The 70,822-nt window shown below is 38.6% G+C and overlaps 6 protein-coding genes and 1 pseudogene across 7 annotated transcripts; 6 read left to right on the forward strand and 1 right to left on the reverse strand.

Annotated features, from left to right (window-relative positions):
* LOC131315655 (protein FAR1-RELATED SEQUENCE 6-like) overlaps positions 1-183 on the forward strand; it is a 4,704-nt pseudogene extending 4,521 nt beyond the window's left edge.
* A 73-nt stretch (positions 184-256) lies between these two features.
* LOC131335530 (uncharacterized) lies at positions 257-6,225 on the forward strand. The gene is made up of 2 exons (XM_058370933.1): positions 257-2,181; positions 6,001-6,225. The coding sequence occupies exons 1-2, from the start codon at positions 1,614-1,616 to the stop codon at positions 6,039-6,041; spliced, it is 609 nt and encodes a 202-aa protein (XP_058226916.1). The 5' UTR covers positions 257-1,613; the 3' UTR covers positions 6,042-6,225.
* A 7,791-nt stretch (positions 6,226-14,016) lies between these two features.
* On the forward strand, positions 14,017-15,076 carry LOC131315769 (uncharacterized). Its single transcript, XM_058344963.1, has 3 exons — positions 14,017-14,078; positions 14,174-14,222; positions 14,381-15,076. Exons 1-3 carry the CDS (start codon positions 14,017-14,019, stop codon positions 15,074-15,076), a joined length of 807 nt encoding a protein of 268 aa, XP_058200946.1.
* Positions 15,077-17,053: 1,977 nt separating this feature from the next.
* LOC131335538 (uncharacterized) lies at positions 17,054-24,845 on the forward strand. Of its 2 annotated transcripts, none has more exons than XM_058370945.1 (15): positions 17,054-17,293; positions 18,508-18,587; positions 18,837-18,954; positions 19,086-19,264; positions 19,793-19,875; positions 19,999-20,183; positions 20,377-20,438; positions 20,657-20,771; positions 20,843-20,962; positions 21,487-21,606; positions 21,753-21,873; positions 21,969-22,125; positions 22,546-22,618; positions 23,451-23,578; positions 24,441-24,845. In XM_058370945.1, exons 1-15 carry the CDS (start codon positions 17,137-17,139, stop codon positions 24,561-24,563), a joined length of 1,821 nt encoding a protein of 606 aa, XP_058226928.1. In that variant the 5' UTR covers positions 17,054-17,136; the 3' UTR covers positions 24,564-24,845. The 2 variants fall into 2 exon arrangements, with proteins under 2 accessions (XP_058226928.1, XP_058226936.1); XM_058370953.1 differs by having other exon boundaries at positions 20,657-20,759.
* A 2,487-nt stretch (positions 24,846-27,332) lies between these two features.
* On the forward strand, positions 27,333-34,835 carry LOC131335549 (uncharacterized). Its single transcript, XM_058370965.1, has 10 exons — positions 27,333-30,516; positions 30,603-30,707; positions 30,884-31,036; positions 31,265-31,428; positions 31,572-31,719; positions 32,008-32,130; positions 32,217-32,304; positions 33,955-34,162; positions 34,247-34,409; positions 34,512-34,835. Exons 1-8 carry the CDS (start codon positions 28,138-28,140, stop codon positions 34,119-34,121), a joined length of 3,327 nt encoding a protein of 1,108 aa, XP_058226948.1. The 5' UTR covers positions 27,333-28,137; the 3' UTR covers positions 34,122-34,162; positions 34,247-34,409; positions 34,512-34,835.
* Positions 34,836-40,729: 5,894 nt separating this feature from the next.
* LOC131335558 (transcription factor MYB36) lies at positions 40,730-42,432 on the forward strand. The gene is made up of 3 exons (XM_058370973.1): positions 40,730-41,081; positions 41,246-41,375; positions 41,481-42,432. The coding sequence occupies exons 1-3, from the start codon at positions 40,946-40,948 to the stop codon at positions 42,247-42,249; spliced, it is 1,035 nt and encodes a 344-aa protein (XP_058226956.1). The 5' UTR covers positions 40,730-40,945; the 3' UTR covers positions 42,250-42,432.
* An 11,479-nt stretch (positions 42,433-53,911) lies between these two features.
* Positions 53,912-57,949, reverse strand: LOC131335578 (uncharacterized). The gene is made up of 2 exons (XM_058371008.1): positions 57,871-57,949; positions 53,912-54,443 (listed from the first exon to the last, which is right to left on the reverse strand). Exon 2 carries the CDS (start codon positions 54,439-54,441, stop codon positions 54,067-54,069), a length of 375 nt encoding a protein of 124 aa, XP_058226991.1. The 5' UTR covers positions 54,442-54,443; positions 57,871-57,949; the 3' UTR covers positions 53,912-54,066.
* Positions 57,950-70,822: the final 12,873 nt, after the last annotated feature.

Below are 70,822 nucleotides of genomic sequence, written 5' to 3' on the forward strand. Positions count from 1 at the left end.
TTCATGCCCAACTGGAACAGGCTTCAACCAATTCATGTATATGTTTCCAAGTTCACAAACAAACATGCCATCCTTATTCAATAGTCATGATTGGAGAGGGCACTCAAATATTACAAGCAGACAAGTTTGGGGATGAGGGCAATTAAGTTTTTTGGAGACTCAAGGGCAATGTGTTTGAGGACCACCGCAAAGGCATTATGCTTCCATAAACTTAATTGCCCTTGATCACAACAGTACAACAAATAGAGTGGTTCCAAGAAAATAGTACCAAAACAAGGCATGACTAGCCATAACAGTTGCACAAGCATGAACATACTACCATCAAAAGAAGGCTTTTTCAGCCAAAACAAGGCTGAAAGAACAGTAGCAAACAAAGCCACTTTCAGCCATTAATTGTATCAAAACAAGGCTGTGCCATAACAAAAAAAATAAGGTTGCACCATAAAAGTAGTAGCAAATGAATTTTTTTTTTCCTGAAGTTGGACATGTAGAAACTACCAAGCAATCAGCAATGTTTTTCCAGTGAGAAAAGATTACAAATAACTGCAACCGTTTTCCTTTTGTCAATCTGCAGAATTGGTTTGCCTGGACCGTTACTGTCCCTTAAAATGACACACATACAAATCAAGAACTTTTGGCCCAGGGGACTTCAACTGGTTCAATCATATTCAACAACTAAGGGAATGTCGAAAAGAGTTGGTTAAAGGAAGCAGGGGTCAGGAGTTCATAGAGTAGATGTTTAGAAAAAGTAACTCGAACGAGTTAATTTGTCGAATACCATTTGAAAACTCAACTTCACTACTACAACAGACAAGTCATAAAACTGCTTTTCATATAAGGCTTTTCTACTGCTCATGTAAGACTTTTCTACAGCTCAACTAACCGAATGACGCAAAACAATAGATATTACATAGGATAAGGTGCACGCACCTAGCTTGTGCCAACCTACAAGTTGTATATTATATACAGGGCTAGTGTAATTTTTTTTTTTGCACATCCATACCAGCGAAGCAATAAAATTAGGGCTTCGAACTCATACAATTCAGATGGAAGCTCGTGCAAGTGCAGGGTAATTTGGGGGTTTTCCAATTACAAGGCAAATTTCGAATTAGGGTTCTTTTGTAACCCAAAAAACTGAGTTGAAGGCTCAAATATAGAACACCCACAGACACAAAGAGAGAGAGAGATAGAGAGAGAGACCTTGGTCGTTGATCTGGTTCGTAGTCCTCTCTCTGCGTGATTTTGAATCTCGTCGGTGCGGTGGTGGTGGTTGCCGGAGGCACAGGGGTCTCTCGTTGATGGGAGGTGGTCACCGGAGGTGGGGAGGCAGTGGTGGCGGTCGGCGGTGGTGGGAGGTCGCCTCACTCTCCCTAGTTGTTGAAGTCTGGTGTGATTTGGAAAAACAATCGCATGTTTTGAATTCCAGGGATTTCAGTCCCTTTTCTCTCTCCTTTTTTTTTTAACTGGATTAAGTGAGTGAATCCCCTCCACTGCCATGTCAGCAATGTTGTAAAGATGTTGTAAAAGAAGGTTGTAAGTGTAGCATTATTGATAAAACCAGATCTAGGGTTCAGCTTGGGCTTATCTGTGAGAAACCAGATCTAGGATTTGCTATGGCTCTCCGGATTCTCCTTAGCAGCGGAAGAGGAGGGAACGCCGTTGTTCGCCAACGCTGCAAAACTGGAATTTCAGAGCTTTTAAAAAGCTGCTTCTCAACCCCAATCATCATCAACACCATCCACCATCGGCGGGGATGCCATTTTTCAATGGCCGATTGGCTTGCTGGTCGTTCAATAGGGATTAGTTTCTCCCACTATCCAAAAGATTCATACATCTTTCAAACCATCACGGCCACCATCATGGATCCCCAAAACAATATCGAAATTGTGAGCATAGCCCAGTCTGCCGTGAACGAACACAATTCGAAAAGCGAAGACGACGAGGCGGAGAAGGGGGCTAAGGGTAATCTTCGGTTCGTGGAGGTGCTGGAAGCCAGCCTTGAATATGACCGGGGAATAACCAAATTTATCATCACGTTCAGCGCAGTCGACGAGGAGGATTGCGCCGGCGGCCTCACCAAACGTTACAAAGCAATTGTTTCCCAGTCGACGACCACTGGTGTCCTCACGTTGAATAATTTGGGCCCCAACTCTACTCCCTTCCAGGACGATTTTATAAACGGTAAAGTTCTTCCACTTTTTCATGTTTAGTGGAGTATTTTTTTTTCTTCGTATTTATAGCATTGAGAGAGAGAGGCTTTTCATCTGCTATCGTGCTTTCTTCTTCTTTTATTTTTTATCCTCGCCCACTTTTCGGCTTTTCATTCTTCAACATTCCTACACGAACATAATTCTAATGCACCTTTGTATTTAGGAAAATAGAAAACAGAAGCATGAGTAGAAAACTGAATAGGGCACTTAATGGGAATACAAGAAACAAATATAGTATGAGATTAGGCACACGCAGTCTATTTGACAAACGCAGTTTAAGGTGATGATCCACACTGTATTGCAAGATATGGTGTTTATTTATTTTTAGTAGGATAAAATAACGAAGTGTCCACAGCGAGGCAAAATTGATGAAACATTGCCTGACAGATAATCAAGTCGATAAAATTGAGTAGTAAAAATTAAAAAGGTGAGCTTTAGGGGCACTCAGTTAAGTTGAGAGCAGTTGTCAAATCTTAGAAGGAGAGAAGAAATAGTTTACCAAATTGATAGAAACATTGCCTGACAGATGATCATGTTTATAAAATTGAGGAGTAAAAACTAAATAAGTGAGCTTTAGGGGCACTCAGTTAAGTTGAGAGCAGTTGTCAAATCTTAGAAGGAGAGAAGAAATAGTTTACCAAATTGATGAAACATTGCCTGACAGATGATCATGTTTATAAAATTGAGGAGTAAAAACTAAAAAAGTGAGCTTTAGGGGCACTCAGTTAAGTTGAGAGCAGTTGTCAAATCTTAGAAGGAGAGAAGAAATAGTTTACCAAATTGATGAAACATTGCCTGACAGATGATCATGTTTATAAAATTGAGGAGTAAAAACTAAAAAAGTGAGCTTTAGGGGCACTCAGTTAAGTTGAGAGCAGTTGTCAAATCTTAGAAGGAGAGAAGAAATAGTTTACTAACAATGACGTTATGACTTAAAAAAGACCTTACATAGCTTTAAAAGAGGGAGACCCTGTGGTGTTCTCCCTTTGAACATTGTAGTATGTTTGGGAAGATAGCGCCTAAAGTGGCTGGAAAGATGCTTCTGGGAAGATGGTGGCCTCTTGATTTCTGGAGACCAGTGGACTAGTGTAGGTGGAGGTGGTGAGAGCTGAGCGGGGGGGGGGGGGGGGGGGGGGGGGGGGGGTGTGGTGGTGGCAATAGTCACTAAACTTAGGGGAGAAAATAAAAGGCTAAAGGGTTGGTGGATTTCATAAATGAGGAGCCATTTTGTCTAATGGTTGAATATGACGATTGACTTCTGTAAGCAATATACCACTAGCATCAGCAAGAGCAATTAGAGTTGAACCGAAAATAGTTTGAGATCCATCCGTTGGTTAGCTTAACGAAGTGCCAGTCTTGATCTTTGTAGCCAAAGAATAGAGGGAGAGACAGAAGGGGGAGGAGGCAGCCTGTGTTAGACACATGGTGCTTCCCTGTGAAAGGAATGAGAAAATTGATTATCGAGTCATTTGACGTGCGCACACCCATACTGGAAAAGAAGAAAAGGTTTTACAACAGTCACCACTAAGTACAGTGGAAAGACTGACAGGCGCAAACACTTCCGTTTAACCAATCAAATCAAAATTTTCCTCCCATGTACGTTTGAGTCCACAAAAGAAAATAGTGTTGTCCCTTTCAAAAGATTATGTATTCAGGTCAGGGACTTTACATTTTTCATCACTCTTCCACCCTACTTGTATACCTGCTATGCTTTTTCATTCAAGTTCTCAATGTGTGGATATGCTGTTATATTGTTTGACAACATTCTCTCTAACTCTGACCCTGGAACTTGAACAAGTCCCTGCATAGACAACATAGATGGATGGTAATGCGGCTAATGTGCGGGGGCAGAATGGTGTCAATGCACAATCTGTGAAGTTTAGAGACTAGAAATTCTAACCTTGCCCCTGAATGATTTCATTCATAGTCTTGTAAGAAGGCTTATGATACCAAACTTTTGGTGAGGAGAAAGGCATGTGTGTATCTATCCCAGATTCTTCTTCTTCTTCTTTTGGGCTGCTTTTTTTTTTCCGATGCCGGGAATTTCCTTGCATATTTCTTTTCTGCTGCCTTTTTTTTTTCTTTTTGTTTTAGTCACCAGGAATTTCCTTGCATATTGCTTTCCTGAATTATTTTATTTTTTACGGCATAGAATTGGTAAATAATAATATCTTAATAGTATTATTTACTGTATAATTGCCAACTAAAAAGTAGCCTATCAAGTAACCAGCATTTCCCTACTTTGAATTTGTAATGGATGAATAGTCTATATGGCGGTGGGAAGAAACCTTGGTCACATAGTGCTGGTTCGTGAGCGAAACATCCCATACTACTAGGGGCGGAGCCAGGATTTACTGGCAGTGGGGTCAATTATCTACGATAAATAAATTCTATTTTTCGTACTTGATGATCTGGAATACACTGAAATGCCAAATAGAAAGGAGTGTAACACATAATCATCTGCAATTATGCTCCAAAAAAATACACCGAAATGCCAAACATTTTATAAAGTAGTTAAGTGGAAATCTATTCATAACATATAATTGTGTTTGCGATTGACCCATACGATATTCATATTTTGTGGATGTCAAGTCAATGCACAACAACATAAATTAAATTCTTCTTGCCCAAAATAACACACAAGTTAAATTCTTACAAGATTCTCAATCACAAGGTCCAAAACTAATTTGCTTTTCAAAAAAAAGAAGAAGGTCCAACTTAGTAACACAATGGCGTATAATTCCTTTACCTGCAGAGTTTATAAAAATTGGGGGAAAAATTTCCTAATATGTAGCCAAGAACTTTAACTATGCCAAACCCAACAAAGGTTTCCCAAGTTGGGGGATGAAGAAGACAAAAAAGCATGAGCTGTGAAGGGCAAGGTGCTGTAATTTTTGCTGCTCTTTGGGGCAAGAATACATTTTACATATGGGGCAAGTTAATTAAATTCCCAAAGAAATCACACTTATCCAATGAAAACTTAACACCTTAGTGGGGTCAAGGAACCCCCCTTGACCCTTAATCCCTCCGCCTTTGCATACTACTACAATTTGCGAGAGCGAGGATTAAGAGCAGGTGCGTTGGCAGTTTTGAAGGACTGTGGGACATAGGAAGAAACAACAGCTATGTTTTAACGCATGTTTTGACTTTGCTTGTGCATTATTTATTGCGCAATTTAAGTCTTGTAATTGATGATCATATGTTTGTGTGTTAGCATGTGTATGATGTTAATGGTTTGACATATAAGGATAAGGCTTTACTGGGAATTGCCTTTGATTTCCCTATCGTACTTCCTGAATGCCAATTTCATGTATGTTTTCTGTTTGTTTTTATTATAGTACTTCAGTCTTGGCAAGTTTCAGTTTCAAACGACATTAATAAATCTTGGGCAAGTTTTTCTCATGAGATTGTAGTTTAAAGCCTCTTACTTGTAGTGATGGAGTTTATATTTCTTCCTACTGCCAAACGGCCTGTGTAGTTTGGATATTGTCAAGTGTCACCCAATTGTGTAATCTTTTCCACTGTTGGGAGCGATTGTTGTGTCATTTTTACTTTGGCCGCTTCAACCAATTTAGTGGTATAATTGTTAAGCTTCGTGGGGAAACTGATTCTTGTGAAAGTGTAAATCAATGCTGAAATTGAAAATGAACTATTCTCTGTGGTATCTTAGCAGGTCATCTTTGTTGAGACTTGGAGGCTGTGGGATAATTGTGTGGCAATTAATGCTTAAATTCGTTGATCATTACAGTTGTACGTATCTTTGATTGATTTTATGTTTTTGTTTAAGCAGGTGAGTACCGATATAGGAAGGAGGCAGTGAAGATGCATTAATCGTATGGATGTTCAAGTGTTTGTGAATGGTGTTTTTGCCGGTTTAACTTAATGTCATGTTTTTGCTGGTTAATTTAGGTTATGTTGTGTTATGTTTGAGTCGTGTATTTTATTCCCTTTAAAACTGATGTAGAAGCACAGAGATGCACTTAAATTATGTCTTATATTTTCATATTTTGCATAACTTTTGTTTGGACTTGAAGACCAAATATGCAGCCCCCTGTGTTTTGCAGAAAACAAGGCGGTTTTGCTGCCAAAAATGTAGCCAGTAATTCACAGTAACAGCGAAGATAAATACAGGTATCTAGCATTTACCAACACAAACCCTAGTTTGACATCACTCCTCCAGAAACCACAGTCAAACACCAAAGCCAGAATTCCTAGTTGGCCATCACTCCATCCCAAACCAAAGCCTCCCGACACTAGTAGAGCCCTCATCTTTTTCTCACCCAGAAACAGATAAGAGGGAGAGGGGGTGAGCGAGGAACTGGGGGATGGTGCTGTGTGGCTAGCGAATAGCATTGTGCTGTGCATCATCCCGAGATCCACCGTCATAGGTGCCCGAATGGAGCACCAACATCAGAGGTGGAGTAGCACGCTGCCACAAATCGAGAAGAGATGGCAACGGGGCGGATCGGGATTGGATATCACTACCTCCGTCCCTGATTTCCAAACTTGTTTACCATCCCCATCCTCGCCCTAATCTGCTAATGGAAATTTTCGTACGGGCTATCATTTTGTTGGCCCCGAAAGTTTGCACTGCTTGATTTTTTCTTGAAATTGGGGGCCGCTATTTGCAACCTTTTACTCCATATGGACGGTCAAAAATTTTCCAAGTAATTACAACATGACCCCCGTGCAAATTGACCTACTTGTCCTTATACCTATTCATGAAATGACCTATATGCCCTTTTGAATTTCTACACATAACGCACCATTTTTAAATCCTACACTAAATTTTCTCTCCCAACTCCAAAATCATCTTCCTCCAGTTCCCCCCCAAATCATCATCCTCCCTTCATCAGTCACTTTGACCAAAAAAAAATAAAAATGGACGACTGGGAGGAACCAGTCGACTGGGTTCCTCCACACAATCAAAACCCATCCCTCTCATCTTCATCCTCTGTCTTCTCCTCTCTTTCTCTCTCAATCTTGTTCATCATTTTAATCTCAATGGAGGAGCAAAGGCCACATATTGTATCAATGGAAGATCCAGTCCTTCCATTGAAAAAAAAGAGATGACCTACTTCTAGGTTTAGGTTTAGATTTTGAAATTGAAATGAAATCAAATTCTATCGCCAACGATATGATGGCTGAGAAGAAAGTTGCTGTGATGGATATTTTATCTTGGAAGCCGTGTGATGAGGAGGTAGGTTTTCCCTGTTCACAGTGGCACAAAATTTTAAACCAGTTTTTCGGTGTTTTAGGTTCGAATAAGTTAAGTAATTTAGTAGTTAACCACCATAAACAATTAGCATATTCGACAGTTAGTTATCGAAATTCAGATATAGTTTTAGCATTCAATTAGTGAAATATATGTATCTTTTATTTGTTAAACTCTAGTTCGGCAGTTAATTACCGATATTTGTTATACTCTAGTTCGGCAATTAATTACTGATGTGTGTATGCATTTCCAACATGTGATTACTGAAATATAATCTTGTTTTCAACAGCTATTTACCGAAATGTATATAGGATTTTCGTATACATGTTTATTTTTACTAGAATTTGGCAGTTAGTTACTGTATTGTGCACACACGTTCGACGTATAGTTATCGAAATTGATAGTTATTTTTGACAGTTAGTCAACGCACGGCAGCCACATAGCTCCAGTGGCCCTATATGATTTCACAGGGGCGTTTAGAAGGTGAGTGTTTTCAAATAACGTAATTTATTGGTTCTTTTGATTTTGTTGTTTTACTGCTATTGAATGTTTTTGTTCAACCATGTTTGTAGGTTTTTCCATCTGAAGATGAGTTGAGACATTGGATAATATCTGCAGGTCAAAAAAATGGGTTTGTGATTATCATTAAGGCGTCAGAGAGAATGGCAAAAAACTGAAGGCCAATAATGCGGTTTGCATGTGAACGGGGTGGAAAGTATAAACAGTTTATCAACAAGGCAAAGGACAAAGGAGACAATGTGAAGGAGAAGGGCAAAGAACCGAAGGCAAAGAAGATAGCACACGTCATAGGAACTAAGAAATGCGAATGCCGTTTGAACTGAGATGTGTTAAGGGGTTGGAAGGTTGGCCTGTCACTGTCTTCAACGACAATCACAATCATCGTCCCGCAGAACAGCTTGAAGGGCACGCTTATCCCAGGAGGTTGTCTTCGGAGCAGTCGACTATGTTGGTGGATATGGGTGTTTGCCTTGTACTAAGAAACATCGTTTTGTTCTGGCTTCATAAAACTACATGTTTGAATATCACTAGCACAAGCCTTCAGTGCGTAATTGAGAAATGAACACGGGCAATTGCACAATATCATGTTGTATATATCAATGGTTGGTTCAGGCCCCCTAATGGCCGAATGTTGTCTTCCCAATTGCAATTGATCAGTCCTCAGTTTTTTTTTATGTAATCGTGGTTGCTAGTTTAAGTTGGTCTAGTTTGTAATCGTGGTTGCTAGTTTAAGTTGGTCCCACTACATAGCCCTTTGCTTTCCTAGTGCATTCTTAGCAATCAATAGACAGTGAGCATCAAGAAAAAAACTATGACATATGAATAATTCGAAACAAAAACCTGCTTTTGCCAATTCGTTAAACTTGTTACGAGAGAGAGTAGAACAAGTCTGACCAAATGTCCGTTCCCCATAAGCCCAACATCTCTAACTACCAAATGTCTTACACACACATGCAAAAAATACAACAAAGAACTGTTTATCATAAACCCAACATCTAACCTCGGCCCCTCAGCCACGGAAGGTAGTCCTTAGTACACGCCCAAGGAGTCACAGGTGGTGTACGCTCTCTCTTATCCTCAGGCACCAAGTGTTAGTCAGGGCTTGACCAAAATCCTTCAGTCCATTCGTACGTAAGCAACGTGGTAAGTGTGCTGCCCTCTTGATGCACGCTGAGGTGCTATAGGGTCTGCGGTTATTCGCTGTATTAGACCAAATTGCCTCAAGGCTCTGTCGGGGAGGTATGGCTCCACATCGGATATGGCACGAATGGGACCAATGTAGAAAGCAATATCGGCCTGGCCCTGGCCCCGACCTTGACCTCCTCGAGTTCGAACTTAAGGCGGTGAACGCATAACCTACATAAAGTTAGTGTTCATAAAATACGAAAACAAACTACTGAGCAAGTGTAAAGTTGGAAAAAAATAATCTGCCAGAATTTCAACATCTGCTTGCTGACATAAGTATAACATTTCGGATTCTGATTCCTGAAAATGGTAAACAATTTCGGTTTCTGATTACCGAAAGTACTTACATATTTCATTTTTTTGTAAACTATTGAAAGCAGTTTACCTTAGCAACCTCAGATTCCTCCTCATGGACACCCTGGCCCTGACCCGGTCCTCGAACTTCACGCGGTGGACGCATAATAACCTGCATACAATAACAATAATGCAAACTTAGAAGTCCAAAAAGGCAAAAAAAAATTAAAAATGCCAATAATACTCTTGAAATCCATAAGTGTTATGTCGTACATATGTTCAAGGCTAGGCAAACACCTACTTTTACTTCCAATAGCTATGAACTATTATTCCAACACTTCAGGTTACCTTTTCGGCAAATATAAACAATTTCATGCAGATAACACTTAATCCCTACACTTAGTGGTGATTTCTACTAAGGCAAGTGTAAAACTGAACAATTTTTTTTAACAAAATATTCCGGTTTCTGATTACTGGAAGTGGTAAAAAATTTCGGTTTCTGATTACTGAAACTTCTTACATCTTTTGGTTTCTTGTTACCGAAAGTTCTTACATCTTTCGACATTCAAAAACCGAAAGTTCTTACCAATTTCGGGATCTAATTACCGAAATCGCTACACAAATATCGAACTTGATTCACGTTATTATCGTTTTCGACTACGTACATATCTCAACATTCAAAAACCATAAATAAGAAAGTAAAAATAACCTAATTACCAAAATGTCTACACAAACACAGGAGCACAGAGGGGGGGGGGGGGGGGGGGGGTGGCGGTGGTGCGATGGTGTTTTGGCAGGAGTGGTGGTGGTGCGGTGGTGTTATTAATCTGCAGGAGGTGGATATGGAGGTGTGGGCGGGCTATGGAGATGATGGGAGCCGGTAGGGCTTCATTTGAAGAGTTAAAAGTGTAATTTTAGGTTTTTTGAGAGGAATGGTATAATGGGAAGATCTGATACATTTAATGGGTTATATGGAGAAAATTTTTATTTTAAAATATTGGGGATGGGTTATGTGAAGGAAGTGGGCTAATGGAGAAAATAAAGGGTTGCGAATAGTCGCCCCCTTTTTTATTCGTAATTAGTTTTGAAGTTTTTGACTTATTTAATTACCTACTAGGGTTTGCCCGTGCCTGAAGGCACGGTGCAACGTGAGATCTAATTAGTGTTAATTATGCAATTAATATTGTTTGAGAGAGAGAGGGAGAGCCGTAGGATTTATGGAGCAAATCAATGGTTAGGATTTATAGAGAGATAAGATTCAAAACCCTTCTCCCTTATTATGTAGATGAGTTTTTCATGCACCTATAAACCCTTTTGCCAATAATGAACAATTTTACTTAATCAAATAGAAAACCGTGACTAAAAGCAAGCTCATCCTTGCAAATGCCGAAATTTGGTATTAAGAATAACAAAATCTTAAATCCTCTTTCACCCTCGCGCCAAACTCAATGCAAAATTTTGGCAATGCCATTCCTAGGGCCAAACTTGGTATCCAATTTGGCAATTGCTAAACTTGCCACATCATCACAACCATTTACTATGTGTCGAAAATGGAATTTGTTTAATCCAATACTCTGGATTTGAGAGTGTTCCAAAATGACATTAAACCGGTGCAGCTATTTTTGGGCATAGAGCAAGCCATAAAATTGACTTTAACATTGTTATTTTGGTACCAACGGGTGGACTTGCTCTAATTTGGTACGGGTGTTTTGAATTGTGTCGACTGTCATGATTTGCATGGAACACAAACTCCATTGAAGCAAAGATGGCAGGTGGGTGCTGAACAGGCTGTTGTTGCATGCACTACTGATGAATGGGGGCGGGGCAAGTGCTACTCAAATGATTACTATTTGAGGTTTAGACTTCATAGAGTAGTTTGTGCAATTTTAGCGGTTCAAAAGTGTCTTAATAATGATTTAAAAAATTTGTTTTTATTGGTTTAGATTTGTTAAAAGACTCTGACCGGTCAGAGCAAGAGTGTTTAAACAAATGTGGATCACTAATTGTCAAGATTGGAGGCCGAGATGCAATTGCTTGGCCGAGATGCAATTGCTTCCTGCCATCTGTTTTTGGACTTGGACTATAATGAAGTCTTTTTTTCATGTTTGTTATTATGATAATGTTATTAATACAACATTTTTCACAAAAATATACACAAAATGGTCACGTAACATAGTTTCCATGGAATAAGATGTTTTACAGTAAGTAATGAGGTAGTGTCAAATAGATATGTTGCGCTGATTGTTAAAAATATTGTGTTATTAGGTCATCCATAGTGGTAAAATCAAAAAAAGATAATCAAAAGTTGACACATCAGCTTTTGATTATTTACTTAAGAGGTTGCTAAGCTTAACAATGTTGAGCTTCACAATGGTCACTTCTAGTCCATAACCAAAATAAGGATCCATTAGGATATCCACAATGCTATAATAAAAAATTGATAACTTAAAGTTGCCACATCAGCTTTTGATTATTCATTTAAAAGATTGCTAGGTTAGTAATGTAGATGTTTACAATGACATAATCAAAATTGGATAACCAAAACTTGTCATATCATCTTTTCAAACTACAAAAAACTAAAAACTGTGAACAGTAGAAAACAGGTTTTCTAAAAATAGTTTTAAAACTAATAGAAACTATTTACTAGAAATATTAGAAAATAGTTTTTGAAACTTTTTTTTTGGAAAAAAACTATTTTTTAAAAAAATAATTTTTTTGAAAATATTGTTCGAAAAGAAAGAGAGAGGGGAAAAGGGAAGAGAAATAAAACATTTTTGTATAATGATTGGTGTATTTGATCGAGAATATGTAGGGTACTCTAATAAATTTGATTATTGTCAAAAGGTTGCTAGTCTTGATTATTCAAAATCCAAAATTTGATTATTTTTAAGGAGGTTGTTAAGTTTGATTATAGCATTATGAGCCATATTTTGCACTAATATTGTTAACTTTAAAAATCTTTTACTTTTGATTATAGCATTGTGGATACTCTTAGACTTTTCCTAATTGTTGTACTCCAACAAATAAGTGACTATATAACTAGAGTGTAAAGTGGTTTACTGATTAATGAATTGAATTATAATGATCATTGAGATTGACCTCGTGATCAAGACATGTGATCGATCTAAGGGTTTGTTGTATTTTAAGATTTTAAATTCGACATCTTTCAGGTGTTATCATCAACTCTCATATGGTTAGTTTATACAGAAAATTGTCACAGCTTTAATTAAGTCTCTCACTAATTGACGGTTGCAACGTGTATTTGATTGCCATTGTTAAACGTGACAACGAATGGAGTGAGAAAAATATATTCCTCACTTTGAATAAGGAGTGCGTTTTGAGGCATGACCAAAGGGGTGCGAGAATTGGATTATGTTGGAGGGAAATTTTATTGGATGCTCATGGGTAACGTCATGTCGTGTTGCAAGCCTTCTATAACCACATTTCATTAGTCTTAATTTAGGGAAAAATTAGTGGATGTTGGTGGGGTAACGTCATATCGTGTCCTAATCTTTTTATAACATTTTACGAGTCCTAAATTAAAGACTATCGACTACGCATGAATGTATGACTATGGTGAGACTTGAAGTGTCCAACTCAATAACTATCGTGTTACACAAGGATGGATAATTTTTATAACTTTTTTGCTAGCTTCTCCTACTGACGACATCTTAGAACACCTCGGGCCCTTACTTCTTTTTTTTTTAATCATTCTAACGCGAAAATTGAGTAAGAGACCATTTTCTAATTAATGAGAACTTTTGTAGTGTGAAACTTCCAATTTTCAACTTAGCTATTGCCTCGATGGTCAAGACCTGAAATTTAGGAGTTCAGATATTAACATCTTTTTTCAAGCCAATTCGCTTAGAATTTAATTAGGACCTCCAAAGGGGGCGGTGGAATTGATTTTCCACAATTAATGCACGTCGGCGACACCCGAGTTATAAAAAGAACTTAAAATTCAGCTCATGATTAAAGAAGATTGGCGCCATTTGCGGTGCTGAACGATCTCAGCCGTCCATAGGTTTTCTCGGAAAAGTTTCATTAAAATCCAGACCGTTCAATGCACTTTGGATGCATGTGATGTTGCTTATAAACAGTTATTCACGGAAAATTCCGTAAAAAAGATAATTGGGATTGGAAGATCACACGTTGGTTTTGTTCCTAATCATCCCCAGATCAGCATAAAAGTGAGAGTTTAGCTCATAAGAGCATCTCTAGTCTTCAGCCATTTTTTCTCTCAAATTTGAGTCAAATTTTGGGTAAAAACCTATTTTGGGTAGGCACATCTCCAACCATCAAACCCAAATTTTACCCATATATATATATTTATTTATTTATTTATTCTTAATGGCATAGTGGTAAATAAGGTAAAATAGTCAAATCAAAAAATGAGGAGACCTAGTACTCTTCTCTCTCCATCTCCGGCTCTCTCTCCCCCAAAATCAAACACAAATTTTTTTTCTCACAAAACTCAAAACTGGATACAACCATAAAAGATAACTTTGAAACTCGTTCATCATCATTGGAGGAGGCTAGAAGAGAAGACGACAACGCTGGGGGACACAAGACGGCTTAAAGGTCACAACGCCAATGCCACTTTCTGCATCGCCTCTCAGACCGCCGGCCCTCGGCTTGCCACCACTGCCGACAAGGTTCTCTCTCCCTCCTCCTCTTCCCCCTCTCTTTCTCTCTCTAACTAGCCGTTGTGGAATATGACTGTCCCTAACTCTGTATCTTGGACAATCAGGAAAATTTTCAATCTGAGGTATTTTGTGCAGTCTTGGATTACTTACCAGGTGGGTAATGGAAATCAAACTTTCTTGTGGTTAGATAATTGGCACCCATTGGGTCCACTGCTTGCTAGATTTGGTGCCCGAGTGACTTATAATCTGGGTAGGAATCTACAGGCTAAAGTGGCTTCTATTATTGTTGATAATCATTGGCTTTGGCCCAGGGGAGGAATACAATCACTAGAAAGATTATTGAGCATACACCGGTTTCTCTTCTTTCTAATACTACCAGGGAAGACTCTATTATTTGGAACTTAAATGCCAATGGTAGATTCTCTGTCCAGTCTGCCTGGAATGCATTCAGAAGGCCCAAACCTCCGGTCCCTTGGGCTAAAGTAGTGTGGTACAAGCATGCAGTTCCTAGGTGGGCTATTGTGCAATGGTTGGCCATCCTGTGTAGACTTTCCACAAAGGACAAGTTGCAGCAGTGGGGTGTCTTGGTGGAAAACCAATGTGTGTTGTGTTCAACTACTATGGAATCTCATGAGCGTCTATTTTTTCAGTGCCCTTTTTCATCTCAGTTGTGGAGCTTGTTGCAAATGAAGTTTAGTTCCTTTTGCAGCCTCTCTATTCTTTCACAGGTGGTAGATTGGATGGTTCAACACCATACTGACACTCTTTTCTTGAATCTGGTGGCTAAAGTGATTTTTGCTGCTACGATTTATCATGTTTGGGGGGAGCGTAACAGACGTATTTTCCAACAGCATAGAGGCTTAGATGTGCGAAATTTGGAAGCTCAGATTTGTACAGAGGTTAGAGCTTGTATTAGTTCTTGGAGAGGAGTGAAGAGAATAGGAGTTAATTTGGCTCTTTGCTCTCGTTGGCGCTTTTCTACTTGTATTTTTGACTCTAGGTATTAGCGAGTAGCTTGTATAGTTGCTGAATTTGGGTTAGTTGTATTTTCTATTGTATAGTGTTCTTCTGAGCAATTTTTTGGCTTGGTTCACTGGGGAATGCATCTTTGATTTTGTATCCTGTTTGTTGTGAATAAAACTTTAACTACCTAAAAAAAAAAATTGTCCAAAATGGAGAAGAATTTGGGTCAAAGATTGGAGAGAGATTTTTATGATTTTTGCTCCATTTTTAAAATTTGAGTCTTAAAATAAGTCAAGGCTGGACATGTTCTAAGAGCATCCGCAATGGTAATAATCAAAACCAATAATCAAAATGTGTCACGTCAGCATTTGATTATTCATTTAGTTCATAATCAAACTTAACAACCTCTACCTCAACATTGGTTATTTTTGCATCCCTAACCAAAAAACCCCCCACAATACAAAATGCACATTTGTCCAGTCACAAACGAATTTCAATTATGCACCCGATCACACCAAATTATTCGTCTCGATGAGACGATTTCAATGTGGAGTGTTTTTGATTTATTGAGTTTGGTTATTAAGTTTGGCTATTGAGTTTTGATTATTGATAAAAGTTGTTAAGTTTGGTTATAAAACTTTGTTTGGTTTGCTTCTCAAAAAGAATTTTTCAAAAAATTTCCTTTAGATTCCTCTTACTTCCAATATTTCTCCCACTATCTCTCTCCACTTATTACCCATACTATTTTTCAAAAAACTTTTCAAAAAACAAAATAAACACAACAGAAATGAGTGAAATTTGATTATTTACTAAAATGCTTGTAACTTTGCTTATTATAATGTGGGTGTTTTTTTGAACATTATTATTAAGTTTGATTATCCAAACTCATTTGTTTATTAGGCCATCCACAGTGGCATAATCAAAAATGGATAACCAAAAGTTGACATATCAGCTTTTGATTATCCATTTAAGAGGTTGCTAAGCTTAACAAAGTTGAGGTCCACAATGATCACTTCTAGTCCATAACTAAAATAAGGGATATACTACAATTTCACTCTCTCTCCCTTTGTGTTTTCCACCATTGATCACTTTCCTCCATTACACTTTTTTTTTGACAAAAATATATCAATCTTCTCCTTTAATTTTGGGAAAAAAATTAGTGACTTTCTTCCCTAATATTATGAATTTGGAAAAAAAATCATGTACTCAAAAAAAAAAAAACCAGATATGTTCTTGAATTTGTAAAAAAATGTAAGGTTCTTTATGTACTCAACCATATGGAGAGGAACGAAAAAAGAATAAAATAAAAACTAAAAAACAAAAGTGAAATACCTTAATGTGGCGACAAATGTTTTCTACCATTGATCACTTCTCCATTACAATTTTTTTTTTGGCAAAAATATATTGATTTTCTCCCTTAATTTTGGAGGAGAAATTGGTGACTTCCTTCCCTCATATTATGAATTTGGAAAAAATATCATGTACTAAAAAAAAAAAAACAGATGTGCTCTTGAATTTGTAAAAGAATGCAAAATTCTTCATGTACTCAACCACAAGGAGAGGAACGAAAAAGAATAAAATAAAAACGAAAAAAAAAGTAAAATACCTTAATCCGGTGATAATGAGTTGAATTGTACGTGATTGAAAGATATGAACTTCACTTTTGGAGGGAAAGAAAAAGAAAGAGTTTGTGGCTGAAGAAAATGAGATATACAGCAAGCGAAGAAAATACCATTTGAAACACGCGTGTACATAAATTTTAGAACCAGTTAACTTATGTGGTGTGAGATCTACAAATTTTGATTATCGAAAAAGGTTGCTAGTTTTGGTTATCCAAAGTTCAAAATTTGATTATTTCTAAGAATGTTGTTAAGTTTGATTATACCATTGTGAACCATCTTTTACCCCAATATTATTAACTTTAAAAATAATTTGCTTTTAATTATGCTACTGTAAATGACCTTACAACGTGGATGGTCTAACATAACCAAATTAGCGAAGGATTTTAAGAGAGACGAACAAAGATTTGAGTCTGATCAAAAAAAAAAGACAAAGATTAGAGTCGGAGAGAGAGAGAGAGAGGACAAAAAACCGGAAAAATAAAATGGCTGGGGGAGGGAGACCGTGGTCCGATACAATCCCACTGCTGGACTCATCCACCCGATTCTCCTCCGTCGAAATGGCAACCGCCGTTCCCCTCCACGTCCCCCGCCGCTCCGTCTTCCTCGGCGTCGACGTCGGCACCGGCAGCGCTCGCGCAGGTCCATTTTCATTCGCAAACGCTCTTTTTCTTATGCGAGTTCGATTGGTTGGTACTATACTATCGGTTTGATTCCTTCGCCCCCCCCCCCCCCCCCCTCAACTTTTTTTACGGTTGTGATTTTTGGCTTTCTGATGTTTACTGTTCCATTGCTGTGGCTGTTTATATCGTTATTATACTTAATCCAATCCAATCCCGTCCCTCTAAAATGGCGCCAAACTTGTTCTTCGACCAGTTATGCCCTTGTCAGGGGTGTCCGGGCCAGCTTACACGCACCTCAACTAATCCCCTTCCCAATCCGGTCAAAGGCAAGCCATCCACGCCGGGATTAGGGAATTCGCGAGAAATTATTTCTTGAAGCTTGACCCCAAGTATCGAAACATGGTCAATTGTGTGGGGGAGCAAACCCACTAGCCAACCGAACTAAGCCTTGGGGCTGTGCCCTTGGGATTTGATGGTGGGTTGCTCTTTGATGGTACATATTAAATACATGTTTTGTGAAGTTAGTTAAACTTAATAGAGTACAGCCAATTAATGCCCATTATTGGGCGTCTGGGAGTTGTAGATTGAAGACAAACCTAGCCTTTTGCATTGTCCATAGACTCAAACTCACAACCGAAGATTGGAAGGTTGATATGTTCTGAGATGGGAGTTCATTGTTCAGTATGCAATTCTAGTAGAGACCCTCAATCATGCCATTATTCTGTTTAATTGCCATTTGCTTAAAGCTCTTATAGGAGTTACGATAATGTATATTAATTGACATGGTTAAGTCTATTGCTGATTCTCGGTTTAAGGTTATTTGATCTCCGAGATGAAATGGTTTATGATTCTTAATTTGTGTAATCAAGTTTGATCAGAGTCCTGACCTTGGCAGTTTTTTGACTGGTCTGTTTAAAATGTGAGGTGAAAATTTGAATCTAGTTATTTTATGCGATCCACGGAGTTACTCATATTTAGATAAGTTTATGAACCTTGTTGGATTTTATTGCTTTCTCATTCTATGATAAGTTAGAACTTTCTGGATTACTGCATTAGGTTTTGTCTATCATTTGTCCCTCTCCAATATTCTTTCCGAAAGAAATGCGAAATTTTCTATATTTTTCACACTTCAATTTTGTTTGATCCTATTTGTTGCACTTAAAGTTAGAGCACAATGTATACATTCTCCTTGGACACTGCTATGTGTTCCTTAAGCATTGCTGCTCGATGCAGGTCTGTTTGATGAGGATGGAAAACTTCTAGGTTCTGCTAGCAGCCCAATACAGATATGGAAGGAAGGTGATTGTGTTGAGGTGATAAACACTCAGATTCCATTTAACTCATGTGGATTGTAGAACGGAGTCTTATGCTTATCTTTAAGCTATATATTTGGCCTAAAACCTATGTTTTGGAGGCTCTGGTGATTATTCATGAAATGAGGAATAACATTTTGGTAAAATAGCTGGCGTTACATGTTTAGGATCGCGTGTATGTCTAGCCATTCGTGTGTCTGAATGACTTTTATACATACTTTAATGATTTGATTTTGTTTCCGAATCCAGCAATCTTCAACTGATATTTGGCATTCAATCTGTGCTGCCGTAAAATCAGCGTGTGCCCTTGCAAATGTAGCTGGGGTAGAAGTAACGGGTCTGGGATTTGCAGCCACTTGTTCACTCGGTTAGTAAATTTGGACCACTCTATCATAAACGTTGCTCTAATTTGGAACTTTATTGCATATGTTTCTTCGCTACTGAGTTATGATGCATGTGACCTGATAATAACTCATCCAAAATGACTTTTGTGTATAGTTGCTGTGGATTCTGAAGGCTCCCCTGTGTCAGTTTCTTGGAGTGGTGATTCAAGAAGAAATGTGATAGTATGGATGGACCATAGAGCTGTAAAGCAGGCTGAGAGGATCAATTCATATAATTCAACTGTGCTACAGTACTGCGGTGGGGCTCTTTCCCCTGAAATGCAACCGCCTAAGGTACCCTAGCAGTTAATGTGGGGGTTTGGTATGCTTTACTTCCTTCTAAATTTCATTTATTTCATTACAATCTGCATAAGAGTGGTATGCCTCCAGTCCAGATGATAGGGTTGTCCCCATCTGTCGAGGGATATATGCCTCAAAGGTAGGATGACCTTCTCTAGGATCTGAATTTTAGTGGCTATTTGGTTGAATTATCACAACTTTTTGATGAGGATTTTATTCATCTTTTCGATATATTGGGACCTTTGCTTTATGTAGAACGGGAGCATAAGTGTTTCTATTTCATATCATCTCAAACTTTCAGTTATCTGGTTGTCGTTCTTATTTCCTATTTCCCTGAGGGCCCTTGGAACTGGTTCCTTTATTATTTTAACATGTTTTGCTTTTTATGTTTTGGAGAAGTATACAGTGGCTTTACCTGTTGTAGAAATCATCAGTAGAGTTTTTGAAAAACTTGCTAGTTGCTGCTTTCTTTGATTTTGGACGTATTGCGTGTTGAAAATTGTGAATGCATTTTTTTTCCAGCTTTTATGGATGAAAGAAAATTTGCAAGAATCCTGGACGATGGTATTTAGATGGATGGATTTGAGTGATTGGTTGTCATACAGGTAGATTTAGTTGTTAATATGGTATGAAGATTTATTTTATTGTGTCTTTCACTTTCTTTTATGCAGAAACTCAAGTTTCTTTGCCGGCTTAAGTGAATGTCTTAATTATCATTATTTACCTAGAGCAACAGGAGATGATACTCGGAGTTTGTGCACCACCGTGTGCAAATGGACCTATCTTGGTCATGCACACATGCAGCAAATCAAGGAGAAAGACTCCAGAGATATGGAAGCTTGTGGATGGGATGATGACTTCTGGGAGGAGATTGGCTTAGGTGATCTGGTGGATGGACATCATGCTAAGATAGGTATCCGTTAAGGCTTCTTTTTGCAAATTCATTTGTGTATTCCTTTTTCGGGTTGATGAGTTCTTTTGGAAACCAAGCATATTTTTTTCCCTGCTAAAAGAACAATGGCAAACTTTGCAAGGCTTTCTTTGTTATCATCTATGCCTTTTGTTTTCTTGTCTGCAGTTAATTAGTTGTTCTTTTATGCAAACAGGACGAAGTGTAGCTTTTCCTGGCCATGCTTTGGGTTCTGGTTTAACACCTACTGCTGCGAAGGCAAGAAACTTTGTACTAAAGAATTCATACTGATTAAAAGTGGCACTTCCTTGAGGTTTATTGATGAAGCAAATACACATACTTAGTAGCGGGGATAAAATTGCACATCCCTCTAACTCTGTTTGGGTTTGGAAGCAAACTCCCATGATAGTACCGAAATATACTGTGTTGGTTTTTTCTTTTTTATTTGATTCTGCTAAGAAGGAATTTGAATTCAGGAATTGGGTCTGGTAGCTGGAACTCCTGTGGGAACTTCGCTGATTGATGCTCATGCTGGTGGTGTTGGGGTGATGGAAAGTGTGCCTGTGTCAGATCCCGAAGGCAATTGCTGTTGTACTTTTTTGTCATAATCTAGCCAGTTGTTTCTGTAATTTTTTTTGTCTTGACAAAGTATTTCTGTCCAGCTTTGGATGAGGAAGCAATATGCCGTCGCATGGTTTTAGTCTGTGGAACTTCTACCTGTCACATGGCTGTATCCAGAAGCAAGTTGTTCATCCCAGGGGTCTGGGGACCATTTTGGTCAGGTATGACTTTGAAACTTAATATGAGTTCCATGACTTTAAAGATGTCAATCTATGTAAGCTCTGTGATAGAAATTCGTAAATGGAATTTAATCGCAAGGCCTAGTGATTTATGAATAGGTGGATTATGTATTCAACCAATAATTTCGCAATTCTCCACATTGACATATAGGAATAGTTTCTCTCTCTCTCTCTCTCTCTCTCTCTCTGCTCTAAATTTCTTTGTCAGTCTTGTGATTTCTTCGTTGCTCTTCTTTTCCTTTCTTACCTTTTCTGCTGCATCTTTACTATTGCTCAAGCTTCGGATATGATATGGGAACAGCGGCTACTCCAACAGATGGTCGATCTAAATGGTTATTGTCTAGAATAAAGTTTTTCCTTTTTAGCCTCTTTTAAGTGCTTTTCTAATCAGGATGTGGTCATGCAAGAGGCACAGAAAGCTAATTGCTTTCTTTTCTTGTAAGCGCTTTCGGAGGATATTCCTGACTAATTACTTCAATTTCTCCTATCTGCCAAATATTTGTTAGCAATGGTTCCTGAGTATTGGCTGACAGAAGGTGGTCAGAGTGCTACTGGTGCATTGTTGGATCATATAATTGAAAACCATGTTGCGTCTCCTCGCCTTGCAAATCGTGCTGCTACTCAAGGTAAACTCTTGTTTACTGGATCAAATATGTGACACAAATCTCACTTTCGGCAATATGGTTGACTGGTTATTACATAGATTTGTGTCTTTGCCTTTTTTTTTCTTTCTGAAATAGTTAGTTTCTTAATTGATCCGTCAGTCATCCAGGTATATCCCTGTTTCAACTACTTAACAAGATTTTGGAATCAATGATGCATGACATGGGATCTCCTTTTCTTGCTGCTTTGACTGATGATATACATGTCCTTCCTGACTTCCACGGAAACAGGTAAAATAGTTGAAGCTCGACTTGTGTAGTTGTAGGCCCCCAACTTTCTTTCCTTTTTTTTTTTATCCATATATGCTGCTTTCTTTTTGTTTCAGGTCTCCCATTGCAGACCCAAAGGCGAAAGGTATTGTCTGTGGATTGACCCTTGACACAAGTGAAAAACAGTTGGCTCTTCTTTACCTTGCCACAGTGCAGGGTATTGCATATGGTACACGTCACATCGTGGAGCACTGCAATGCACATGAGCACAAGGTAAGAATAACACACTTCATTCATCCTACACTAGTTTTGCGATTTTGGCAACAAGAGAAACTTTACTCCTGTTAAGATACACATGGAGTTGAATCCTTTGCGAAGATTATAGAACATTCAGATACTCCCATATTCGAAGTTATCCTGATTTATGTCCTTTACCTTTTGGTGATCCACAGAAATGCCCCAAATCTACTTTTTATATCTATCCCCATTCAGAAACATCAGAACTGTTATAGATTTCTATTTTTTCTCACCTTCTTCACTTTCACATTAAGTTTCGTAGTTTCCAAAATTCTGAAAATCGTTGAAAAATTAGTAATGTCGTCAACTACTATCAGAGCCGCTATAGATATTCGACATTTCCCATTTCACCCCCATTCTATTCACTTCTTAATAACAACAATTTGTTGATTACAGATTGACACACTACTTGCATGTGGTGGACTTTCGAAGAACCCTATTTTTATTCAAGAGCATGCAGATATCATTGGTCTCTCTCTCTCTCTCTCTCTCTCTCTCTCTCTCTCTCTCTCTCTCTCTGTGTGTGTGTGTGTGTGCGTGCACGAGTGTGTGGGCGGGCGCGTATGCTACAGCTTCAAGTAGTCAAAACACTTTATGGTTCACAATTCCCCCAAGGTCAATCTTTTTTCAAGGGTTAGTTTCCATTCTGAAATATACTCATACGGATCAACTGCTCCCACGTTCAATGAACGTGAGAGTTGAGATTTGTAAATGAAATTGAAGGATCAGAGTTTGATTTTTTATTTAGAAATGCAATTTATCAGGTCACACTTCCCACTACTCAGGATTTTCCATTGGTTGGTTCATGTTCTCAATTTGTATCGAGTGGGCCGGGACTAGAGGTTCTAGCACTTACTTGGGCTGTGCGCAGCTCATTGGAAACACAGGTGATCTGATGTGAATGCAACCCATTCAGGGTGTTTAACCTAAAGATTTTTAACGAGTTCAACTCAGAATGCTGGACCTTCCTCTAGGTTACGGTTACCATCATAGTAGGTTGTTACTCTGAAAATTTCGGACCTATGGTTGCTTTTGAGTGTTAAAGCCTAATCTTAAATAACTGCGCTCACTTTGTATGCTGACAAAGGGGATGCATGTTAAATGAATTCAGGAGGCCAATACAAAAGCAATATATTCATGGATGTGATTCTGCATTTCTGGGTGGGAAGCTGTATTCACATCTTTTAACCGTTTTCTAAATAAGCTTTCCCAATTCTTAGGACCTTATATTTGGATTGTGCATTTTCTTCACTATCCTCGTATTGACAGAACTAAGCCGTGATTTTCTGTCATTGGTGCAGGTTACCCGATTATTTTGCCTCGAGAAAGTGAATCTGTGCTCTTGGGTGCTGCCATTCTTGGTGCTGTTGCTGCAAAAAAATATTCTAGTCTCAGCGAGGCTATGAAGGCACTCAATGCAGCTGGACAGGTATGCTGGCACTTCTTTCCAGCATATGCTTCGGTTTTATTTACTTAGAAAAGGCAAGATGGAAGAGCTGCTCGGTTGTTCCTTTCGTGAGGGGTCAACACATAGGAGGAAAAAGAGTTTGCCTGACTGGATCCTCTGCTTAAGCTTAAGTTCTGGCAGGGTTATTGTATATTCTAGTCCGAACTTGCATTTTTTGCTTCTTTATTTTGATGATATGCACATCTTGTTTACTATATTTATTAGGAAGGATTGAGATGAGCTCCAATCAGCTAAACTTGCATTCTGTGGCTAGCTAGTGTGACTCTAGTTTAAACATGGGAGGTCCTGTGTGAGCATAAAATTACGCTGTTAAGTCTACATTATAGTACTTGAAAACTTAAGAGTCTGCATTCGGGCCTAATTTTTGGATCTGCCGGTAGGTGTGTAGTTGGGCTTTTACCCTGACCAACTTAAGTTAATGAAGACCAATGGTTCGGCTTGATGAACAGGATCCTTTACTAGGCATGATGCCCATGTTCAAATTGCATCATTGTGACCTAAACCTCTCTGCCCTTCCTAGTGATTGCAAGAGTAATAGAAACCTGAGCATAAGGTTGTTGAAGAATACTTTCGGGTTTTTTTCTATTGTGTGTGTTTATGGTATTTGTGCTTTCACCAAGTTCTAACATGGGTTTTAAAGGCCAAGTGTCATGACTGGCTAGCTTTCATGGTATTTCTATCGGTCCTGCTCGGTGGACAAGTGAGTTGGAGTCTTGGCCTGCAACGTTAAGCCAACATGTCTTTTAAGTTGTTCAGCTCACGCAATTCATATCCTAGAGTTCTTACAGACTTCTGTTATTTTGGCATGCTTGAATCTTGGCAGGTTGTCCATCCATCAAATGATCCAAAAGTGAGGAAGTACCATGACGCCAAATACCGTATCTTCCGTGAACTGTATGAGCAACAACTTTCCCATCGTTCAATTATGGCTCAAGCTTTGGCATAGTTTATGAAGTCATCGGTTTCATAGTCATGCACGATCCAGCAAGCTACACTTTTCAAATGCTTTCCTCGCACAAAAAAAAAAAAAGGAAGAAAAATAAGTAAAGAATTTGTTCAATTATGCAAAAGTTGATTTTAGTTTTGCACAAGCCACAAGTACAGTGCATCTACTTCAGTTACTCCCTCGGGCTTTTTTTTGTTTGAAGTTTAAGTGTAGTGTACAGCTATTCCCATACTTAGTTCATCTCAAGCCGAACAAGATCAAAGAACAACTCCTTTGCATCCAGAATGTTTTTACATATATTTTTTTGCAGGTTTAGTTTTCATTTTTCTAACATGCTATGCCGCTCATATACCTATGTATGTGATCTTGAAAATCTTAGGTTGCTAAAGGGGCTATACATAGATGTCCTATAATATAGACAAGACGTATATCCAATTTCAAGTTGGTTGACAGGCGAACTTCTCATGGCATAATCTCACTTTTTTAGCCTCCAAACTGAATCAAATCTGCGAACTTATTGTTTTACTTTTCAAGCAATGAGTGGTAACTTTTTATGTTGGATTTGACTTCTCCAAGATCTCGGTTTAGACTTCATAGAGTAGTTTGTGCAATTTCGACCGTCCAAAAGTGTCTTAATGATGATTAAAAAATTTGCTTTTATTGGTTCAGATTTGTTAAAAGACTCTGACCGATTAGAGCAAGAGAGTTTAAACAAATGGGGACCACTAATTGTTGAGATTGGAGGTCGAGTTGCAATTGGTTCCTGAAATCTGTATTTGGACTATAAAGAAGTCGTCTTTTCATGTTTGTCATTAGGATAATGTTATTAATGCAACATTTTTCACAAAAATATGCACAATAGTAACATAGTTTCTATAGAAATACTAAGATGCTGTTTTACGATAAGTAATGAGATAATGAATACTAGATATGTTGTGCTGATTGTTGTTTAAAATATTGTGTTATTAGACTTTTCCTAATTGTTGGACTCCAACAAATAAGTGACTAACAAGAGTGTAAAGTGGTTTACTGATTAATGAAATGTGTTGCAATGACAATTGGGATTGATCTCGTGATCAAGGCATGTGATCGATCTAAGGGTTTGTTGCATTTTAAGATTTTAAATTCACATCTTTTAGGTGTTATCATCAACTCTCATAAGGTTAGTTTATATGAAAAATTGTCACAATTTTAATTGAGTCTCTCACTAATTGACGGTTGCAACATGTATCTGATTGCCATTGCTAGACATGATAGCGAATGGAGTGAGAAAAATATACTCCTCACTTTGAATAAGGAGTGCCTTTGAGGCATGACCCAAGGGGTGAGAGGATTGGATTACGTTGGAGGGAAATTTAGTGTCTCAAGCCTTCTATAATCACATTTCATTAGTCTTTATTTTGGAAAAAAATTAGTGAACGCTGGTGGGGTAACGTCATATTGCGTCTCAATCCTTTTATAATATTTCATGAGTCTTAAAATTAAAGAAAATCGACAATGCATGAATGTATGACTATAGCAAGAGTTAAGTATCACACGAGTGATTCCAATCCAACTCAATAACTATTGTGTTATACTAAGGGTAGCTAATTTTTACCTTCAACTTTTTTTGCTAGCTTTTCCTATTGACGACATCTTAAAACACCTCGGGCCCTTACTCTTTCTTTTTTTTGTTCAGTCTAACACGAAAATTGTGTAAGAACTCGCTAAACCTTTGATTCAAAATTGTACGAAATTAAATTTTGTTCGAATCAAGAAAGATTTGAACCTTTACTCAACCAGGCCATATGGTTTCTCACAGAAGATCTGGAATTCCGGAATTAAATGGCGAAAACCCCAAAATAGCAAACCCCCATGTTGAGTCTGTACCTATTACGGAATCCAACCCCATACCCATAGGCCTCCCTCCATAAAATTTTTTGCGTCATGGCCGCAAATTTTTATACTGTGGCCGAATACTTTTGCATAATGGCCGCAAAGTTTTGGATCGTAGCTGCAAACTTTTGTACACTGGTCACAAACTTTTACGTCGTAGCCGCAAATTTTTACACTGTGGCCGCAAACTTTGCACTCTAGGCGCAAACTTTTGCATGCTAGCTGCAGATTAACTAATGGGGTGTTTGGATAAAAGTTTTTTATATTATTACCGTATCACTTTCTTTTGGTCATTTTTCTGTGTCAAAAATTCTTTTTTCGTATTGACAACCGAAATCAAAATTTTATGAAGTTATGATAAAAAAACCTTAAAAAATTCACCAAAAAACAAAATACTTGAAAAAGATAATTTGTCATTTTCTTTATTGGTTTTGGGTACAATTGATAAACGAACCAAGCTACTTAATTTTGAGCTCGTGTTCATTCATTAAAAACTCAATCAAAATCGATTTGTCAAATTAATAAATCAAGTTTGAATATTTTTTTTTGAAGTTCGTTAAACTTTCAAACCAAAGTTATTACTTGGCTCATTATACTTACGAAGTAAAAAAAAAATTACGCAACTCGAGATCGATTTGTGTTTAACTTGATTAAGACTCATACAAGATCGGCTTATTGCATAAACTAGCTTAAACATGTTTTGAAACCCATTAAATTTTCAACCAAACTTAATTAACTCACTGTTCAGCTCGTTTCGCTCATTTATCACCCCTAATTTCATCTTCTCTGAATATTTTAAAATTGTCTTGTCTGTGAGAAAAATTACAGTAATTTTTGTCACAGAGGTATATACCCCGTGGAGATAAATAGATGCTCTTGGCTCCGTGAAACCAAAAGCCGCCACGTGTTGCCCTACCTGGCAACCCAGCAAACGAGCGATGGCGTTCCTCCGTCATCATCTTCTCCAGAAGATTTTCCCTTCTCGTTCACAGCCTCGATACCCTCACTCTCTCTCCCTCTAAACTTTCTCTCTCCTCCCCATTTTCTAATCCTTCCCCAGCACTTATATATTCCGATACGTAATTTTATATCGTAGACCCTCTCTTGTCTACTGCCACGATACAGATCGTAACCTGCTTAGAAAACCCGCAACGGGGAAAAAAAAATTCCAAAAAAGATTCGGTCTTGAGGTACTCATGATTGGCTAGGGTTGTGTGGATTTGAGTTTGTGTTCATTTGTTAGGTTTTCGTGGATTGAAAACCACATCCGCATTTCAGGTAAGATTTTGTAATTCTACATTTGGAATCTGGTTGATTTCGGTATCGTAATTTGGAATCTGGATCAGGAGATTAGGGTTTGTATAGGTAGTGTTTTCGTGCTGGATTCAAGGGATTGAGTAATACTCGATGCTTATGTAAGTAGTAGATACATCAAATCGGAGCAGCTAATAAGGAGTTGATTTGATGATTGTTTTTGGAAATGGATAGATTTTTGGCAATGTTTTATGGGATGGCCAATGGAGAACCAATCAATAATGTGATCGAAAATGGTGAGAGGACTGGTTATGGTACTTGTTATTGAGGTAATGGAAGTTTTAAGCTATTAGTGACTTGAGAGATTCTCATGTGTCATATATTAGTTGCGATTCGAGACCCGAATTGAGCAGCCGAGCGATACAATCAGCTGGTTGTGTGTTCGATGGACAGCCCTACTGCTACCCCTGGATCACTCCCTAGTTCTAATGATGAGAACCCGCGTGTAAAGTTCTTGTGTAGTTTCTCCGGTAGTATTTTGCCACGTCCCCAAGATGGGAAGCTGAGGTATGTGGGTGGTGAAACGCGAATCGTGAGTGTGCCACGCGACATTAGTTATGAGGAGCTGATGGCAAAAATGAGGGAGCTTTACGATGGAGCGGCTGTGTTGAAGTATCAACAGCCTGATGAGGATCTTGATGCTTTGGTGTCTGTTGTGAATGATGATGATGTGACCAATATGATGGAGGAGTATGATAAGGTGGGTTCTGGAGACGGGTTCACTAGGCTCAGGATCTTTTTGTTTTCAAATCCCGACCAAGATGGCTCTTCCCATTTTGGTGATGGGGCTGAAAGGGATACGGAGAGGAGGTACGTGGATGCTCTGAACAGCCTTAATGAATCGACAGACTTTAGGATGCAGCTGGCTAGCGAATCGATGGCTGATGATATGCATGCTGCAGAGCAGTACCTTAACCAGATAAGTCTCGAGAGTAGCCTTCATAACCAGAGGAATTACGACATACCTATGTCGCAGTTTAACTTGAGGCAACTCACGATACCTCATATGGGAACAGGACAACACCAACAAATGGAGCCTCCTTGGAGTCCTGCATACTACTCCCCTCGGCATCCTGGTAACCATGATCCAAGAACAGCAGTGGAGTTTCCAACTTCACCCTCTTCTGCTAGGCACCATGCACCTTATGGGGAGTTCTTGGACAAAGGTTTGGACAGAATGCCTGAGGAATACGGACGGCAACAAATAAATCGTCAATCCCCATATGACAACCAGCCACATTTTTCTGATAACGAAGTATGGTTGCCAACTGGGGCGACACCAGTTGACAGATCTGGTTTCCCGGGTAACATACTTCATGGAAATCCGGCTGTATATGATGGAAATAGCATCTGTGAGCATTGTCGTGTGACTTTCCAAAGAAATCAACAGTATCACGATTCCTCTTGGAAGCACGGAGAACCACATTTGGAGCTGCCCAACAATGGATTTCACCAGGTCGCTAGTCCATGCGCCGAGTGCCTTCCGAATCGGGAAACCTTTGTGTTGAATACAGACCCAAAATTTCACCACGGGTTCCACCCCAGAGAGCAAAATTATCCTCGGCCAATTTATAATGAGACTCATAATCATGAAAGAGGATGGATTCTGCAGCCTCAGGCAATTCCTCGCCCTGATGAGCCAAGGTCTCATGTTCCTGTATCTGTGAGATTGAATGATCACTACATAGTTGATGGTATCCCTATTACGCCGGACAGTATTTCAGAAGGCCTTCATCATGTGGCCCCTAATTATGTGCATCCAGAAGACCCACGGTATGTGAGATCTGGAGCTCAATTGGGTACTGAAGTGTTTCATGACCAAGCTTTCGTTTCTGGATCTCACATCCACCATATTCCTTCTGTTGATGACCGTGGGGCTAGGCACGGGAATTTGCCTTATGGTTACGGAGCAGATAATCATTACCATGTGCCAAATGTACATGCACCAGCACCAGGACATACTTTATGGAGACATGCTCATCACCCAATACAAGCGGGTCCCTCATATGAAGTATCCGCTTCGCCTCAGCTAGCAAATGGTATGGTTACTGCAGGATCTGTCAGGGGTACATTGGATGCTAGTCCGAGGTTGTGTATTGGAGCAGACAATCAAAATCCTTGGGTTGAGTCCTCACACAAAATGGCGGGTTTTGATGGGGCTGCTGTCCCAGGCAATTCTTATGGCAATGCCTTAAAATTGAACCCTTATGCATATACTCAGGAAAATCAGCACCCACTTTCTGCAGAAAATGTTCAATTCCCAACTGACGTGTTAAATTTAGCCACTCCTACAGAAATTGTGCAGTTATTGGGTTCACCATCGAATTTCGTGAATGGCAACCTGGTTTCATTGCCAAGTTCTGGTCCGGATTTGAGAAATGATTTGCATGTTATAGAATCAGCAACGGTGGTGGAGAAAGGTACCAGTGGAGAAGGAAAAGAGACAAATCATGCTGACGAAATCAAAGATTGTAAAACACAGAGCACCTCTGTTCTAGAGAAAAACAAGAATGTAGATGTGGTGTTGCCTCCTGAGTCTATCCTTTCTAATGGCTTAAGACCTTCTGAAAACTGCGGTGACATTGTTAAACCAGATGAAAATGGTTCTTGTGCTCCTCTTGAAGATAAGGAACTCTCTGACCGATTGAGTTTCTTACCTGAGTTGATTGCATCTGTAAAGAAGGCAGCACTAGAAGGTGTTGAGGATGTGAAAGCTAGGGTTCAAGAAGATGCTAATCCTCCTGAAAATGAAATGGACCCTGCGGTGAGATCTCATCATCTTTTCCTCGTAATAGCATCAGAACTTCCTGTGATATTTTCCCTTTAAAAAGTTCTTTGTTCTTTTTTCAGGATGTGCATGGGGATCTAGAGTTGGATTCTGACAATGACAATCCAAACAATTCAAAGATTGAGCCATCTAAGGCTGAGGCCGAAGCCATTGCTAGGGGATTACAGGTTTCTGTTCCGTAACTCAATTAACATCGTTTCTGCTTTTATCTCATGTGTCTAGACTGCATGTGTTTATGATCTCAATCCTCCCTTTCCACCATACAAACTGTCTCAACATACATGATTTATGATTTTGCATCATGTGCTTCAGTTTTTCTGATGTGATTTCCTTTCTCTTGTAGACCATTAAAAATGACGATGTTGAGGAGATTAGAGAACTAGGTTCAGGTACTTATGGTGCCGTGTATTATGGGAAGTGGAAGGGTTCGGATGTGGCGATAAAGAGAATCAAAGCCAGCTGCTTTGCTGGGAGACCTTCTGAGAGAGAGCGACTGGTATTTTCTATACTTTAATCACTCTACCATTGCCATTGAATGCTATTGAGTTTAACCATGTCATAATATTCTGTCTCTTTCGGCCATATTAAAATACACGATATTTAACCATGTCATGAAATTCTGGGGGAGAAATGTTGTCCTTTTGTTCTCTGGAGTTGACTGTGTTGCTGTTGGCATGGTTTTTACTTGTATGATTTAACTTTTGGCTCTTGCTCTGATTTATAGATTGCAGACTTTTGGAAGGAGGCTTTGATATTAAGCTCACTACATCATCCAAATGTTGTTTCTTTCTATGGTATAGTTCGTGATGGTCCTGATGGATCTTTAGCAACTGTGACAGAATTCATGGTAAACGGATCTTTGAAACAGTTTCTACGGAAAAAGGACAGGTACCATTTTTGTTCTTGGTCGTGGATAACTAGTTACTATTGCAGCATGCATGGTGAATTTGAAGGCTTTCATTATTTGTTCAATATGGAGACTGTATATTAACTCGACATTGTATCCTTGATTTGTTCCTATCTTTGTACAGGACAATTGATCGTCGTAAGAGACTCATCATAGCTATGGATGCTGCATTTGGAATGGAGTATTTGCATGCAAAGAATATCGTGCATTTTGATTTGAAATGTGAAAATTTGTTAGTAAATATGAGAGATCCACATCGGCCAGTGTGCAAGGTATACCATGTGTCGGTAACATAGAACTTTTTTTTCTAGGTTTTTGTCTTATCGTCGACAGGTATTTTAGGGAGGTGATTCGTCTTGTAAATTTGTAATTGAAAGATCCATTGCTATATTATTATATGTTCTGATTTTCTGTGGCTGCTTTCTGTAACTGTTAATTAGTTCAGACAGGAAGCTTGATAAGATTACCAGCTTGTAATGGATTTGCTGTTTTTGACTTGTGTTACTTGTTGCTTTGTTGTGAAACGTAATTGCTCATCCAATACTTGTACTATATTGTAGATTGGTGACCTTGGCTTATCAAAGGTGAAACAACACACATTAGTATCAGGGGGCGTTCGAGGAACTTTACCCTGGATGGCACCTGAACTTCTCAGCGGAAAGAGTAACATGGTAACAGAAAAGGTAAAATTACCCTCTGCATGAAGTTTTTAACTCATTGGGGTCTTATTTATTCATATGATGGATTGTCATTTTCTGCTGTGTTGTAGATTGATGTCTACTCATTCGGGATTGTCATGTGGGAATTGCTCACTGGAGATGAACCGTACACAGATTTGCATTGTGCTTCTATAATTGGTATGCTCCTTATGGGACCCTATACTGTTTCAATTTTCGTATATTTTAGCTCTTTATTCTATCACAACAAACATACTTCTTGTTTGTGTCTAGTAGCTATTTTAGGAGGAGATTGAGTAGGACAATTGTGGTTTTTCAATTCCTTTTTAAACCTACTCAATGCCTGATGAAAAATTGACCTATGCTTGCTCATTGGGTTGTACTAAAGGCTATGAGCATGTGAGTGTAAAGGATCCATCATATTCTGTACATTCATAATATGCAATTAAACCAGGAAGGTAAAGGCAAGACGAACACTAGGACTTCCATAGTAATTGGGTTCCATGCCTAAATCCACTATTGGGATCCCACATTGGATTTCAAATGCAGCAACTCCACAAAGGGTTTTCGATAGGTTCAACTAAGGCCTTTACTACCACCAAGGGCCAAGTGGTTTTGTAGGTTCACGGTTCACCAAAAAGCTTTTATGGTAAAAGGGCCAAATATGCAAACAGTTCCTTGGCTCAACCGAATACCAATAGGCAATACCTTCTGCTCTACGACCTAAGTACAAATATGGAGAACTTCCATGAGATTCCAAAAAAAGTCTATACAAGATAAACTTGCTAATGTGTGAAGGGAATGACTGTCTACCCTAGTTCTACACTCTGACAAGTTAGGAAGTATACCTCAAGTTGAAGTCTAGAAAGCAAATCTTCCACTCTGATTTGGTCGTCTGGGGAAGCAGTTAAGTCTGACAGTCTAAGAGACCAAGTAAACGACATAATGAAGTGACCAAGGTTTTGGGTCATCCGACCTGCAGAGCAGTTTGGTCTAAATGACATAATGCGGGCTATGAAGAGTTTGTGTCCAGTCGACCATCAGACAACCCAGGTGGTCAACCAGAGTGGTGCGGTTGACCAAGTCCACTGGCTTGTTGACCATGTCCATTGGCTTATCGACCATAGCAGACACAACTACTATACTCTAAGCTCCTTTTGCATGCCTTCAAGGTCAATCTTGTTTCAAGCTCTCTGATCACTAGTAGGTTACTTCCAAGTGAATACATGTCAAAAGCTAACTTGGTGGTCTTCTGTCCAATCCACCTTGAAGCAATTGATGCTTCAATGAAGCACATCCGGTGCCAGCAAAACCATGAAGTAATGAAAGTGTGGATCGTCCCTCAGTTATACTATCAACATGTTGACAGGCTTGGCACAGAGCTACTTCGACAATGTTAATCATGGAATGTTATTTTCCTGTTTATAGGTCTTCACTAATTGTGAGCTTCTCAGATAACTGTATGACCATAAATTTACGTATTATGGTTAGCAATAATATCCCATATTCCCATTCCCTTGCTTGAGTGTCTGGTGTTCTACACTTGTATTTTATAAATTAAGAAACTGTGTGATTGTGAAGTGTCCGACATATCTATTTAATTTGCGCATGTCTTAGTAGCTAAGACCCTTACTTGAGTGCTCAAATATTGGGCTTCTTTTGCACGTGGCAACCCTTTGTCTTATGGAATCCAGCACTTCAGTTGGTGTTTGTTTCTACTGTTTAATGAAAAAGGTTTTTATCTTTCGTTCTACGATGCGCAAAGAAACACTTGACCTTATGTATTAGTTCGTTGTTGTCTCCTCTTCATCAATTTTTTTCCCATTTTAGGAGGAATTGTGAACAACTCTCTGCGCCCTGAAATTCCAACATGGTGTGATCCTGAATGGAAGGCATTGATGGAAAGCTGTTGGGCCTCTGATCCAGCTGAGAGGCCATCGTTCTCAGAAATCTCTCAGAGGTTGAGAAATATGGCTGCAGCAATCAATGTGAAATGATGCTGATCTCCGAGCAATCAATTTCTCTTACTTGCCTGAAGGTTAGATGAGTGTTACCGAAGAGGGAAAATAAGATGACTGTCTTTTACATTTTCTAAGTCAGCTCACTGTTCTTTATTCTACAGGCTAGTAATGCGTTTTCTGCCCTCATTTTCTCCACTTCCTTTTATTATTGGCATGGAAAGGTATATTTATCTTAATGAAGTGCAATCATATGCGCTCTGAACTCGATGTTTCAATGATAACTACTCTATACCCTGAGGAGAACTACGATGGCATACCGAGAATGTAAGTATCTCCCATTTGCCAGTACTATTATTGAATCATTGCTTTTCATGGATATGGTTTCTCGCAGGTAAGATGAAAATTTTGAACTCGTATATTTTGCAGGTTGCTTATTATTTTTGGATATGGTGGTACAGTTTCTTCCTCATATGGGTGTCTTTTATTATCTGCCCTTGAAGTGGTACTGACCAGCTATGAGAGAATATGTATATAAGTTGAATGGTATTGGTATTCCTAGATGATGCATTATCCCGATACAGACGTCGGACCTACTATTTGTTATACCTCGATTTTCTTTATGTATTACTGCGATTTTACACAGTTTCTTCCCTTGGAACATTAGTATATGTTCATAGTGAACCTGGTTCCAGAGATGTATAAAGTGATACTACTATTTTGTAGAATTTCAGGAAATTATCGTTCGGGATTTGGCTTGAGGCTCTGATTATGGGGTAGGGGAGTTCGCTTGATATTCTGTGATGATGTCTCAGTAACTGCATTGAACTGATCAAGTATGGGTCGTATTTTATAGAATACGTCTTTCAGTTTGAAATTACCGCAGCGCGATACCAAATACAAATTAAAAACCAAAATAAAAGAAATTACAATTAGTCCGCTACTGCATAGGACTATAGCCCATGGGACTTTTAATTTGCCCTTTTGATTGATTTTTATCCAATTGGCTACAGCCTACAGCATTTTTGCCAATTTTTGGCTCTGATTATGGGGTAGGGGAGTTCGCTTGATATTCTGTGATGATGTCTCAGTAACTGCATTGAACTGATCAAGTCTATATATTTGGAAATTGACCCAAGAAAAGAGAATGCATGAACATGGTGGATTTGTCAAAAGAAAGAGAAACAAAAACATTGGCACATATCTTGATTCATGCGTGGGTAATAACAAGAAAAGTGTTGTTTTACGGATATATATAACTTTCAATTTTCTTTGTCGAAAAATGCTAATGGGAGTCCAGTGGGCTAAGATTACTATAAAAAGGCATGAATATCTTGAAAGCCGTTCGGATATCTGTGAAGATACATTGATATTTGTAAAAGTAAATTGAAATCTTAGGTTTCTGACGCTGTGTGAAGCATTATTCACTGCTTATTGAGCTGTGGTTAGTAAAACTGTCGTTTGTTCTCTTTTGTACGCCATGCGTAGGAATCTTTGTGGGTCACCATTGTCCTTGAGTCACTTGACCATCATCTACTCGTCCAAGAGAAAGCTAGAGCCTAGAAAGAGAGATGCTTTTCCCACCCCCTGACACACGTCCCTCCCGACCCCACACCCTCATTTCCCGTTTTAACCCCAACACCTCCTCCATCCTTTTTTCCAGTTTTAATCTTTTTTTTTTCTTTTATTCTTTATTTTCTAATTTTCAATTCTTTTCTTTATTTGTTTCCTTTCCACGAACACCCTAAGATTCATTATTTAGTTTTGGGGTTCTCTTAGAATGTCCATTGAAAGGCCTTGGAGCAAAAAATTTATTACTACAATTTAGGATGAAATGATCAGAAAAATAACATATTTTATTCTTTATTTTCTAATCCGACTATTTTTTCCCTTTTTCCCTATATATATATATATATATATATATATATTAAAAAATATAGTTAAAAAAATAAGTGTTTCAATTTTCAATCCATTTGAACCGGTGCAAAGATGTTATTTTTCTGATCATTTCATCCTAAATGATCGTAATAAATTTTTAGAAAGTGCTTCTAATTTCATAACAGAATTTGAAACAGAGCCCACCCTTCGTGATCAGGAGTGTGATTTTGGACCCTCTCTTTACGCGAGAAATTATTCAATGCCCCTTAGACAAGTTTGAGCATGAATTTGGACTAGACATTAGAGTGAGGTTTACACATTTGAGGATGGATCCTACGTCAATGTGTGGTCTAGATATTCTTGTTCAATCTTGCACCAGGGGCATTAAATATCTTTTCTTCTCTATGCACCCAATTTCATTTTCTTTTAAAGTGTCATGCTTAACTCCAACTTATTAATAAGACATCATTATACCTTTCACATCAACTTTTACTTTTACTTTCTTTAACTACCTTTTATGAAGATATCATTATTACACTTTTATCCACTAACATTTCAAAAATGAATATACTTTTAAGGTCAAAATGAAAAAAAGTACCTTTCTTTTTTCCTTTTACAGAATGGATACTTAGTAAAGGCAGTTCGAAATGAAATACTGAGGGGGGTGTTTCCGGTAGTGAAAATTTTGAAGATTTTTATTTGTGGTTGAGAAGTCATTGAGAAATGTCAAGTTGTCTCCGGTGGTAAATAAATTGTTGATAGATTTGTGAGTAGAGTTATTGTAGCAAAAAAAAAGTTTTTGCTGAAAATTTTTTTGTTAGTGAAAACGAGATAGTAAAATGTTGAAATTTTTTTCTCAGTGAAAATAAAATGATAAAATGCGTTAAATTTTTATTATTTTTTGTTAGTGAAAACGAGATAGTAAAATGTTGAAATTATTTTCTCAGTAAAAATAAAATGATAAAATGCGTTAAATTTTTATTGTTTTTTGTCAATGAAAACACCTCAGGACTCTAATAAAGGTACGGAGGAGTAGATTATATTTTTTGAACCAAGTATTATGACCTATTTTTCAAACACCTGGTTGACTTTGTTCTCTGCGACCACCATGAAATGCCATTAGTGTCGTTATCAAGCTTTTTTGTGCTGTTCTCATTATTGGCACGGTCCAAGTCTATGGCATCACCCAATCCATGCAACTTGGTTACAAAATATCCCCCCAAGGTCAAAATCCATGACACCATCACTCATACCCTGTCCCCCATCTGGCTTTCCTCTCTATAAAGAATGCAAAAGTTTTGATACCTAATCCACGGATTAGACTTTTTATTTCAAGTCAAAACTTATCACGCACACTTGCTGATTGACCTCCTTAAGTGGAAGGCGGTTTTTTCGGTCGTCCAATCGAGTAAGGGATAATGATGGATCAAAACAACTCAAAATATAAAGAAGTGTCGTTAATTAGGCAATACATCATACAAGATTAAAGTTAGTATATGAATGCGAAATTTGTAACTTGTTGCTAGGATATTAGACGGGTTCGGGTTTAGGGGTCTCTACTCTAATATGCTCCAATGACGCAACTTTTTTTCTTTTTAGTGTATGTGCAACTTCCTCAAGTTCTACCTCGAAAAACCACACTAGGACAAGTTCACACTTCTATATTTTGCGCAATTGAAGTGGCCAAAGAACCAGAAATACCCTTGCTTTGAAGTCTGACAGAATGGAAAAAAGAAAAAAAAAAAAGGAAAAAAAGCAGAAAATAAATGGAAGAAAGTAAAGTATATGATCCATTATGTGAAGCCAAAGGGATAAGGAGGAAAGTCAATTTCTTGGATGCTAAAGTGATGGGTTAGTTGAAACCAGGCAAGGGGGTTGACAATTGTGGAGAAAATCTGAGAATTGAGGGATTAGCTAGATAGGACTCCAACAGAGCTCAGCAACTGCGTCTGCTTGTAGCGTCTATGTTGATTGGAGTATTTTACGCACAAAAAGTGCATTGGAGATAGTAACCACGGGGCTTGTTCGTTTGTGATACTCAAAACCCCTGCGCATAGTTCTCAAAATAAATTCTCTATCTATCTTTTTTCATTCATTACATAACCTCTCTCAAAATTCAAATCGAATAGGGTCCACATGATTAATTTATGAGTAATCAGAATTGTTATACAAGCAAAGTCATGAGGGTCTCCTCCACCAATATTATATAATACAAAAAGTTTGAAAGTTTTTACCAACCACTTACATACACACATATCTAGTTGAGCTAATTTTTTTTAAAGATTATTCGATAAATTATTTTAAAATTAATAAGTAAATAATTTAGATTATTTGTTCAAGACCTGAAAATATGAACCCTCCACACCATCCATGGATGGGTACTTCAACCATGGGTTCCCCTAGCATTTTGGATATAGCCCCGGGGTTCAACCAACCCCGCCTCCCATTTCTTCCTTCAAACAACAGCTGTCGTGCTAGTACCTCAAAGTACGGTCACGTTGAGTGAACCATAAAGGACCATGGTTTAACCAACAAAGGTCAAACCTACTCCGTGTATCAGAGAGAGAGAGAGAGAGAGAGAGAGAGAGAGAGAGATTAAATCAAGGGCAGTCAATCAAGTTAGCACCAATCATTCCACATCATTTTGGTCTTTGGCTAATACTCATACTTATCTTCTTATCAAGATCAATGCTCACCCGCTCACCTTAGTTTTTTAAATACTGGTATTGTATTTGATCATGATGCATTAAAATGGAAATTCAAACCACAAAAAAAAAAAAATGAAAAAGAAAAAGAAAAAGAAAACACGGACGACAGACTTCTCAAATAGATCTACCAACAAATCTTATTAATTGAAGTTCATCTATATATACACAAGTTCTTTCGGGTCAATTTGAAGATTAAATTGTGTATCTTATTCTCGGGAAGAACTACAATACTCATCTCTACTTGGGTCAGTAAGTGCTTATGGTATGCACCTCTTACATCGCCTTAAACTTGCTGTGGTTTTTTTCCAAGAGAGCCCTACCAACAAATCTTTATAAACTTGCATTTTATGAGGTCGATTTCGTACACGTAGACTAAATAGAATGCAGTGTCAATGGAGAGAGAGAGAGAGAGAGAGAGAGAGAGATTTTGATTGATTCCGTTGACGAGACAGAGACAAACAGAAGGATGTCTTTTTCCTACCTAAGATTCGGAAATTCGCCAATGAAAGTTTATTAATACAGATTTTTTTATGTTGGGATTTGAGTGCTAGCTTTTTGAAATTTGATGGTTTCCTCTTGTTATTTCGTGCTAGTGTGGTTCTGGGCCTATTTCTTCTTAATTAAGTAAATGATAATCATTAGAAAATTGTTGTTGTAGAAAACCCAGGTCAATGAATTTGTATTTCTTTATAAAAGCTTTTGAATTATCGAGGCTCATTTTTATTTTCTACATTTTTTTAATGTTTGAATAGTACCTTATCTCTGTACTTTAATGCGTAAACCCTAGCTAACTTGCGTGAACTAGGGCTGATGACAATTATTGTGTTACTATAGTATAAGATAAGCATGAAACCGTTATCAACGACTTGACGAGTTAGACGAAATTTAATCAACAATCGAGCTAGTAAAGCATGGACGGGTTAAATTGAAGAAATAATTTTTTGACTTTTAAGTTTAGAAAATTTATATAAACCAAGTTGCATGGCCGAACTCTACTCATTTTCTACTTAGAAGCTTGCTCAAGATTAGTTTGTCATGTAAATCAACCAAATTTAATATACTACTATGTAAAAGCTCTTTTGTTTTAAACCCATTACTCATTTCGACTCTACTGGTTAGTTCACAGCCATACTTCAAGATGTTTTTAATTACGGATGTAAGATTTTTTGAAGGGGAAAGGAACAATTAATTACATATATGAAAACATAAAAGAAGATAAAGTGATTATTTTAATTTGGTAGAAAATAAAATGCTCATCACATCATCAGTGGCGTAGCTAGAAATTCACACAAATATGTTGTTAAGAAGGGTGTAAGGACATGTGTCCCAATACCACAAAATAATTTTTTCTTTGTTTGGAGCTGCTATACTAATCTAAAATTTTATTTACAACTACAAAAATTTCTAATGGGCCCAGGAGCCCACTGGTCCTTAGCTCTCTCCGCCACTGCACACCATGATGAGTTCACAGCTCAAAAACCCAGGACGGGACATTTAGGTTGGAGTAAATGAACTCATGTACTCAAATTCGACCCATGCTTATCTTGTTAGAAACTTGTATGAATTTTTTTTTGGCTGTGTAAACAACCTAGGCTTGCTTGAAATTGAAGTTTTTCCAGTGTATATAGACTTCAATAACCCTAGAGGCACAGACATCCTAGCTAATTTATAAATTTTTAGTCAACTAAAATACCTACTTTTGCTGATTAAAATGCCTACTTTTGTCAACTAAACTGTTAGTCGGGAATGGTGGTTTTTTTCAAGTCTCTTATGTTTCTTCACTATGGCCCTTTCCCTAGGTGCTCATTGAATGGGCCTATTCCGATATCGTCAAAAAGCATAACTTAAAAATCGAAATTTTCAAGGAAGATTGGGGGACAAGAGGACAGAAGTTCTCTATTACCATTACTTGTACTACCTTCACTTTCCCCAAAATAAACTAATTAATGCAGGCAAAAAGGCTATTGAATTTAATATTAAGAAGCAGCAGAAAATCTTTGTAGTACTTTGTCAGATTGCATGTATAATTCTAAAAAATATGTTAATGGTTGATTGAACTAATCCAAATTGAGAGAGAGAGAGAGAGAGAGAGAGAGAGAGAGAGAGAGAGAGAGCAAACCCTAGAGGTTGAAATGAGAAAAGAGAAGTTGAGGTGTGGGACTTTCTTTGGCTTCTCCTAAGAATCACATCAGCTTTCACCCACTCATCTTACCTATAAAGCTTGGTCTTCCCTTGAACATTTCCCCCCAACAATTTTCAAGAGAGAGAGAGAGAGAGATGGGTAGAGCTCCTTGTTGTGATAAGGCAAACGTGAAGAAAGGTCCATGGGCTCCTGAAGAAGATGCCAAGCTAAAGGCTTACATAGAGAAGTATGGTACTGGTAATAACTGGATTGCTCTTCCCCAGAAGATCGGTACATATCTCCCCTCTCTCTCTCTCTCTCTCTCTCTCTCTCTCCATGTGTTATTGCTTGTTTTGGCTGTGTTAGTCAGTTAAGTTTGTAATTAAAGATGCATATTTTCACATCATGAGGTTATTAGGTTGTTATCGGTCTAATTAATTAGATTATACAAATAGGGATTAAGAGATGCGGAAAGAGTTGTCGATTGAGATGGCTGAATTACTTGAGGCCAAACATCAAGCATGGGGGATTCTCTGAAGAAGAAGACAACATCATCTGCAGCCTCTATATTAGTATTGGGAGCAGGTAGATCTCTCTCTCTCTCTCTCTCTCTCTCCTTTGTCCAGCCAATTCTCGATATTTGAATATGATATAAATATATGATTCTGAACCAATTTCATATACTATTAGGTGGTCGGTAATTGCTGCTCAGTTGCCAGGAAGAACAGATAACGACATCAAGAATTATTGGAATACAAAGCTCAAGAAAAAATTGCTTGGAAGGCGCAAAATTTCTAACAACCACCGGTTTTTGGCAACGACGCATGATCCAAAAGAATCAAACGGACTAGAAAACTCGTGCACAGAACCGGCATTAAGCAACTCAGCCCTGGAAAGACTTCAGCTCCACATGCAACTTCATAGTTCTACTGTACAAAACCCTAATCTGTCTCTTTACAATTACAACCACCCTGCATTTTGGCCTAATAAGTTGCATCCCGTACAAGAAAAGATGATCCAAAGCCTCCAATTCTCCAGCAATTGCCTTAACCCCATGCTTTTGATGCAACAACAACAACAACATGTTGACTTCTACGAACCCCTCAATACTGCTCAACAAGACTACTCGGAAACGAAAAGTTCAAAATTCGATGAATTGGAGGATGCTTTCAATCGAGTTGGCATGGAATTACAGACAAATGGAGGAATCTCGAGTCTTTCGAAGATCCAAGCTGAGCTAGACGATCTTGTGAACAACAAAATAGTTGGGAGTAATTCCTCCCAGCAAGAGGAGGATTTTGAAGCTGATCAATTTGATTGTTTCGAAGCGATGGATGGCTCGAAGGGCGGTTTGATCTGGTGGACTGACAATTTCGAATCGAAATCAGCTTCGTCGAACTCTTGGGATTCGGCTTCTGTGTTTCAATCTGAGGGAGGGTACCGTGGTCATGAACTATAAACTACCATAGTTTACAGAGAGAAATGATCACATGAGGGGTGGTGCATGTGTGTAGGGTTATTCCAAGCTCATAATAAAAAGGGGAGAAATATTATGATCATCATCAGTATTGTAAAGCTTGTGAATAATGATCGATGTTATGTCCTTATAGGACCCGTTTATTGTGAATTTTTGATTGATCACTATATGTAGTCCTAGTATAAATTAACACAATGCATGTTTATTCATGGTCGTTAAAATTTTAACCGCGCTATTACGGAAAACGTGGTTCAATAAATTAATTATCGAAATCGATGTTTATATCCGGTCAGACTGACGCATATTGTCTCGCCTAATCTATACTGGGTGACGTTCTTCTAGAACCCCTTAACTCAACTCCCAGATCGGATATAGCTTGAGTTCCGTCTTCATACCTAACCTACAAGGCAAAGAACTACCGTTACCGCCTAACCGACTAGTGACGATTGTGAAGGCACTTCGATGGTGACGTATGTCAGTCCTCGATAGGGAAGATGAAGTACAGAACTCTTATTTGAATAGTAACAGTGTATACCTCTTTAGATTAGAGTTGTAATTAATTATATAAGACCTCTTTGCTTAACCTCCAAGTCATCTCGTGTCGGGCATGTGCCCTTACGTACGCCTGGCGTGACGACATGAATGACACGCCAAACCTAAGTGATTACGTTGACGTAGTTGAACAGCCTATCCTCCGCAATATGCACGGATCCTGTAACCATATAGTCCGAGTTGTCTTAACCCGATATTGAGAATCACGGTCGCCTCATGATGATAATCAATAGCTGGAATTCATTTGAAAAAAAAAAACATGGTAAAATCAAAATTTTACCGTCTCGTCGAGCGTTTTCCCAAGTTTGAAAAGAAGCCCATTGGGCATAGGGCCTTTTAACTGTGACAGGCAAACACGTATGATTCAACAACACTAATCCATTCCGTTTTAAAGGGAATAGGCTAACCTCCTTCTAGGGCCCAACACCGCATGTATGCATAAGTTCACAACTTTCAGATCATAAATTAGACACATCCAAACACAGTATTAGCTATTTCTGATGTTTTGAGGAAACAAAATACTCCATCTTCCCCATATACAAAAAAAAATTAGTTTGACTTAACATCGATAGATATATTAAAAATTAAATTTTGTTTTATAAAATGGACGGTTATAAACAATTTAACGTACCATTAAAACCATTAACTGTTCATGACCGTCCGTTTTATAAACCAAAACTCAAATTTTGATATATCTATCAACATCTAATCGATCAGATTTTTGGGATGGATGATCTACTCGGTGAACTCTAAAAGTTGAACGATTTAGAATATTGCAATGAATGCACGGTGGGACCCACAATGGTCGCGGCAGAAAGAATTTAATCTCATGCATGTTGCCCATGTTTGCGTCTATCCTACCCAAGCTTTCATAAGTCAAACAGCGATATAGGGTAAAAAATTGCATGCGAACACTACAAAGCTCAACTCAACCTACCGCAAATTCTACAACGATTTTGCAAATTCTATGTTCTGAAGTAATTTTTCATAAGCACCCATCCCTTTCCCAAGTTTTTTAGGATATAGTAGATTAAGTTTAACGAATGAAAAAAGAAGAAGTAAATTTCAAAGGGTACATTTTTTTAGCAAAATAATTGGGAGAGGTGACAGCTACAATGGTGTGGTGGAAAGGGCTACTGGTGGTGGAGAGGGTAACAAAGTAGATACTAAGGGTGTGGTTTCCCTTATTAATGAGAAAAGAAAGAGAAATGCTAGGTGCAAAGAAAATGAGTAAAGAAAATACGCTTAAAGTGTACATGAACGGCTTAGATGCACTGCACAGTAAATTTGAGCCGTTCATGTACACTTTAAGAGTATTTTCTTTGTCGATTTTCTTTATCCCTAGCACTCCTCGAAAAGAAAAGAAAAGAAAGGAGTGTGATTTCTCACCATCTTATTTGGATAGACAAATATAGGTGAGAAAAGAAAAGAGGGTGTCATACGTATTTTTACCGATATAACCTTTCTTTTTTAGCACTAACGTGAAATTGCACCAGATAATAAACATTTCCCCACGCCTCTCTCTCTCTCCTGCACCAAATCCCACCGCCATTGCTCTAATCAAAGACCCACTTTGTTCTTTAAAAACAAGATCCATATACCCATTCCACTACCTTTTCAAACTTTTGGCGCGAGTTCGACCAGCAACAGCCTGGTTTTGAACTCGATTGGCACCAGCTAGGGCTGCAAACGAACCGAGCAGCTCGCAGCTCGGCTCGTTAGTGGCTCGTTCAAGCTCGGTTCGGAAGTTAAACGAACGCGCTCGAACCGATTTTTTCAGCTCGTTTTGTAAACGAGCCGAGTTCGAGCTAGATAAGCTCGGCTCGAGTCGGCTCGCGAGCCCGGGTATATATACTTAAGTTTAGGATTTTTATTGTTATTTCATAATTTGTTCTTTTCGTTTTTACTTTCTAGTCAACCAAGAGAAGCGAGAGCACACGCTCATCAATACACCTCCGCTCCATAGGAAAATGAAAGATATATACCTTCACAATCAAAATATTTTTGGTTGTATTAGGCCTATGCGAGGATATATATACATTTTTCGTTGGTTCGTTAAGGCTCGTGAACAAGCTCGAGCTTGAGCCAAGCCAAAGCTTGCTCGGCTCGAGCTCGACGCGTTAAGTTTTCACTAAGCTCGAGCTCGTGTTCGTTAAAAACTTAATAAATAAGCTTGAACACCGTAAAGCTCAGCTCAGCTTGGCTCGTTTGCAGCCCTAGCACTAGCAATAGCGCTAGATCGGAAACTTCACTTTCCCTCACAATACATGGTGGTGCAGTAGCGGCGGCAATGAGCAGCGTAGGAGGGGTAAAATCGAAAAGTTCACTCTTGCAGATCTCTTTCTCATGGAATCTCACCAAAAATGGTGAGAAACGAAATAAGGGTTTGAAGGGGTTCTGCTCTCTCACCTTCTCCCACCGTTTCTCACCTCTTGTCCATCCAAACGTGCGAGAGAGAGCTCTTTACCTCAATTTCCTTTCTTTTCTCTCGAAGTCACTCCATCCAAACGAGCTTAAAAAGAGAACAAACGCATCTTTGTATGCACATTTTTTCATTTTGTTTAACAAAATTTGTTCAAAACCTAGACTAATGGGCCTTTGGTCTAGAGGCTTGGGCGGTGGAATATATGTATTTATTGGGAGAGGTCTTAGGTTCAAGTAAATAAAACTAAGTTTAGTCTACAGGTGTAATCCAACTTATTGACCAAGAAGTAATGCATACCTGGCCCTAACATTTTCGGGGCCGTAGGCGGTGTTTGAAAATGGGCCTTTTTGTTTTTTTCTATATTAATTATTTGTTCGCTAGGGAAGGCTTGTGGTTCAATGGCTAGCGTTCGAACTCTCTTTGTGACACCTTTGCATGTGGCACTTACCGCTGTGATACAATAATGTACTTGAAAAATTAATTGCATAATATTTAATACATCCCGGTATTTGGGAGCCCAAAACGGAAGGCCCGAGGTGGTCGCCTGCTGGACGCCCCTATGCCCAGGGCCGGCCCTGAAGTAATGCTAGCTAAAAGGCAAAATGAAAAAGATCCTCAGTTCAAAGTTTTCATTTACCTGAAAATCAATAGTCGGGCCTCGTTTGATACTGGCTGTGACGACTTCTAGGTTTTCCTAATTTATATCAAACAAGGGCAATTGTGTCAATAGAAAAAAAAGAGTGGGTATCTGTGTCTTTCCGCTTCCAATCCCTCCGGATAGGATTGCTGATAACGGCTCCCCCAGTAATGGGTAATCCCCATTGCATTGGGGGATTTGTAATCCCCCTGACTAATAATCTTGTCAACAAAAACCAAATCAAATATTAAACAAAAATGTCCCACCACCTTCCTAGTCGTATCCTACTCTTCAAGAGGGTTATCAAACACGCCAAAGTGTAAGCCTCATTGGGCCATTAGTAGTCTGGAGGGACTCTAGTCCACTCCTCCAAATTCAAACCAAACAAGGTTATAGCAAAGCCATGGGATAGTTAATCCAATCCTCAAACTTGCCCTTAGAATATAACTGAAAAGAGAAAATCTTTTTGGAGGGTTCCGTGAACAATTCACGAAGGTGAATCGTGACAATCCAAGAGTGTTTTGAACGATCCGAATGTTAATGAAACTTTTATTGGGAAGAGTTTAATTCTTTCCGGGAAAGAGTTTGAAGTTTCATTTAAATCGGAACCGTCCAAAGTCGAAACAGATGACCGAGATCGTGCAACTCTGCAAACAACCCTAAAAATAGAATAGAGACTAGTGATGAGTACATAGCTTTCTCTGTGTGGATTGGAGATGCTGCCGACTGACCCAAACACCAGCATGGCAACACCGTTTTCTTCTTCTTCTTCTGGGGAACTGGAAGATGAAGATGCATCCATTTACTTTCGTGTAGAAAGAAATAATGCGTACGAATGGTACGTAATCAAAGGAAACTCCGAGACGCCGGAGGACAAACTCCTCCGTCCGATTTTCCCTCCACCTCCGCAACACCAGAGCCGGTCCGGCTGCGGTGTCTTGGGCTCCACCATATACGTCCTCGGCGGTATCGAATATGATCAAGATCGGCCTTACTGTCGCACGCGCCTCTTCGCCTACAACGACGTTCTTTACATGGACACTCGTCGTCCATCGTGCGGCTGGAAGAAAGGTTGTCCCATGACGACACCAAGAGATACTCCTTACGCTGTCACCGTCGACGGTATGATGTACGTCTTGGGATGCATTAGTTGGCGAGGCTATGATGTCTCACCGTGGGCTGAGGTGTTCGACGGTAAATCCTTTAATTTTTTCTTTTTTTGTTTCATTAATATTAACTCTCTGTTTTTTTTTTTTTTTTTTTTCACGTTCAAGAAACTTATAAGGATAAAAATTTAAAAAGACTAATGATATATAAGCTAAAAAATCAGTTTGTGTTTTTGCTGTTGGTATTAGGAGGAGTGAGCATAATATTTTTTTTTTCCATTGCACTGATCTAAGCTAGATTATTTGTGATCGAAACCTTGTTAAATGATTACATCATTTGTGAATTTTATTTGTCATCTTGAATCGAATGGGTTCGAAATTGGGATCAAAACCTTGTTAAATGATTTTGAATTTTATCACGAGTTCTAGAAGTTACAAGGATCGATTGGTTGGTTTTGATCTTTTACGACAAAACCGAACCATTTTGATCTTGCTATTTTTTGATATTTTGTTCTTGAATTACACTAGAACAATTATTCATTTCAGATTACTCCCGTCATAAAAACTAAAAAAAGATAGTATAGATGGAAAAATTCTGACACAAATAAGTCGTTTCGACTACGACAGGTCAAACTCAACCTGGAGGGAGTTGGCGGGGGTTGCGAGATGTAGCATCTATGCCTTACCAGGTCTGTGGGCACGCTGTTACGGACAACAAGAGAAAAATTCTGTTCCATGGATGTAGGCAACAACATCCCCGTCTATACTATTATGATATTGAATCTGATACATGGGGGATTTATTCCGAATCATCTCTCGGCGACCATGGAATCAGCTCATCGGCATTTGTAGATGGGATTCTCTATTGTATCGATAGAAATTTCCCGGGAATATATGGTTTGGACGTTTCTAATCCTGAAAACCAAATCCAGAAGGTGCTTGGTTGCGACCAGTGTTGCTTACCCCACGAGTGGTACGAAGGCTGTCTTCTTGAGGATGAATTCATGGTCTCACTTGGAAACTCTAGCTTAGCCGTGATTTGGCCCACGTGTAGACGCGATCCTGATGGTCATCTCGATAGAGAGAGGTTTGATGTCTGCTGCTCCAAACTGAAAATGTCGAAATGCCTTAATGCCACCACGGGCCAAATCGATTTTGTGGCCACACCTTTGTCTATCTCGTATTACTCTGTTATGGGATTCAGATTGGTAGACTTGTTGGCAATGTAAGCCCTTTTTACCTTACCCATTCGTTTTGAATCCTGTTCAATATTCAAGTTGAATTCTCCCCAATCTGCATCCCTTCATTGAATTATGTTATTGTCTTCCTTGACAAGACTAAACATTCTTTTCCCCTTGTTTTGCTACTGTCTTTTTTACTTCAATTTTTTAGAAAATTTGTTTTACTACTGTCATATTCACTCAGAGAAGGCGAAATTTTTGACCTTGTTCGAGGTGTCCCTTTTTTCTTCTAACACTCAAAATCTATGAAGCACGAATACTCTATTTTGGCCTCCGTATCACGTATCGGATACTGATACTCTTGGATACTCTCCGTATACGTATCCAATATACTTTTTAGAGTATCTTACTTTTAGAATTATTTTTGAGTATCCCAATACATTTCAGATATGCACGGATACACTCCGGATACGTATCCGATACATTTTGGATACGTGCGGATATGTGTTGGATACGCTCGAATATGTTTTGGATACGGGCTAGAATAAATGTTATTGCTTAAAATATATGGGTTAAAATTGCAAGTAGAACTATATTTTTCTTTTTCCTCCACCAATCGACGCCAGAAACACACCGACAATATCCTCTCTCAACAACCTTGTAAGTATTTCATCTCTCTCTCTGTGTCTCATTGTGTATGTAAATATGTATATAACTATATAGATACAATTATATATACAACTATATGTGAATATATTTCTCTTGGCAAGTGAAATGGTGAACTTGTGTAATGAAAAACTTTGATCATTAATGAAATTTTAGGAATTAAAAATTATATATAATATATTTTTTATTTACTTTTATATTTAACGTATCCCTCAACGTATCGTATCATTCTTTTTGAAAAAATCACGTATCCTCGTATCTGTATCGTATCTGTTTCCCATATCTTTTTTTCCGTGCTTCTTAGCTCAGAATGCACATTATGTGCATCATATACGTGTTTGGTTGTCTTTTATCTATGGGCATACATTTTTGAGATGTATTGACTTGAAACTCTTGTTATCCTTTTATTTCAGCTTTCCATCTAAAAAAAGTGAGACAAAAGAAGAAGCAAGCAAGGATGCAACGACCAACAGTAGCAGCAATAACAAGAAGGATAGCAAGGAGGAAAAGAAGAAGAAGGGTGTAGAAATAGGAACAGGAATAGGGTTAGGAACAAGAAAAAGAAGCAGGTTCAATTAGGGGAAGTAGAGAAAATTATGGTTTTGTAGGCTTATTATGATGGTTGCATCATTTTTATTTAGGGATGCTAATCTAGTTAAACAAGTCAAACACAGTATTTTTGCTCAACCCTGGCTCTACTTCTTATTACACGTGTTTAAGGTTGGCTCGAGCTTGAAATTTTTTGAATACTAATTGTTCAAGCTGGTCTCACGCGGGAATTTTGTGATGAAACTCTTGTCGTGGCCTATGAAATATACAAATCAATCTCGAATTTTCATGGTTGAACTTAAGCTCGTGACATTTCGAGCTATATCAAGCTTGAGTTTAAGCTAGTGATAGTTCCGAAATAAAAAAAAAGTTGGAAAAAACAGCTATATATACACCTGTAATATCAGTCTTCCACTGTAGCTTTTTAACACTAGAAAATCGATTTTTGTCATGTCACACACTTAATTCATTATACTTTTCATGTATTCCGTGAGAAGTGCAAAGAACTCGAGCCAACAATTAATTGTGATGCCCAAAGTTTGTATATATTAAGAAGTTTTCAATATGGATGCAAAAGTATTGGGAATGTGCTGGTGATATGTGCAAAAATCATGGAAGGAAAGATTTCACATGTTTGGGATGTCAAATTAATGAGAGATTCAACTTATGTTCAGAGTTAATGTGTATGAATTATAATATAATTAAGATGCATACTTGATACTAATGAGAACAATTACAGTAAATTCGTTTGGGAAAAAAAAATGGTAATATCAAATTTTTATCCTCCCTAGGGCTGCAAACGAACCGAGCCGCTCTGCTCGTTAGTGGCTCATTCAAGCTCGGCTCGGAAGTTAAATGAACAAGCTTGAGTCGATTTTTTCAGCTTGTTTTATAAACGAGCCGAGCTCGAGCTAGGATAAGCTCGGCTCGAGTCGGCTCGCAAGCCGGGTTATATATACTTAAGTTTATGATTTTTATTGTTATTTCATAATTTATTTTTTCCGTTTTCACTTTCTAGTCAACCAAGGGAAGCGAGAGCACACGCACACCAGTACACCCTTGCTCCATAGGAAAATGAAAGATATATATCTTCACAATTAAAATATTTTTGGTTGTATTAGGCCTATGCGATGATATATATACATTTTTCATTGGTTCGTTAAGGCTCGTGAACAAGCTCGAGCTCGAGTCAAGTCAAGGCCTGCTTGGCTCGAGCTTGATTCGTTAAGTTTTTATTGAGCTCGAGCTCGTGTTCGTTAAAAACTTAACAAGCTTGAATACTTTAAAGCTCGGCTCAGCTCGACTCGTTTGCAACCCTAATCGTCCCGTCGAGCATTTTTTTCCAAGTTGAAAAGAAGCCCATTGGGCCAGTGGGCCTTGTAGGGCCTTTTAGTTGTGACCGGCAAACAAATAATTCAACAACGCTAATCCATGTATTAATGACGTGGTGTATATATCATAAAGCAAAAGTAAAACACTATATGTGCACATACGGAAATGTACAAAACTAAATATAGCAAGAGTAAAATTAGTTCTTTATATTCTTATTATTATGGACATAATTTTATAGATTTTTTCTGAGAACGTGCCAAAATTGTAAGAGAAATATGATTTTTATGGCATGGGGGACTAGACCTTCCGGGCCATTAATATTAAGATAAATTTACTTACAACAATTATTTGTAACACTCTTTGATCTCAAATGATTTGCCGATCAATTTATATACTAACTTTGTCCCGTAATTTTAACCAATTACTAATGAAATTCTACTTTTTATTTTCTCTTTTGAAGTAAAAATACGTTATTGGTCAAAATCTCGAATTTTGTCGTGACAACTCAAAGATCTCATTTATTCAGAAAAATTTTTAGTTGGTTAAAAAAAAAAAAAAAAATCCCTCCGTCCCAAAATGCTTGTCCGGTCCACAAAACGGAGTGTTAAAAATAATTCAATTTTTTCTTGAAAAAATTCAAACTTTTTTCACAAATTAAAAATACTTATTGATATTTAGTAAGTTGTTAAATTTTTTTTGAATTTTTTTTTGTAAAAATTGTATTATTTTTAATACTCAGTTTTGCGGACCGGACAAAAATTTTGGGAGGGAGGGAGTACTAGTTTAATTTTCTAGTAATGGAGTAACATTATGAAAGGCTAAAAGCTGCATGGCAACACCTTCTTCTTCTTGAGGGAAAATGGAATATGAAGATGCATCCATTTACTTTCGTGTAGGAAGAGACTATGTTACCAGTTTACCAAACCAAATCGAGTCTTTTTTCTCTATTGCGTTGCTATGGAAAGAACATATTTATATATAGTTGAAAAACCCTAGAAGGGAGTCGGTTGCTAGTCCTTCATTTTTGGATTGGAGATGCCGATTGACTCAAACCCCAGCAAGGCAGCACCGTTTTCTTCTTCAGGAGAAACAGAAATGGAATATGAAGATCCACCCATATATATTCGTGCAGAAAGAGACTATAAATTGTACGAGTGGTACGTAATCGATCACGAAGGAAACCCTGAGTTGCCGGAGGGCGAACCGCTCCGTCCGTTTTCCCTCCACTTCCGAAACACCAGGGCCTTTTTTTCTTTGAAACTAAGAATGCACATTATGTGGATCATGTGTTTCGTGGTCATTATTTATCAGCATTCTTTTTTAAGATGTATTGACTTGAAACTCATGTTTTCCTTTTATTGTAGCTTTCCCTCTAAAACAAAAGAGTCGAAAGAAGTTGCAAGCAAGGATGCTTCAACTGGATTGGGAAATCCCGTAGTGCAAGGGCTTGCACCCTGTAGGGCGCACACGGGCCATTGATATTGACAATGAATGGTTGAGATGTGATTTTTAATTATGACCGGTAAGAATCATTTATTACCGGTCATAATTGATTTTTAATGTGAACCGTTGATTGATGAGATCGACGACAATAGGCCGCCCTACAGGTGCACTGCATGGAGGTGCACTACAGCCCCCAGATTCTCTTCAACCACCAACGGCATCAATAGTAGCAACAATAACAACAATAATGATGGCGAGGAGGAGGAGAAGAGGCAAGCAAGGTTGCTTAAAACTCATTTTTTTCCTTCTATTGCAGCTTTCCATCTAAAAAAAAGTGAGTTGAAAGAAGAGGCAAGCAAGGTTGCTTCAACCAACAATGTTACAACGGCATCAACAGTAGCAGCAATAATAACAATGATAGCGAGAAGAGGAAGAAGGATAGGAGTAGGAACAGGAATAGGGTTAGAAACAAGACCAAGAAGCAGGTTCAATTAGGAGAACCAGGGGTTGTGTATAAGAAAAAATGGTTTTGTAGTCTTGTTATGTGATGGTAGCATCATTTCTAATCCTAGCTTTCTCGTGCATCTAAATTCTAGTTGATTGCTCCTTTTCGAACTAAATTATAGTTGGAGATTGGCGGATTGTGTCTCGCCTATGCGTGCCTTGTGGTGCAGAGTCGCATACTAATCAAATGGTTTATTCCTGACCTACTGTCTTGCGACATCGGCTTTACCTCCTTCGAATACTGATATTGAATAATCTTCTGTTGGTAATTTACCGTCTCAGCTAATGTGTTTCATCTCCGATTCTGCAAGGAAAAAAAACCTCCAATCGGAATGTCTACCAATATTTCTAATACAAGTGTGCGCAGAAAGACTACTCTGTTAAGAAAAAGAGTTTGCCATACTGACAATCGCAATCAGTTCAGGAAAGTGTCCCAACCGAGACTGACATTCATTCTTCGGTTTGAACACATTCGATATTCACGAATGCACTCTCTCGGGTGCATTAGATGAAAAATTCACCACTTTAATAGCTGCTGGTCATCATTCTCTCCCCACTCTTTTTAATTTCGTCTCACCATCTTTTCCTCAAAAGATTTGATATGAAACATTTGGATAAATGTAGTTGAGACACTCATAAACTGGCTCGGACACGTAAGTTACAAAAAAGGAAAAATAATTACGTGGTGATTCAGATATCAATCTTAGATAGGAGAATAAAGCCAAAGGGCCATTAACTATTTCAACCGGCAAACACACAATGTACTAACTAAAAACACCAAACTGCTTCATGAAGATGAAAGTGGAAGCAAATTCAAACATACTAGTTGCAGAGAAACCAAATCCTAATCTCCCGGTGAAATAGTAGCGAATTCAAACCTACAAGTATCAGAGTAAGGAAATCGTAATCTCCCATTGAAGGAGAGGAAAGATTATGAGAGCATCCACAATGGTAATAATCAAAACCAATAACCAAAATGAGCCACGTTAGCATTTAATTATCCATTTAGTCTATAATTAAACTTAACAACTTCTACTTCCACATTAGTTATTTTTGCATCCCTAATAAAAAAAAAAAACCCTACAATACACAATACACATTTGTCCAATTGCAAACGAGTTCCAATCACGCACCCGACCACATCAAATTATTCGTCTCAATGAGACGATTCCAATATGGGGTGTTTTTAAGTTATTGAGTTTGATTATTGAGTTTTTATTATTGGTAAAAGTTGTTAAGTATGGTTATGGAATGGAATAGGTGAAATTTATTTATTTGCTAAAAGACTTGAAAATTTGCATATTACAATATGAGGGTGCTTTTGGAGCATTATTGTTAAATTTACTTATTTACCCCAATTTGCTTATTACAATGGGAATGCTCCAACAAAGAGTAGCACTACTACTACTTGTTCTTCCTGCAGCTAGTGTTGCCACTGTTATCAAAATTCACCTGCGTAGTCTTCTGCTCAGAGTGCTGGTACATAGTACAGCCACTTTTGTCACAATTCTTTACAGTGGAGCTCTCCCGCTGCTGGTCTGTAATCACAACTCCGCCGGTAGATGTCTCCACAATCCGCTGTTTGCTGGACACCGTTGCAGTATGGCGTTCAGAGCTACCAGTCACTTTGTCCTCGTACTCTGCCGTTGAAGTCTGCTGCACAATAGACTGCTGCCCTCCTTGCTTTGTTACTGCCTTGGACTTGGACCCCCCCGGATGTTTACCGGAACTTTCCTGCACCTGGGCACTGACCGCATGCTCATTTGATTTTGCTGCCATTGCTGTATCCCACGCAAAACGTGTAGATGTATTAGGTCATATTTCAGTTACAGATGTCAGTGTATCACAATGAAGGTATATCCAACAATGGGATTTCCATATGCAAACAAGTTCAAAATTGGTGTACATCCAATTCTTACACAGCAAATATGTGTACAATGGCATGAATGTTACCTTTAAAGAATAGGGGCTTGAAATGATTAAATGAAATCACAGAAACTAAATGCACAATGAACAAGGTTTTTTCCAATCAGGTTTGACACATGCGTAAACCAACCCAAAGAGAGAACAAAATAAACAGAGGATAGAGGGTAAGCAGAGACCAAACAGTGAAATAGTAAACATACAGATTAAACTGAGGAGAAAGAGAAGGGTTGATAGAGATCAAGCAAGAAAAGATTACAAAAGATAATTGTCTTATCCAAATTTCCAATTCATGCTATGCTAATTTCTAACATAACATCTAGTAACCTCTGTAGAGTGTGTAGGTTACTCTCCTAGGCATTCTGTCCTCGAATGTGGCCAAACTAAAACTCAACTGCATCCCACAAATCAGAAGACTATCCTTAACAATAGAAAGCTAAATTTGGCCATTAATTGTTACTTTTCAAAAACATGTAGCATGAAAAAAAATGTCAAGAAAAACAATACTTCTACAATAAGAACAGATATGGTCCATGGTTCACTTCAGCAGTTTTAACAAACAATCAACATTCTTTAAGTTGAACCAGTAGCTCGTGCTGATTAATGCAAGGAAATGAAAACCTACAAAAGGAAATGTAGTGCTATAAACACTGCAAGCTATATGTGTCGACTTTGAAACCAGGGATGAAGGGTGCGAGATAGGGTATCATGTGGGGTAAATGTTAATCATTCTTATACTCTTGCTTGTTTTCAGATTGTTTGTACATGAGATTATATTTCTTTTATACTTCCTATAGTAAACTCTGGATATGTGAGTGCCACAGAACAGAGAAAAAGAACTAACACAAAATCTATATAGAATGACGTGGTTGAGTTGAGGGCCTACTATTTACTTTAAAGAATGCATGAAGATGCCTTTTATTGACCAAAATGGCATCTATAAAAGGTGGAAATTTCTGCATAAAATCCACGAAAAATAACATCAAAAGATTGCAAGTCACCACTATTCTGTCCAAGAATCTCAATCGTGTGACTAATGCGGCAATACCAATACAAATAAGCTGTTAGTTTCCAAGTGTCACGGAGCATAAGTCTTTGGTCCAAAAAATTCTATGTGTTATTTCTGATGCTCCATCACAAGTGTGCTGTATCTATGTGGTGCTTGACTAATTATACAAGACCATGGCATCCAAAATTTAAATGTTGCCACATATATTTCCAATAATGTCCAAGTTTTTTTTTTTTTTAACACATTCAATTCATTTCATAACAAAACCCGAAGGCAATACAAATTTCAATAAAAGATACAAGAATGAGCCAAAACTACCCAGACTTTGACATAGGCTCTCCCTGCAGAAACAAGACCAGCGAAATTGCCAGATGAGAACCAATCAAGGTCTAGATAGTAGAGAATCCCAAACGGACTAGACCCCAGCTCAAACTCGAGATGCGCATATGAAATCTGGATAGCAAGAGCCGTTCACAGGAGCAGAAGTCGTTCCCTGTAAACAAAGTCGTTCACCGTAGCAGACCCCTTCACCGAAAACAGCAGCCGGACGAACCTTAACCCACCAATAACCACAGAAGCAAGGGCAAAGCCCTGGTCCTTATTCTCCCACCACCGCACCCCACCCCACCGGATCTCGGGGAAACCTAGACCGGTAACAAACCGGACTAGGCCGGTAAACAAGCCGGACTGAAACCAGCCGGAAAAGAACTAAACAAACCAAAAACCCAGAGCCCCCATAATGTCCAAGTAAAGCACTAGGATACTCGCTAAATCTAGAGAAGTTCACCTAAAAGCGACTTCAATCATAGACAAAGTGGGTCAAATAAAAAGTGGATTTCTGTTTTAGAATGGAATGAATAAAATGTGAAGCTCAGGTTGAGATGAAACTCGTGTTAAAAGGGCGATGTGAACAGCGCATTAGCAGACAGTAACAAGTTCATATACAACTATGAAAAGCACCTCACAGCTCGATAGGAAGTTACAAAAATCCTGACACTAACGAGCATACGAAACCTAAAGGAAACATGCCTTGTTTAATTGAAAAGCAGCTCACATATCATAGCCCGTTACGAAAATCCTAGTACATCTGAGAGCATAATCTTACTTGAAAACCCAATAAGAAAATCAAGGATTCTAAGCCTCGAACATGAAAATGAGCTAAGTGAAGCATAACTGCCTTTAGTCTACAGGGGTGCGCCATCTAATTTCACATAAAGAGAACAGCAACAAATTCTTCAGAAAACTCCCGGCGCAAATTAATTTGCCAACTTAATTGGTAGTTTCTCTAACAGTAGATCTTAAGAAAGGGTAAAATTGCTGAGCAAAAAATTTTTCAGCTGAGCAAAAAGAAAGGGTAAAATTTTGAATAGTACAAGATTAATTGAACTTATCGATAAATACAAAATAGAGGGTCCAAATCAAGCTTTACATTTTGTTTACTTTTGTTCAAAAGGTAGCCAATACTCGAGGTACTGTGCTAATCATCCGGAAAAAACCAACTAGAAATTTGGAACCAAGAACAAAAGGTAATTACCACCATTCTCTGTAACACTATAAATGGATGTGGTCCCACAAAATCCAACACTAGATGATTGCTTGGCTCATTATGGACCATGATTGACTCAGCTGTTTGCGACAGAGGAAGCAATAAACAACCCATTATCACCTAATGGACCCACAGTGCAAACCATAAGTTACCATTTAGACGGGAAGCCCACACAATACGTGGGACCCACGCATATTGGACGATTGCTAACATTTCTATGTCTCTGGATCCTTGTGTTTCAAATCATTTCCATTTATCAGCACACAGCATATCCAAAAATCTTGTTTAACACATAATATTAACAGAATGTCGTCCCTCACGATAATCTATGGTATAACGTCACTAAATGTTGCGATCATCAACTAATAAAACCCTACCCTGAAATCTAAATTCATAGATGATAACTTAACATCACACATGACGTACAACATAATCCTCCATAAACAAACATTTAAATTCTACAAACGATACTGACCAAATGGGAAAAAGAAGTGATATTCTATACTCCATTTCCACACAAAAATCCACTTAACTGATACAGAAAAAAGTAGAAACACAAGGTTATTCACCAGATCTACCCAAGATGACCAAGATCTCACAAACTTCACGAGATCCACCCAGAGAAAATGACCCTTAGGGTACACAGAAACATACTACGAAACATTTACGTATAGATATACACACGCTATAACACAATAATGAACATTACAAACAGAAACAAAGGTCTTACTGATCTTTTGCTTGGCTGCTAGAGATATGGGCTTTAGAGAGAGAGAGGGGAGGGTAAATCGGGTTTCGAATTGAGGAGACTGTGCAGTGGAATGTGATCAGCTGGGAGCCCTTTATAGGGCTCTAGGAGCACTACTATAATGGGCGTTTAATTGCGTGTTTATCTGGTAATGGTAATGAGGTCTAATACAGTGGAGTAATACGTACGTATAAATTAATTTTGTAAATAACTGAGTTTTCAAATGTTTTGCAGTTCTCCATGTTTTTAATAGGGGAAGATGATTCTGTCAAGAAATTTTAAAATTTATGTATGAAAGTAATTTATATTTTTTTCAAAAAATTGTACTTTTTGTAGCAGAAAGTCTACGCCCACTGCTCAATATTCACAACTTCACCTATCCCTTTCAATCAATCTCGCCGTCCAAAATACTTTTTGGACGGTTCAAAAAGTTAAACTATTTTCTGTAAAAAAAAAATTTAAAATTCAAATCATTAATTACTGAAATAAACTGTAAGACATTGAACGATGAATGTTAAGTGGTGGGGTAGTCTTTGAAACTAGGAAAGGAGTTTGATTTGCCTTTTGCTTTTCGTTGGTCCGCCTATGTATTTAATTTCCCCTGACCAAGCTTCTAATTCACCCAATTGCCTCCTCCTTCTAGGTAGAACCGGGGCTTCGACTCTGATAGGCGATAGCCTTTTCCTTCCAGATGGACCCATCTGCCCGATTTTCAAAGATGCCTTGTACAAATTAGGGTTGATATTCCAGGCCTAATGGATGGTTAGTCCACATGAACACGTTATTCAACCTTAATAAAGTAGCAGCTTTAAGCCAATTGGAAATTTCCTGGAATGTTGGGTCTTAATAACAGAAACAAAAGTCCTCCCATTCGTGTTGACATTTCTACCTAAGATTTTTGTGTGAACGAGTAATCTCTCTTACAATTTCGAAAAAAGGGTTCGGATTCATTTAATTTACAAGGCTCCGTTTGATGACAGTGATAGATAAGTGAGATTTATAAGGAGATGAGATTAGAATCGAGATTGATAATGAGAAGGGATTAATAATGAGTATGTTTGTTTGAGATGTGATTGAATGATGAGATTATAAATATCATGTTTGTTTGAGGTGAGATTAGATGATGTGAGTGGATTGATAAAAGAAATTGGTAATGAGAAGGAGTTGGATTTGGACTATTAATACAATCTCCCCTATAGGGTATTTCTAATACCTCCTAATCCCCGGCTTGCTAGTCCATTGGATTCATAATCCAAACTCATTTTGGGTTACCAAATAAAGTATTGGTTGTCCTTTGGGATTGGTTTTCCAATCCTAAGGCTTCGTTCAGTTGCTAGGAATGTTATACGAAAAAGTTACTCTCAGAAAAAGTTAAGTAAAGTGAAATAAAGGAAAAAGAAATCTATTTTCCTGTGACTGTTCATTTGACAATTTTTTTTTTGCAGGAAAACTAAAATTTAGTGGTTCATTTGCTGGAAAAAAACACTTATGAGAAACTTCTTTATTTTTATTCTCATGGCTAATTTTAAATAAAAGTAACTTTGAGAGGTAAATAATAGGCTATCATATTTCAAAAATTAACACATACGAAAAATGTATTTTATCTAATGCAAAGCCTTAACATGAAATAAAAAAACCGACTTGCAATTTCATATTCAATTTGCTATATTCTGAATAGTCATGCAAATCCCCAATTTGAATTGATATTCTCTGATAATCAACCATACAAATGAAGTTTAAAAAATAAGTATATGATAACTAAATAAATAAATATTAAACAACCGTGTTTGATTAGTTGCCGATGCAAAAACTCACTGAAAAGTAGTTAGTACAAAACAAAATTGAAAACCAATGACAAGATAAATAAATACATCAAAAAAAATAAACTACCAATCTTTTTCCAAAACAATTATCTTAGAAAGCACCATAGTAATCAAAATTGTTTTTACTCACTTAAATCTCAAAGTGTTTTTCTAAGAACCTAATTCGTATTTTTTGGTATTGGCGTCATTCACTTTTATTTTTACCCGCCAATTATTTTGGGCCCACAATGGATAAAACTTTTCCCGTGATGCAAAATCCTATGCTTTTGGCTAGATCACTTTTGCAAAAAAGTAAATCTTGCAGAAAAACTTAAAAACAAGCTTCCCACTACTTTCCTGCCAACTGAACACTACAAAAGTTATGGAAAAGTTGATTTTCCTATCCTTTCTTATACTTTCCTGGCAACTGAATGGGGCCTAAGGGCTAAGAGGGTTAACAAACTGGGCCTTTGAGTAAACAATGTGGACAGAAAACAAACTTGAAGGAAAATAAATTGAGACAATGTTACTTCATTTTCGTTTGGCCGCTTTCGAAGATGAATATATATATAAAATATAATATAATAAAAAAAGAGAGATGAATTTGATGGTCAAAATCTAGTTGATGTTGGATATATATAAAGAAGAAAAGAAGTTTTATACTGATCATTCTCTAAATCATATTTATCATTCATTTTTCAAAAAACCATACAATATTGTCCAATCATATATTTATTGAAGTTCGATAAATTTGATTTTTTGTACCAATAATGTGCTACACGAATTCTATAAGATGGATAATTCAAATTGTGATGATACATAATGTCTTGAACGGTCCTAAGTGCAATTGTTGGAAAAACGTTGCTGCAAATTCTAAACTGTTGACGAAACCTCTACAAATACTGAAAAACACTTTGAGTCACGACTATATCACTTTCTTAAAAACAGTATTTGCCCCCACCAAATGGTATGCAAAGGGTTACAACAAATCTGCCTTCAAGATAAATCGAAGCCCGAACTCGAAGTTCTTCCATTTGCGTTTGCAATAACGAAACGGACAGAATACTTGCTGGACGAATATAAGAACCGAGAACCACTAAATTCTATTTTTTATATAGCAAAACAGAATACAGAATGAATGCTAGGAAATATAGAGAGAGATGTGGGAGATTGGTGGATTGATTTTGGTGCGACAAAGCATGTCTGCAATGATAAGAGGTTCTTTACTGAGTATAATCAGATGGCACCGTTCTATTCATAGGAAATGCATCAATTGCACTAGTTAAAGGGTAAAGGCAAAGTGGATTTGGAGTTCATTTCTAGCAAGACGCTGACTCTTACTGATGTGTATTATGTACCGAAAGTTAGGAAGAATCTCGTGTCTGCAATTCTACTTAATAAGTATGGCTTTAAGATAGTGTTTGAGTTGAGAAAAATTGTTGTGTCCAAGAGTGATGTGTTTGTTGACAAATGCTATGTAACCGAGGGGATGTTTAAGCTTAATATTCATAACACAGTTGTTTCTGCTTGTATGCTTGACTCTATTTCTTTATGGCATACTTGTTTAGGACATATCAATACAAGGAAAATGGATTGCATGGTTAAATCAGGACTAATTTCTAAATCTGATAATGATATGGTTGATAAATGCAAGATTTGCTTGGAATCAAAGATAACCAGATTGGCATTTCCTAATTAATATGATTAAATAATGATCTAGTGTGGTGTAGTCCTATGATACTTCACACCATACCGGCGGAGCTGGTGCTTCGCACTAGTACACACTCGCACGCGCGCACATCCCTATATTCAATTATGTTCATAGTTTCCTTCACATGACTAAATATGCTTTTCCCCTTGTTTTGATAAGGCAAAATTGTCCTGGATCAATGTGTCCCCTTGTTTCGCCGTCATTATTTATCGTTGTATTGAATTGAAACTCATTTTCCTCTTATTGTAGCTTTCCATCTAAAATAAGTGAGTCGAAAGAAGATGCAAGCAAAGATGCTGATGTAGAACAAATCTCCATTGATTTTCTGGAAAGATTTGATAGGATCAAATCAAAGAATAAGTATTGAGCAAGATATTCAAGATTGGTTTTGTTACAGTCAATTCACTCAGAGAAGGCAAATTTGTCCTTGATCGAGGTGTCCTTATTTTCTTTGACACTAACAATGCATATTGTGTGGATCATGTGTTTCGTGGTCATTATTTATCAGCATTCATTTTTAAGATGTATTGACTTTTTTTTTTGATCAGCAACAAATTTCATTTCATACCAAGAAGCCTAAGTGCACTTACATGAAATAAACATAACAGTTGGTAAGAGCTAAATCTACTAAAAGCTAGGAAACGAGCAAACCACAAAGGGCATACAAGCTCAGAGACACATTACTGCAAAAGTAAACCGACACGATGCGGCGTTGGGTCTGTCCTAGCAACGGTAGATGAGCAACCCAGAGATCAAACCATTAGAGCGGTCCTTTAATGGCTAATGTTGGCTTTCACGGCGAAAGGGACGAATCCCTCGCAGCCGCAAAGGGAAGCTCTAGAGCGAGTTTCTGCTGGCACTTCGAAACTCTGGGTGCGGTAGAAGACCAGACAATCCACAACAAGCCAGACCTCCTTGCAAGCACGCAAGCTGGGATCTGGAAACCAGACCAGATAGAAACCGACCACCAAAACTCATTCAACGGTTGCAATACCGGAGGCAGCCGAAACCAGACTGTATTCACCGACAGTAGCCGACTACATCACAACACCACTACCAAAAAGTGAGATCCAGCAGCCACCACACACAGAAAAATTATTACCCACCACCAGCACCCACCGGATCTGGGGAAACCAGACTGGGACAAAAATCCAGACTGAGGAAGACCTCGCCGGAGAAGAAAAGGCACAAAAAAATGGCCCAAAACAGACTAAGCCTCCTAAACCTCCACAAACCCTAATTATTACCAGCCAACTGAAGACCAGCAGAGCCCGGCTGCCTCCGAAACCACATGAACCAGTTCCGAGCTCGCTTCGGAAAACACCACGGCACACAAGCCGCCAGAACTGAGCTGCGTCGCCGGAGTCACTTGGGCTGAAAGCAACGAAGCTGGAAGAGGGGAGGGAAAGCAAGACTGAGATCTACGGCGCCGGAAGGAGGTTGGGGGGAGGGGGGAAGAGGTGGAAGCCCCACCCCCCAAAACGGAACCCTTGCTCTGGAAAGTGTAGATAGAGAGAGAAGTAGATGTATTGACTTGAAACTCGTGTTTTTCTTTTATTGTACCTTTCCATCTAAAACAAAAGAGTCGAAAGAAGTTGCAAGCAAGGATGCTTCAACCAGATTGGGAAATTCTGTGGTGCAAGGGCTTGCACCATGTAGGGCGTACATGGGCCATCGATCTTGACAATGAATGGTTGAAATATAATTTTTAATTATGACCGGTAAGAATCATTTATTACCGGTCATAATTGATTTTTAATGTGAACCGTAGATTGATGAGATCGACGGCTATGTGTTGCCCTACTCGTGCACTATATGGGTTGAACTACAGCCCCCGGATCCACTTCAACCACCAACGACATCAATAGTAGCAACAATAACAACAATAATGATGGTGAGGAGAAGGAGAAGAGGCAAGCAAGGTTGCTTGAACTCATTTTTTCCTTCTATTGCAGCTTTCCGTCTAAAAAAAGTGAGTTGAAAGAAGAGGCAAGCAAGGTTGCTTCAACCAACAACGTTACAATGGCATCAACAGTAGCAGCAATAATAACAAGGATAGCGAGAAGAGGAATAGGGTTAGAATCAAGACCAAGAAGCAGGTTCAATTAGGAGAACCAGGGGTTGTGTACAATAAAAAAATGGTTTTGTAGTCTTGTTATGTGATGGTAGCATCATTTCTAATCCTAGCTTTCTCGTGCATCTAAATTCTAGTTGATTGCTCTTTTTCGAACTGAATTCTAGTCGGAGATTGGCGGATCGTGTCTCGCCTATGTGTGCCTCGTGGCGCAGAGTCGCATACTAATCAAATGGTTTATCCCTGACCTACTGTCTTGCGACATCGGCTTTACCTCCTTCGAATACTGATATTGAATAATCTTCCCTTTGGTAATTTACCGTCTCAGCTAATGTGTTCCATCTCCGATTCTGCAAGAAAAAAAAACCTCCAATCGTAATGTCTACCAATATTTCTAATACAAGTGTGGGCAGGAAGACTGACTCTGTTAAGAAAAAGAGTTTGCCATACTGACTGACGATCACAATCAGTTCCAGAGAAAATGTCCCAACCGAGACTGACATTCATTCTTCGGTTCGAACACATTTTAGTTTCATTTCTCATGTGTTGGTGTCCAACTTGGTGATATTCGATATTCACGAATGCACTCTCTCGGGTGCATTAGATGAAAAATTCCCCATGTTAATAGCTGCTGGTCATCATTCTCTCCCCACTCTTTTTAATTTCGTCTCACAATCTTTTCCTCAAAAGATTTAATATGAAACATTTGGATAAATGTAGTTGAGGCAACCATAACTGGCTTGGCCACGTTAGTTACAAAAAAGGAAAAATAACCATAATTAAGTGCGGATTCAGATATCAATCTTAGATAGGAGAATAAAGCCAAAGGGCCATTAACTATTTCAACCAGCAAACACACAATGTACCAACTAAAAACACCAAACCGCTTCATGAAGATGAAAGTAGTAGCAAATTCAAACATACTAGTAGCAGAGAAACCGAATCCTAATCTCCCGGTGAAATAGTAGCGAATTCAAACCTACAAAGTAGCAGAGAAAGCAAATCATAATCTCCCAGTGAAGGCAAGGGAAGATTACAAGGAGTAGCACTAATAATACTTGTTCTTCCTGCGGCTAGTGTTGCCACTGTTTTCAAAATTCACCCATTTAATCTTCTGCTCAGAGTGGTACTCAGTATAGCCACTTTTGTCACCAATCTTTTACAGCGGAGCTCCTCTGCTGCTCGTCCTTGGACCCAACTCGGCCAGTAGATCTCTCCACAAACTGCTGTCCGCTGGACACTTTCTCCTTTGCAGTATAGCGTTCATAGCTACCAGTCATTTTGTCCTCGTACTTTGCCCTTGAAGTCTGCTGCACAATAGACTGCTGCCCTCCTTGCTTTGTTACTGTCTTGGAATTGGACAACCCCGGATGTTCACCAGAACTTTCCTGCACCCAGGCACTGACCGCATACTCATCTGATCGTCCTGCCATTGCTGTATCCCACGCAAAACATGTAAATGTATTAGCCATATTTCAGTTACAGATGTCAGTATATCACAATGAAGGTATATCCAACAATGGGATTTCCATATGCAAACAAGCTCAAAATTGGTGTACATCCAATTCTTACCCAGCAAATATGTGTACAATGGCATGAATGTTACCTTTAAAGAATAGGGGGCTTGAAATGATTAAATGAAATCACAGACACTAAATGCACAATGAACAAGGTTTTTCCAATCGGGTATGACACATGCGTAAACCAACCCAAAGAGAAGACAAAATAAACAGAGGATAGAGGGTAAGCAGAGACCAAACATTGAAATAGTAAACATACAGATTAAACTGAGGAGAAAGAGAAGGGTTGATAGAGATCAAGCAAGAAAAGATTACAAAAGATAATTGTCTCATCCAAATTTCCAACTCATGATATGCTAATTTCTAACAAAACATCTAGGAACCTCTGTAGAGTGTGTAGGTTACTCTCCTAGGCATTCTATCCTCGAATGTGGTCAAACTAAAACTCAACTGCATCCCACAAATCAAAAGACTATCCCTAACAAAAGAAAGTTAAATTTGGCCATTAATTGTTACATCTCAAAAACACGTAGCATGAAAAAAAATGTCAAGAAAAACAATACTTCTACAATAAGAACAGATATGGTCCATGGTTCACTTCAGCAGTTTTAACAAACAATCAACATTCTTTAAGTTGAACCAGTAGCTCGTGCTGAGTAATGCAAGGAAATGAAAACCTACGAAAGCAAATGTAGCGCTATAAACACTGCAAGCCATTTGTGTCGACTTTGAAACCAGGGATGGAGGGTGCGAGATAGGGTATCATTTGGGGTAAATGTTAATCATTTTAATACTCTTGCTCATTTTCAGATTGTTTGTACATGAGATTATATTTCTTTTATACTTCCTATAGTAAACTCTGGATATGTGAGTGCCACAGAACAGAGAAAAAGAACTAACACAAAATCTATATAGAATGACGTGGTTGAGTTGAGGCCTGAGGGCCTACTATTTACTTTAAAGAATGCATCAAGATGCCTTTTATTGACCAAAATGGCATCCATAAAAGGTGGAAATTTCTGCATAAAATCCACGAAAAATAACATCAAAAGATTGTAAGTCACCACTATTCTGTCCAAGCATCTCAATTGTGTGACTAATGCGGCAATACAGGAATTTACCGCTTGAAAGTCCGAAAGCGCATTTCAAGGGATTCATCTTCAAGTTGCATTTTCTCAATCGTTCGAAGACAACGCGAAGATCGGCTAGATGGTCTTCTTGCCTTTTGGACTTGACAACAAAGTCGTCCACATAGCACTCGACTTGCTTATGCAAGAGGTCGTCAAAGATATGCATCATAACCTTTTTCACAGTGGCTCCTCCTGCATTTTTGAGACCGAAGGGCATCACTTTGTAGCAGTAAATGCCCTTTGGAGTGCGGAAGGCCGTATGTAACTTGTCTTCTTCAGCCATGAAGATTTGATCATAGCCGGACGAACCATCCATGAACGTGAGAAGTTCGTGTCCCGTAGTGGAATCGACCAGGATTTGACTGGAAGCACGAAAGCTGGAAGGAATACAAATAAGCTGTTAGTTTCCAAGTGTCACGGAGCATGAGTCTTTGGTCCAAAAAATTCTCTGTGTTATTTCTGACGCTCCATCACAAGTGTGCTGTATGCCTGTATCTATGTGGTGCTTGACTGATTATACAAGACCATGGCATCCAAAATTTAGAGGTTGCCACATATATTTCCCACAATGTCCAAGTAAAGCACTAGGATACTCACTAAATCTAGAGAAGTTCACCTAAAAGAGACTTCAATCATGGACAAGGTGGGTCAAATAAAAGGTGGATTTCTGTTTTAGAATGCAATGAATAAAATGTGAAGCTCAGGTTGAGATGAAACTTGTGTTAAAAGGGCAATGTGAACTCGTGTTAAAAGGGCGATGTGAACAGCGCATTAACAGATAGTAACAAGTTCATATACAAATACGAAAAGCACCTTACAGCTCGATAGGAAGTTACAAAAATCCTGACACTAACAAGCATATGAAACCTAAAGGAAACATGCCTTGTTTAATTGAAAAGCAGCTCACATATCATAGCCCATTACAAAAATCCTAGTATATCTGAGAGCATAATCTTACTTGAAAACCCAATAAGAAAATCATGGATTCTAAGCCTTGAACATGAAAATGAGCCAAGTGAAGCATAACTGCCTTTAGTCAACAGGGGTGCGCCATCTAATTTCACATAAAGAGAACAGCAACAAATTCTTCAGAAAACACCTTGCGCAAATTAATTTGCCAACTTAATTGGTAGTTTCTCTAACAGTAGATCTTAAGAAAGGGGAAAATTTTGAATAGTACAAGATCAATTGAACTTATCGATAAATACAAAATAGAGAGTCCAAATCAAGCTCTACATTTTGTTTACTTTTGTTCAAAAGGTAGCCAATACTCGAGGAACTGTTAATCATCCGGAAAAAAACAACTAGAAATTTGGAACCAAGAACAAAAGGTAATCACCACCATTCTCTGTAATACTAAATGGATGTGGTCCCACAAAATCCCAACACTAGATGATTGCTTGGCTCTTTGTGGACCATGATTGACTCAGCTGTTTGCAACAGAGGAAGCAATAAACAACCCATTATCACCTAATGGACCCACAGTGCAAACCATAAGTTACCATTTAGACGTAAAGCCCACACAATACGTAGGACCCACGCATATTGGACGATTGCTAACATATCTGTGTCTCTGGATCCGTGTGTTCCAAATCATTTCCATTTATCAGCACACAGCATATCCAAAAATCTTATTTAACACATAATATTAACAGAATGTCGTCCCTCACGATAATCTATGGTATAACGTCACTACATGTTGCGATCACCAACTAATAAAACTATACCCTGAAATCTGAATTCATAGATGATAACTGAACATCACACATGAAGTACAACAAAATCCTCCATAAACAAACATTTTCTACAAACGATACTGACAAAATGAGAACAAGAAGTGATATTCTATACTCCATTTCCACACAAAAATCACTTAACGATACAGAAAAAAGTAGAAACACTAGGTTATTCACCAGATCTACCCAAGATGGCCAAGATCTCACAAACTTCACGAGATCCACCCAGAGAAAATGACCCTTAGGGTACACAGAAACATACTACGATACATTTACGTATAGATATACACAAGATATAACACAATAATGAACATTACAGACAGAAACAAAGGGCTTACTGATCTTTTGCTTGGCCTTTAGAGAGACGGGCTTTATAGAGAGAGAGAGAGAGAGAGAGAGAGAGGGTAAATAGGGTTTCGAAGCGAAGAAACTGTGCAGAGGAATGTGATCAGCCGGGGCCCCTTTATATAGGGCTTTAGGAGCACTACCGCTCCATAATGGGCGTTTAATTGCGTGTTTATCTGGTAATGGTAATGAGGGTCTAATATAATACGTACGTATAAAATAATTTTGTAAATAAATGAGTTTTCAAATGTTTTTGCAGTCCTCCATGTTTTTAACCGGAGAAGATGATTCTGATCTTGATCGTTCATTTGTAGATTAAATGGTTTGAATTTTTTTCAAAAATTCCTACCGGAAAAAATTAGCTTTCACTAGTAAGAGTTTAAAATTATATACTCCACAAATTATTTATTAAAGCAAATGAATGATCTTGATCAAAATTGTCTCGTCAAGTCTAAAACATATATCCAAACGGATCCATTTCCTTTAAAAATTTATGTACTCATCAATTCACTATAATATGAATTTCTGGGATTTTTGTATCACTTCACTATTAGTCATGTAGGGGTTCGATTTAGGAGGAAGGACCTTCGCCTGAACTTGTACTTCACTTCCGCTGCTCCGTTCCTCCGCCGATGGACCTGCAACAAGTCACTAAGGCTGGAATAGCCCTGTGACCCTCCGACGATCAAGTTAGATGTAAGGAGAGTTGCTTTTAGGTCTAGGGTTAGGGGAAGATGGCATACCTCTCAAAGATGAATATCCCTTTGTATTTATAGACCTAGGTTAACTTGGGCTCCAAGCCAGTGCGTGGAGGTCACGCTTAAGTAACCGCCCTTGGTGACATCATAGATGACGCCACGGGATAAGACGGTTACGAAGCACATGGGCAGATGATCCTTTTCGCCACGTATCGCTCATGGTCCCCTCCTGCTATGCTGCATTCTGCCAAAAGTCCCAAGCGGAATGTACACCTCGGTAACTAGCCGAAGTGTAAACAGGAGACTTGACTCCGAGCGAGTAAACAGAAAGATATACACAGGCCCATGTCAATATGAGGCCTCGGTTGATGGTGGTCCGGTTATATTACCGAGACGATTACCGAAGCCTCCACAATAGCCCCTCAAGTCCCTGGAGCGTTGCACCTCTGCTTCAGGGTCTTGATCCTATCGTATGAGACATCAGGCCTTGATCTTTCTTTTTAGAGAATAACCGAAGGGTGAAGTTGCTTCGGTAGATTTCGTTCAACCCGCGCCAGAGAAGAGCCACGTGTCAACTGTTGCCGAGATCTCAGAATCAAAAAGCTGCCTCGGCACGTGCCATGCCAGTTGATTGGTACGAAACGTCGCTTCGGTGACACGCGTCAACATGCCTAAGGTCCGAATATCTGGCGCCTGTCCTCGGTGCAGAGTCCTTGATACTAGCCGTTCGATGATAACACATGTCGATGATCTAACGGCTCAATGCACGACGCTTCGTTTCCCGCGCAGCTTTCCATCTCTATCAATATAAATAGGAGAGACAGAGGTGAGATCGTCACCCTTTCTTCTGCTTCTGAAGTCGAACCGCCGCCACCGTATACTTCCAGCTTTCAGTCGAGATTTCGATCGTTTTGGTTGGGAGATCTTGCACAAACTTGAGGTATGTCGACCTTCTTGCTTTATTCTTCACGTTTTGACCATTGTTTTGAGTTTTTCGCCGTTTTCTTGCACTTGTTACGGCTGAGCAACCGCTCGCCACCGTCTGGTTCAAGGCGGCGCTGGGCTTCTCCAGCGTTGTTCACGATATTACCGAGGTCTAAACTCATCCCGAGACCTAGATTCATCCCGAGGCCAAAACTCATCCCGAGACCTAGACTCACCCTGATCCCAAGGGAAAGGACTTCTGTTTTTAGAAATTCTTCCAAGAGGGAAACGCCTTTATAGGAAACGATTGTCCGAGGACTCCGGGGAGCGATGACCATTCCGCACTGAGCGCTAGACATTGATTTTTTCCCTGAGCACATAGCTAACGGGTTTTTGTATTCCTTTCCTTGGTTAGGCAGAAGCGAATGGTCATCGAGCTCTCTTCGGACAGTTCCGGTAGTTCAGGTTCTTCTCCTGTTGAAATTCCCGAGGACATTCGCCAGACACTTCGGGAGAGGGCATTCTTCCGGACTCCAATCGACTGCGTTGAACCATTTGAACCCTCGAGAGCTCCTCGTGAGGTGACGACGTTTGACTCCCAAGATATGGAAGCCCCAAGTACCTCGAACCAAGGTCCGGGTCCATTCGCCGATGCCCCCGAGGAGGTACGGGGACGCAGGAGGGCGATGAGGCCATGCCCATACCGAAATCAATACTTTGACGGCTCCTCGGCTTCTTATGCCGAATTTAAGAGGGTATACAGCGTTCCTCATGACGTTGACATTCGGATCTTACCGAACAGCGACCCCAAGGACCTTCCACACCGGGAGGGAGCACTCATATTCCCCTTGATGGCTATCACAGAGGGGGGCGTTAGATTCCCCCTTCATCAGTTTGTCCGAAGGGTTCTCCGAGCTCTCTCCCTCACGTCTTCTCAGCTGACGGTGAACTCCTACCGGATCATCACGAGCATTATAGAGCTGAGGAGACAATA

This window comes from Rhododendron vialii, chromosome 1a, assembly GCF_030253575.1.
Source record: "Rhododendron vialii isolate Sample 1 chromosome 1a, ASM3025357v1".
Lineage (NCBI taxonomy): Eukaryota > Viridiplantae > Streptophyta > Magnoliopsida > Ericales > Ericaceae > Rhododendron > Rhododendron vialii.

What these genes read in the sequence shown, in the direction of transcription:
- LOC131335578 (XM_058371008.1), bottom strand. Translation starts at nt 54,441, where the DNA reads ATGGCAGCAAAATCAAATGAGCATGCGGTCAGTGCCCAGGTGCAGGAA.
- LOC131335558 (XM_058370973.1), top strand. Translation starts at nt 40,946, where the DNA reads ATGGGTAGAGCTCCTTGTTGTGATAAGGCAAACGTGAAGAAAGGTCCA. An exon ending in TGCTCTTCCCCAGAAGATCG is followed by an intron (nt 41,082 to 41,245) that starts GTACATATCTCC and finishes TTATACAAATAG; the next exon opens with GGATTAAGAGATGCGGAAAG. An exon ending in TATATTAGTATTGGGAGCAG is followed by an intron (nt 41,376 to 41,480) that starts GTAGATCTCTCT and finishes ATATACTATTAG; the next exon opens with GTGGTCGGTAATTGCTGCTC.
- LOC131315769 (XM_058344963.1), top strand. Translation starts at nt 14,017, where the DNA reads ATGCCACTTTCTGCATCGCCTCTCAGACCGCCGGCCCTCGGCTTGCCA. An exon ending in TTGCCACCACTGCCGACAAG is followed by an intron (nt 14,079 to 14,173) that starts GTTCTCTCTCCC and finishes TTGGACAATCAG; the next exon opens with GAAAATTTTCAATCTGAGGT. An exon ending in AGTCTTGGATTACTTACCAG is followed by an intron (nt 14,223 to 14,380) that starts GTGGGTAATGGA and finishes GCTTTGGCCCAG; the next exon opens with GGGAGGAATACAATCACTAG.
- LOC131335549 (XM_058370965.1), top strand. Translation starts at nt 28,138, where the DNA reads ATGGACAGCCCTACTGCTACCCCTGGATCACTCCCTAGTTCTAATGAT. An exon ending in CCATTGCTAGGGGATTACAG is followed by an intron (nt 30,708 to 30,883) that starts GTTTCTGTTCCG and finishes TTTCTCTTGTAG; the next exon opens with ACCATTAAAAATGACGATGT. An exon ending in TTTCTACGGAAAAAGGACAG is followed by an intron (nt 31,429 to 31,571) that starts GTACCATTTTTG and finishes ATCTTTGTACAG; the next exon opens with GACAATTGATCGTCGTAAGA.
- LOC131335530 (XM_058370933.1), top strand. Translation starts at nt 1,614, where the DNA reads ATGGCTCTCCGGATTCTCCTTAGCAGCGGAAGAGGAGGGAACGCCGTT. An exon ending in CCAGGACGATTTTATAAACG is followed by an intron (nt 2,182 to 6,000) that starts GTAAAGTTCTTC and finishes TTGTTTAAGCAG; the next exon opens with GTGAGTACCGATATAGGAAG.
- LOC131335538 (XM_058370945.1), top strand. Translation starts at nt 17,137, where the DNA reads ATGGCTGGGGGAGGGAGACCGTGGTCCGATACAATCCCACTGCTGGAC. An exon ending in CACCGGCAGCGCTCGCGCAG is followed by an intron (nt 17,294 to 18,507) that starts GTCCATTTTCAT and finishes TGCTCGATGCAG; the next exon opens with GTCTGTTTGATGAGGATGGA. An exon ending in TCCCGAAGGCAATTGCTGTT is followed by an intron (nt 20,772 to 20,842) that starts GTACTTTTTTGT and finishes ATTTCTGTCCAG; the next exon opens with CTTTGGATGAGGAAGCAATA.